Source organism: Rattus rattus, chromosome X (assembly GCF_011064425.1).
Source record: "Rattus rattus isolate New Zealand chromosome X, Rrattus_CSIRO_v1, whole genome shotgun sequence".
Classification (NCBI taxonomy): Eukaryota; Metazoa; Chordata; class Mammalia; order Rodentia; family Muridae; genus Rattus; species Rattus rattus.
Genome location: NC_046172.1, coordinates 101,750,119 through 101,813,458, shown reverse-complemented (window position 1 = coordinate 101,813,458; position 63,340 = coordinate 101,750,119). Strand labels below are relative to the sequence as shown.

The following is a 63,340-nucleotide window of genomic DNA, read 5'->3' as shown; positions in this document are numbered from 1 at the left end:
ATGCCAACTGCTAGAGAGGACTATCACTATGTTCAGGGAGCGGAGAAAGCTTAGCTAGGAGGAAAGTTTTATACTCAGTGAAGCAATACAATCTTAGTTTTGTCTGTAACACAACATCCCACAGGGCCCGCTTTTTTATTTCCTCAATAATAACAGCTATAAATTCTGTTACCTTTCTACCAAAAGCATTTTTGAGATTACTAGCAAGAGTAGGGGTACATTCGAAGGCCAAGTAGCCTCATCCAGCACAATTTCAGGACCCACCCCTCCTCCCACCGTATCAGTCAGTAATCTGTAAAACAAACAAAGCTCAGACCCACTTCATTTACCAACTCAGTAGTTTACACACACTATTAGCAAAAGTGTATTTCCTTACAAAAGTGTGTTCCATGAGACCAAGTTGTACATACGATTATTTATAAGAAAAAAATAACTCGGGATTTAGTTAAATTACCAGCAATAAACTCTGTAAAGTCTCGGGTTGCTTTTTTTTTTTTAAATTAACCTGAGGGCGTTTTTTGCAGTGGCAACACTGTCATTCCAAAGCTCTGGAGGCCAGCTGGAGTAGAGCTAGTTAGAGGCTGGGCTGCACACACTCATAAACAACAAAATTAATCTTAGGGCATTCTCAGCAGGAAAAGACAAACTCAAAACTACTGTGCCAACACTGCTCATCGTAACTGCAGACTAGGTAAGCAGCTTGGGTGGAAAGAGTACACATGCTGGGTGGGATCTACCCCAGATAACCACCTCTGAAAAGTCATCAAGGGATTAAAAACCCTCAACACAAACTTCCCTAATCTTCTTGTTTAAGCCTATAAATGACTGTGGAGAAAAGCACAAATGAGGAAGTCAGGGCAAGAAAAACACAATATATATCCTCAAAACCCAGGAGGAGAGGGTGATGCGAAAGTATAATCCTCAGCTCTGAGAGGTAATTATGTAAAGTGCAATGAACCAAGAAGATGGGATGTCAAGTTGGAAATATGGAAAATAAAGCTTCACAAGTACCTTGGACTTCAGTGTGGTTCTACATATTTGTAATCCCAGTATTTCGAAAGGAGAGACAGAAGGATTGCCAGTTTGAGTCAAAACCAGCCTAAGCTATATAACAAGACCCTCTAAAAAATGTTTGTTACCCCAAACTTTTAAGTCTACCATGTAGGAAATGGTAGACAGCAAGGCTAAGCAAGCTAGGCTTTCATACTCAGAGAACTGACAGGACTCTGGAGAGAATAAGAGCAGCTTTGGATGGTAAATAAATAAGAACATTGCAAAGAAATCACATTTCTAAGGAATACTCCTTTGTGTCCTGAAAAGTCTTTAACATGCAAATTTTCCTGGAAAGTTGCCAGGTTAAACTGGGCACATTGGCTCACACTTGTAATCCCAGCACTTAAGTAGCTGAGTCAGGAGGATTGCCTTCAGTTAAAAGCCAGAATAGGTTAAAGAGACCCTATCTCAAAAAACCAAAGCGGTTCTGCACCTTTGTGCTAGTTGTTGATGGCATGCCAAAAAGCTCTAAGGAATTTAAGCTGCAGGGCCAGGAAGAAGAAAAACAACCATGAAAGAAGAAAAACTGTAGGCCTGAGAGGTGAAGGAGGGAAAGAATTTGTGTTTCAATACATCCTGCTGTGTTTGCTAAAGGTCACCCTTTCCCCTAGAAAGGATAAACTGCCAGCAGGATCTCCAGGGAGGTGAGGAATCCCGCAAGCCCCACCCCCAGCAGCTGTGGACAGGTCTGAGTAAGTCTCTCAAGGCAGATTTGAACTTATTTGGTAGCTCAGGTAAGACTGTATTTCAATTCTGCCTCGGGCTTCCAAGCCAGCTTCCGTGTTGAATGACGTACTTGTGGAAATTCTCCAAGAATGATTCCTGAGTTATATGGAAAAAATAACCTTTTCCTTAAGATGCCTAATAATTATCTTTCTTTTGACATCTTATAAACCTAATTTTGTGCCAGGTTAACCCTCATATATTTAGCATATTTTGATAAGGATATGGAATTTTAATAATTCTCCTTAAATGTACATTTTGTCCAAATAGCTTAAATAGCATTGTGTCATGAGAGGACTGAATTTTGTTCTTAGACCCTCAGGCCAAAAAGAGAAAAAATATGTTTTATGAAATGTCTCTTGTATCAAAAGTCACTAACTGGGTTAGCTAAAAATATTTTTACACACTCAAAACATTTGCCAACCAGAATTAAACACATTCTCAACATTAAAATACATTTTTCACTAAGGCACACTCTCAGGAGGCAGAGGCAGTTAGATCTCTATGAAATCAAGATCAGCCTTGTCTACACTGCAAATTCTAGGCTAGCCAGGGAAGTATATATAGAAGGCATTAAAATGAAATCCTACATTTTGTTTTTAGTTATGAGAAGACTAGGCCCTCTACAGTCCCTCCCTATTCTCAAGACTCTGAATAACATGGTTTGATACACCCCAAATATGTTTTAAAAGAATATTTATTAGTATGTATGGGCACCTGAGTATGTATGTGTACCACATGTATGCAAGAGCCTGCTGATACTAGAAGAGGGCATCAAATCCCCTGGGACTGTAGTTACATGTAGAGCCTTCATATAGGTGCTAGGAATCTAACTTAGGTGCTCTTAATTCTCTAGGACAGTTCTCCATCTCTCTAAAATACATTTTAAGGTTGAATTCACTGAACTCACAGTAGTCAAGATGTGTAACATAGAAAAACATACAAATGCTGGGTGGTAGCAGTGCACTCCTTTAGGCCCAGCACTCAGGAGGCAGAGGCAGGCAATCCCTGAGTTTGAAACCAGCCTGGTTTACAGAGCAAGTTCCAAAAAGACAAACAGAGAGGGGGGAGGGGGAGGGGAAGGGGAAGAGGAAGAGGAAGGGGAAGAGGAAGAGGAAGAGGAAGAGGAAGAGGAAGAGGAGGAGGAGAAAAACACAAGTATGGCCAATAATATCAAACAAACCAGATTGGGTACTTGAAAACATGTTCTACATATAGAACCCTGCATCCTGTGAGCTCAACTCATTACCTGAGGAATATCCACTATACTTTACAGTGTTGTCAGATGAGGTGCAGTTATTATTGGTAGTCTTTTAAGCAACCTTCATTTGTAAAAACAAATATATGAATACAGGAAAAATATAAAGAACTAGTGTTTTTCTATCGTTCAATCCGTTATTTCTGTATTAGGTTTGTTGATTTGTTTTTGTGAAATGAGATCGTCTCACTTTGTAACCCAGGCTAGTCTTGAATTCACAGCCATTAGCCAGCCTCAGTCTTCTCAAACTGGGATTATAGATGGGAGCCACCACACCTGGCTGTCTCCCTTTTTTGATTTTAGAGGTTCTCCAGGGTACTTGCTTTTAGGCCCTCTTCAGACAAATCATAGCAGATTTTGCTATCAGACAGACAGTTCTAGTTTTGTTACACAGCATGTTGGAGGTTATGTGTTCTGGAGAAAGCTGAATGTCCCTGAAGCAGGCATTAAGAATATGTGAGATACAGTAAAGTGTTTAAAGTTAGGGATTACTATGGTGAGTTGCGTACATTATCTTATCCTGTACTTCCAGTTTCAGGCTTAAGAAATCAAGAGTCAAGCTGAATTATAGGGATTGTAACCAAGGTCTCATGCCAAATGTTTATATGCTGTTCCATTCAGTTAGCCAGCTTGATAGACACCTTGTTATCCTACAACATTCAAGGGCTTGTGTGGCAACAATAGACATGCAGCTAACTCCTTCTGTAAGACAGCTGGATAGAAACTCTGTGAGATAGAAGAGGATACATCTTAAAGTTGATGTTTTGCGGTTATAAACATTCAAATACAAATTTCTACCCCAAATCGCAGGAGGATCTTGCAATAAGGCCTGTCTAGGCTAAACAGGCCTCCAGGTCAAGAAACAGAGTGTAGAGATGGAGGAACACTTGGAGATCTAGCATTTGGAAACCAGAGCAGAAGGATCAGGGAGTCCACAGCCAGCCTCAGCTGCTGTGCCCCATTCATTTCATTGAATTTGAAAGTTCCAATATGTGAGTTAATTCTCAGTATAAAATAACTAGGGCAGAAGTGTCCTCTTGACTGTCCTCCCATGATCCCAGGTCCCGATGGGAAAATGCTCTTTTGTTTGCTTAATCATTCACTCACTGTTTAGACACATGGGTATGTAGGTGGCTATGACTGGGTACATTGGTAGCTATGACTAGGTTTTGCTAGTTCACTCACTGTTATCTTCTGAGTTGGCATCATTCTCTCTTCTTTCTCTAGACTTAGTTGAACGTGACATCCTCTTTTTGCCGGCTGTAAAAAAAATAGAAAACTCACTTGTAAGTCAGTTTTAAGAAAATCCTCAAAGTTTGGATGGACTAATTACATCCTCCCTTTTATTGCCTTTACTTAAATGTTGGGGATGAACCCCAGGGGCTCCTATATTACTATTCATATATTTAAATTTCTTTGTCCATTTAAAGCTAATTTGAAGAATAGAACATGCTTGATTTTTAACTATCTGAAATTGGAAGTTCAAATCTAGCATGCAATCTTAAATTGCAGCATTTTGAACACCTTCTGACTGGAATGCTAAAAATAAATAAACTAACTTAAATTAAATGACACCCCTCAAATCATCTATCTCTAGGATCTTCATACTTGACAGTCTGATCATTATTTTTCCCTGTGATAGAATGAGGAACAAGGATAGGAAGGAGATGAAGAGAAGAAGGGGAAGATATAGTGAAAAATATAGATATGGGACTACTGAGAAGACAAGGGAGGGAGGAGGGGGAGAGAGAGTAGGAAGAAGAGAGATGAGTAAGGAAGAAGAAACCTATGGGAGAGAGGGAGGAGGGAAACTAAGGAGGGAAAGGAAAGGGAGAAGGAATAAAAGAAGGCTGGGAGAAAGGAGGGGGAAGTGAGTGAGGGAGGATGATAAGAGGAGAGGGAAGGGGATGGAAAGAGTGAGAGAGGGTGAGGAACAATGATGATAGGAGTGTGAGGAAAGAAGGAGGGAAGGAAGGATGGGGACTAGGGAGGAGGGGATTGAGGGAGGGTGGGGAGGAGGGTGAAGGAGGAGGGAGACTGAGGGAGGAAGGGAATTAAGGAGGAAGGTGAAGGAGGAGTGTACTGAGAAGGAGAATTAAGGAGGAGAGTGATGAAGGAGGGAATATTGAGGGAGGAGGGTAGGGATGAGAAGTATTAAGAAGTGTGACAAAAGAGGGAGATTTAGGGTGGAAGGAGGTGTATTAGGAAAGGAGATGGGGAGGAGGGTAAATGAGGAGATGGACCTGGGGGAGTAAAAAGAGAGGGTGTTGAGGGAGGAGGTGGATAAGAGAAGGGCAGGCCGGAAAATAAGGATGAGCATAATGGAGCCCGAGGATTGAGGAATAGGCAGAGAGGATAATGGGCAGTGGAAGAGGATGACAATAAAGGAAGGGCAAGGAGGGCTGGAGAGACGGCTCAGCAGTTAGGAGCACTGACTGCTCTTCCGGAGGTCCTGAGTTCAAATCCCAGCAACCACCATCTGTAATGGGATCTGATGCCCTCTTCTGGTGTGTCTGAAGATAGCTGCAGTGTACTCATATACATAAATAAATCTTTTTTAAAAAGGAAGGGAAGGAGAAAGTTGGGAGGAGGGCGATTGAGGGTAGGGAGTAAGAAGATGGGGGTGAAGGTTGGCAGTGGGGATGAAGGGAGAACAGGGAGGAGGCTATGGAGATGAGAGTGAAGGAGATGGAGGATTGAGGTAGGGGTAGGGAGAAGGGCTATGGGAGGAGGACTGAAGGAGGGGATTGGAAGGAATAGTAAGGGATAAGATAAAGAGGGGAGAGAGAGATGAAAAAAGGAGGAGGGAGGGAAAGGGAAGGAAGAGATAGAGAGTAGCAGTGTGACAGGGGAGTAGACAGAAAGGAGGGGCCAGGACAGGGATGGGCAGTAGGTAAGAAGCATTGATAAGGGAATATGAAGAGAGGAGAGGAGGAAGTTTAAACCAGGAGGGGGTGTAGGTGTGCAGGTAATGAGGTAGAGGGGTCAAAAGACGGTGAGGGAGGGAAAGGGTTGAGGTGGAAGGGTGGGGAGGATGAAGTTCTAAGAAATGGTGGGAGAAATGAGGGGAGGGGAAGAGGCCATGGAAATTAGGGTGGGTTGGGATTTAATGGAGAGCACTGAGAGAAATTCAGGGAGGCCCCAGTGTATTCTTCTCTACTGTTCTAACAGGGTCACTCATAAGCAGCTGGCTAGGAAGCTCCAGGTATCCTCTTGTCTCCACCTTCCCAAAGGAGAGTTTGGGGAATGAGAATCCAAACTCAAGATCCTCCCATTTGAGTTTATGGAAACTGAAACCAAAACTGCTTTCCAGATGGTGGCCTTTTCCCAGTCCCTCAAGATTCCTTTGACTGTACGAAGACACTGCTGTACTTGAGGGTCTTTCTGTGTCAATCAATAAGTTTTGCCCTTACTTCTCCACAACATCGGTAAGACTATGACTTCTAACATACCCCTTTTAAACATTTGATGACATTTAGTACAAAGTGAGAATAAAGAGTTACCTCAAAATAAGGATCCGCTTAAGAGGCCCTAAATCTGGCCCACCTTTCTAAGGAGGCCCTAAATCTGGCCCACCTTTCTAAAGAGGCCTGAAACCTGGCCCACCTTTCTAAAGAGGCTCTAAATCTGGCCCACCTTTCTAAAGAGGCCTGAAACCTGGCCCACCTTTTTAAAGAGGCCCTAAATCTGGCCCACCTTTCTAAAGAGGCCTGAAATCTGGCCCACCTTTCTAAAGAGACCCTAAACCTGGCCCACCTTCCTAATTTCTAAAGGAAATATTTTTCACTCTTTTAGGTTTTTTAACTTACAGTCACTGGAGGATCAACAAATATTTTGTTCTAATATTCATGCGACGAAGCTCTCAAACCTCGAGGATCACAAAGACTGTCTCGAAGATGTCTGCCATCAACTGTAACCAGGACCTCACTGATAACACCAGAGTCTCTATTTCTAACCCCACCCACCAACTGCAATGACTTTGAAATAACTGACATCAGATCTGACCAATCCTACAGGACCACATTGCTGAACCACAAAGGGCTTGGGTGATGTCACAGCCAATCAAAATGAAGCTGGTCGCCTTGCTGAATGCTTTAGGCTTTATCCCAGCACTCGTGGGGAAGCTGATGCCCAAGGCAGTCTCCTGAGGCTGTCGCCCAGGCTGTTGAGTTTGAGGCCAGACTATATATATATATATATTGCATCAGCTACATATACTCCTTGTCTCAAACACCAAACCAAACAAACAAAAAAAAAACTAGCAAACATAAACACTCTCAGCACAATGTGATAATTTGAGATATTTCCCAAATCACTCCAACAGGAGAGGTCACCAAGCTGTTCTGTGATTTTGCAAAGTCCCTAAACTGACAGATGAGAGGAGGGGTGACCTTTGTTACCTTTGGAAGAGTAATGGAAGTTTTTACTTCCTGCTAGGTCTCTATTGAGACAGCACTAGGCCAGAGGGAACTGGAAATCAGACTCCTTACGGGGTCTACAAAGAGAACTAAAATGGAGGAAGACATAGTTGAGAGTCTCAGACTTCTACAAATGGGAGTCTAGGAACTCCAGCTCATTTACTACTGGAGCATGTAAAAATTTTCCATGGCATTTGGCTAGAGTTTATCAGCTCTAAATTTCTCAGTGTTACTAGCATACTTCTTGTCTAGTCCTTTGTCTACAATAAGTAGAATTTTCTCAAAGTTTTATCTGTGCCTTTAGAAGTTCATGACCACCCTTTTAATGCTTGAGAATGTGATACATGGTCTCATTGCTTGAATAATGAAAACCAATTGCAATACAGTAACAGAATTGTAAGCAGAAGTGGTGGTGGTTATATCAACGTGCTCACCCTAATTGAATCTTTTCAGCATGTTTGAAATGCTTTATAATAAATATTAGAAGAGAAAACAAAAGGAAGATTAATGCCTTAACATTGTCAGGCATCAGACTTGATACCTCAACTTGAACCATAGTAAAGAACAAAAAATAAGGCTGGGCATGTTGGTGCATCTTTAATCCCAGCACCCAGGAGGAAGAGGCAGGTAGATCTCTGAGTCTGAGGCCAGAGTGCTCTACAGAGCGAGTTCCAGGACAGCCAAGGCTATACAGAGAATCCTGTCTTGAAAATCCAAAAAATAAAAAGCATAAATGTTTTCCTTATAACTTAAAAAATAAAGTGGAGGGGGATAAGGGAAGGATTGTGGGAGGGGGTGACGGGGGGGGCAGTGGGTGGGATGTAAAGTGAATAAGTAAAAAATAAAATAAAAATTTAAAAATGGGAGGTATTTTATAAAAGTCAAACATACACACACACATACACACACATACACACACAATTTATATTTATTTATTTTATACTTTAAAGTGGGGGGGGGAGGAAGTCATGAGAGCCTGTTGATCTCATGTCTAACTTGTAGCTCACATCTAACTAACTTGTTGAGACTATTTTTTTCAAGTGTCAGGACCCCAATTTGAATAAGCTTAAGTAAAAAATGAAGTTGATTGGTTTCTATATTAGACAGGGCAAACCTCAATCCCAGCTAGAGCCAGGAACTCAAGTACTATCTTATTTCTCACCTTCTCTCTTTCTCTCATCTCAGTTTCTTTCTCTATAGCTTTATTCTGTAGGAGTCCTTTATGGTAGCTACAACTGAGTTTCTAGCAGCCTTTAAGTCTCAACTTTACAGATCAGAAGCTGAAGAAAAAAGCTGGTGCGGTTATGTATGCCAGAATGTGGGGAGCAGACAAAGGAGGAGCTGCAGTTCAAGGACAGCCTTGGCTACACAGGGGATCTACACAACACCTCCTTTCAAAAACGAACAAAAGAAAATCAAACATGAGAAAAGGACTTCTCTGTTCTAATTTAGAAAAATACAAAGTTGTATCTCTAGTCTGGGTCTCATCTCCATCCCTTGAAGTTGCTACTAGGTCTAACAGCATTTTGTTTGTTCATTTTTCGGTTTGGTTTGGTTTGGTTAGGTTTGGTTTTTGGTTTTTAAAGACTCAGTTTCTCTGTGTGGCCCTGGATGTCCTGCAACTATTCCGAGACCAGGGCTAGTCTCAAACTCAGAGATTACCTACCTCTGCCTCGTGTACTGGGGACTAATGGTATGTACCGCCATGCCATTAAATGCCCATGTGCCTAGCAGCATTTAATATTGTGTTTAATACTGTGCCCAGTCCATCCTGGGATAGCTGCCTTGCTGTGAGGTGTAGGGTGAGTAAAATTAACCACCTGAACTACAACTTTAAAAAAAATTAAAATGCACTTATTAAGATTTTGAATGCAGACTGAAGATGGCTCAGTGGTTAAGAGCACTGACTGGGGTTGGGGATTTAGCTCAGGGGGTTGGGGATTTAGCTCAGTGGTAGAGCGCTGCTCAGGAAGCACAAGGCCCTGGGTTCGTCCCCAGCTCCGAAAAAAAGAAAAAAAAACAAAACAAAACAAAACAAAACAAAACAAAAAAAAAAAAAGAGCACTGACTGCTCTTCCAGAGGTTCTGAGTTCAAATCCCAGCAACCACATGGTGGCTCACAACCATCTGTAAAGGGATCTGATGCCCTCTTCTGGTGTGTCTGAAGACAGCTACAGTGTATTTTAAAAAGATTATGAATGCATATAATATCACTGCAAATAAGTACCTTTTCCTTTCTTATTCTTTTATTATTATTGTTGCTGTTTATTTATAGACCTGTTCTATGTAGCTTTAGCTGTCCTGGACTGTGAATCATAGGACCAGGCTGGATTTGAATTCACATGGATTTGCCTGCCTCTGCCTTCTGAGTGCTGGCATTAAAGTGTGCACCACTGTGCCTGGGTTCTTCATTCTTTTTATTTTTTTAAGATTTATTTATTTATTATATATAAGTACACTGTAGCTGTCTTCAGATACACCAGAAGAGGGCACCAGATCCCATTACAGATGGTTGTGAGCCACCATGTGGTTGCTGGGAATTGAACTCATGACCTCTGGAAGAGCAGTCGGGTGCTCCCAACCACTGAGCCATCTCTCCAGCCCTCTTCATTCTTTTAAATGTGTGTATAGTTGATTTCATTTAATTTTCTTAGTGCATATCTATCTCTGTCACTCTTCATCCTGGGTTTTAGGGGAAACAACTTTTTCTTTTTTCTGGTGTTGCTATCCTTGAACTTGTGGTAGTCCTGCTCAGCCTCAGTGTCCTGTCTGTACTTATAAGTATATACCACCACTCCTAATTTGAGGAAATGCTATTGTCCACCTACTCATTTTTAAATTTTTTACTTATTTATTTTATGGACATTGGTGTTTTGTCTGTATGTATATGTGCATGTCTTATGAAGGTGTCTGTGTGAGGGGCTCAAATCCTATGGAGCTGGAGTTAGAGACAATTGTGAACTACCATGTGAATACTGGGAATTGAACCTGGGTCCTCTGAAAGAGTCCACAGAGCTTTTAACCAATGAACTGTCTCTCCACTCTGGCTTTTTAATACTCTTTATTATGTTTAAGAAACTCCTTTCTAGCCAGGCAGTGGTGGTGCATGCCTTTAATTCCAGCACATGGAAGGCAGAGGCAAGTAGATATCTGTGAGTTCGAGGCCAGTCTGGTCTACAAGGCAAGTCCAGGACAGCCAGGAATACACCCCATCTCGAAAAGTTAAAACAAACAAACAAGTCCTTTCCAACTACCCATAGAATTTTTTTTACTTTAAAAATTAAACTGGAGTTATGGCTCAATATTAAGATAATTCCTTGATGTACTCTAGGCTATGAATTGATCCCTTTCCCTCCTAATACAAATTGCGACGGAATAGTGAAATACAAAAACCACATCCAAAACCATAAGAAAAAAGTTCCCTGTAATGGTTCATGCTTATTATTCTCATATTTAGAGGATGACACTTCAATTGATTGCCTTGAGCTTGCAGCTAGACTACATAGTGAAACTCAGTTTTAGAAAACAAATGAATAAACATAAATAAATGGAGAATGGGAAGGACTAGAACATAAACTCTACCTTCCATGAAAACCATGAGACAACTCTTTAAATTAAAGCACTATTTATAAAGTTAGGTGACATAATGAGATTAGCAAGCACCACCAGTAAAGCATTTATCATGACTGCCTGTGTGTTTTGGGGTGTTCTTTTGTTTTTGTTTTTGTTTTATTTTTGTATGACTGGTTGGTCGGTTGGTTTTCTTTGTTTTTTCAAGATAGAGTTTCTCCATGTACCTTTGGCTATCCTGTAACTCACTCTGTAGACCAAGCTGGCCTCAAACTCACTGAGATCTACTGGGCTCTACATCCCAAGTTCTAGGCCCCCTGAGTATTTTATGTCTATTTTTCCAGCAAAAGAAGTTTATTACTTATAAAAACTGAGCCAGAGACATTTGAATGCTCATTATACAGCTGGTCTTGTTCAAATTAATTGAACAGTATTATCATTTGTTCATTTCTTCATGTTATTTATCAAAAGTTTGAAAATAGACTAAAAAACAAATAAGTGAATATTAGAGAAGGGTTCATGAGGTTTCTTTCATCTTTCCCCGTGTAGCCACTGACATTCAATGTGTACTGGAAGGGAGATGTTCTTCAGTGCTATAGCCATTTGTAAGCTGCTCATGCTCCTGTGAATAACCTATCACCCATGCCCTTGTAAGCAATCCTAATTAAACTTCTTAGGTCTGAGTCATAAAAAAGACATAAGGCTGGGCATAGTTGCACATATCTTTAATCCCACCATCTAGGAGTCAGGCAGATCTCTGAGTTTGAGGAAACCCTGATCTATATTGTGAGTTCCAGGACAGCTAAAGCTACATAGTGAGATCCTGTCTCAAAAACAAAACAAAACAAAGCCAACCAGCCAAACAAACAAAAAAAGACATGAATATGGAAGAGGGAATGGTTAGTTGAAAAGAGAAAGGGGATCAGTAGGAATGGGAAGGAAAGAAGAGATAAGGAAGTGAACACAAAGTAATATATATATATATAAATAAATATATATATTAATGTATGAAGATACCATAGAAACTATTAATATTTTATTATCAATTACTTTTCATTCTTGTGGTAGAATACCATGAATAAAAGTGCCTATGGGCAGGGTGATGGTGGTGTAGGCCTTTAATCCCAATAGAATTTCTATTGCTGTGATGAACACTATGACCAAAAGTGACTTGGGGAATAAAGTGTTTATTTCACCTTACACTTGCAGGTAACAGTCTGTCACTGAGGGAAGTCAGAGCAGGAACTCAAGGCAGGAACCTGATGTGGGAACTAAAGCAGAAGCCATGGAGGAGTGCTGCTTACTGGCTTGCTCCCCAATGGTTTGCTTAACTTGCTCAGCTTGCTTTTTTATACAACCCAGGATCAAGTACAAGTGGTACTGAATTGCACCACCCCTAACCACTCCCCTGGACTGGGCCAACCAACATCAATCATTAATCAAGAAAATGCCCTGCAGACTTTACTATGGGAAGTCTGGATAGAGGCATTTTCCCACTTAAGGTTCCTTTTTACAGATAACTCTGGCTCATGCCATGTTGACAGAAAACTAGACAGCATATAGACTCTTGGCTTACACATGCACACACATGTGTACCTACATACAAACATACATATGAATACACACAGATACACACACTAAATATTTTCCCTGAATTACAGGACTATTTCAGAAAAACAACTACTGATAACTAAATTAAAAAAAAAAAAAACTTGCCATGCCCATGGTTGAACTAGTAGCACAGTTGTTATGACAATAACCAAGTCCTTTCTGATTGGACTTAAGAGCACTCCATAAGGAAACACATTTGTGGTACTGTAAATCTAGTCAAGAATCCATGATTAGGAAGCTCACAGATCCTGGAGGAGAACTTACTATTATTATTCTGCAAAATGGACATAGTTTTAAACTTTCTCTAAATTCCTATGTATCTACCTATAGATTAATTTTCCTCTCAGATTTCAATGAGAAACACTCTGTTCATAAAGCATGAAACACTTCCATAAAGTCACAACACTGTTAAATTTCAGGATAATAGAGTTAAATAACAGACCTTAAAATGCTTCTAAAGGGGTAAAGGGGTAAGACCTTTCATAGAAAAGATCAGGTGGGAGTAAGTTCAGCATTGAAGTTGTACAAAACAAAAGTCAGTAAAGAGGAAAGACAATGGATCCATAGTAACTAATTTCCAACATAGAATTCTGTATTCAGCCAATATATCAATTGAATGTTAGGGTAGAATAAACATGTTTTCTCTAACACACATTCTCAAGAAGTAACCAGAGGACATACTCTACTAAACTTGGAGACTAAAACAAGAAAGAGGAAGATATGCAATCCAGGAAGCAGACAATCTGACTCAGTGTATTCAAGTAGAAGGACAGAGGGCTCTAGGGGAAAAGAACAGTAACATCTAATTAGTTTAACTGTGTGAAAATGATGATGAACCAGGCATGGTGGCACACACCTTTAGTTCCAGCACTTCAGAGCAGAGGTAAGTTGATCTCTGTGAGTTTGAGTCCAGCCTGGGCCACATACTAAGTTCTAGGAAGCCTGGGGTAAAGGATACTTTGTTTTAATGATTTGAGGAGAGAGAGAGAGAGAGAGAGAGAGAGAGAGAGAGAGAGAGAGAGAGAGAGAGAGAGAGAGAGAAACTCAGAAATATCAATAACATTGATAAGAGAGAATGAAGAACCCAATCTAAAACTGGAAAGAAGACTGGAAAATCCAGTACTAGAGAAGTAGAGGCAGGTGAATCTGTATGAGTTCAAGGCCAGCCTGGTCTACATATTGAGTTCCAGGACAACTAGAGTTACATCATGAGATTCTGTTTCAAAAACCCAATAAGTAAATAAAAACCTACCAGAGGAGATAACTTGAATAATTTGAGATAAAATAAAATCTTGGAATGAAAAACCACAAAGAGTAAAAGATGCCTGCACGTAATTAAGTAATTTCTTTTACTAAATGAGACAGCTATTCTGTCCTCCAAGGCTTTAGAACTATCTCAGAAGGAAGAAACAATTTAAGAACCAGAAAGAGAAAGGGCTAGGAAGCTGTGGATCTCTACCTTCTGCCTAGGACATGACCATCACACTCTATCTCTAAGCCAATATGATGACCTGAATAAGACCTACATAAGATTGGATCTGTCACCATTCCTTTATGGGGGTGGGGAACTCACAACGCTCCATCCCTTTCTAAGGATTTATAGATAGTTAACAGTTGCCTGTGGGAGGGGCTCACTAGGCCCAATCCTCTCTGAGGATCTATAAGCAGTTAATAGTTGCTCAAGAATAGGGAGAGACTGTCTTTACTGGGTAAGAACACCTATCCATGGTCTTGGTCTTATAAATAAGATTATTTAAAGTCATTGGTTCACCAAACAGAAAAGTAAAAACCAAACTGGAAGTAGAGGGATCAGCTGAGAAGAGGATGGGGTTCAGCAGAAGTGGAAGTGGAAGAAGAGAGGTTAGTGGAGGATAAATATGCTCAAAATACATTGTATACCCAAATAAAAATAGTATAATGTTATCTATTATTATGCATACAGAATGTTAAAAAACCGAATTCCATTCAGACAAGAAAGTCAGTTGGTAACCTATGTCATCACCTGACCTGTCCTTCTTCCCCTCAAGCTTCTCTAAAGTTAAAACCTAAAGTTAACAGTAACAAAAGGGAAGTGCTTGCTTCCAAATGTGGCTAGTATGAGTATAGTAGCCTGGAAGGACAAAAACAGGGGCTAGTCAGCTCAGTTGATAAGGTGGTTGCCTTCACATATATGAATTCTGGAGTTTGAACCTCAGAACTGACCTAAGAATGCTTCTGTGTGTGGCAATGCATGAGCCCATAATCTCAGTGCCGGGAGTGGAGACAGGAGGATCCCTTGGACTCTCTGGCCATCGACTTGAGCAGAATTGGTAAGCTTCAGTTCAATGAAAGGACTGGTCTCAAAGGAGGTGAATGATATTTTTGAGGATGACATTTAAGGTTGTCCTTTGGCCTCCAGACACATATGCATACATGTGTACATGCCACCCATACCCCAATACCAACATGTGAGCACATGCATTAAAAACCAAAAGCAAAAAAACAAAAACAGAACTATGGGCATGAAAGGTAGTGCATGTCTTGAATTCCAGTGCTCCAGAAGCAGAGGCAGGCAGACCTCATGAATTCAGCATAGGGGAGTCCCGGATGGCCAGAGTAAGTCCCAGGCTGCACAGTAAGGCTTTTTTTAAAAATGCATTAAAAAAAATAGAACTTGTAGGCTGAGGGGCCTAACTCATTATTGATAAGTTCCCAGTGACCTAGTGATCTTTATAGGGATTTTGTTCCTGGCTCTTTCCCTTTTGGGGTCTGATCCGGATCGTCCTTGGGAACAGCCTCCACTACACGTTTCTGCCACCATAACTGAGCTGCTCACTCATTCTGTAATAGGCAGCCAAAATAGAGACTTCTTCCCTTTAAGAACAGCAATGAAGAATCTGTTAATACAGAGGGAAGACCAGGAAGTAGGCCAGAAAGGGGAGTTCAGGTGTCCTTCAGAGCTTGGGACCAGCAACCCCTATCCTGGAGACTTTGACTTTTACAATGCTGAGATGATCCAGAAGAAACTTCAGGGAGAAGCGGTGAAATGCCAACAGATACAGGATGACTTGAGTAAACCAGTATCAGGGAGGCCGAAGCTTGAGACACAGTTAATAGAAAAGAACATCATGAAGGAGGAACTGGCCTTGCTACATGGATCCAACGTGTTCTTTAAACTTCTGGGTCCCATGCTCATCAAAGAGGAGCCAGGGGAGATTCCAGTCATGTGGGGAAAGGGCTAGGCAATATCACAGCAGAAATTAAGTGCTATGAATCCCAGCTTTGGTACATCAAATGACAGTTAGAGCAATGGAGGGAACACAGTTCTCCATTGCAGTAGGACTTCTGGGTGGTCCAGGCAGTAAAGGCAGTGGCTTCTGGGCAGGTTTGACCCCATGATAGGAGGAAGGGAGGGGAGGGAATGAGGCAGTTCCAGGATCTATAATATAGTAGCTAATAAAATGTAAAGAAAATTAGGGGGGTAAGGTGCACAAAACAAAACAGAACTCTATAATATGGTCCTAAAAAGGTGTAGGACAAAATATTTTGATCAGACAGAAGGAAAATACATCAAAGTACTCTACAGTTGGTGTACAAAAAATAAAGGCCCACCTAGACTTTCTGTCTCTTCTGTGCTTACTCGCCTTAACCTAAGGTGAAGCCAGACAGGTCAGTAAATGAGTAAAGGCTGACTGGAATAGTACAGGTTAGATGATGGTGGGTTTTGACAGTTTTACGGAGTCTGCTGAGTATTTGTGGAACTTGCTTTTGTCTATATGTTTCCATAAAGAGAAAGGGGTGGCCAGCAAAGTGTGTATCTGTGTGAGGCAAGAAGGAAGCACGACTCAGCAGCTGATGTTGCTTCAGACCTGAGAGTCTGATACCTGGCATTTTATTTCAGACATTTTTAAGCCCAGCCCATTTTGGAAACAAGTTTCCTGGTGATAATGAGCTCAATCCCATGTGTACAACAAAGCTTAAGGCTTGATTACATATTTCTGTTTTGTTTTGTTTTGTTTTTGAGACAGGGTTTCTTTGTGTATCCCTGGCTATCCTGGAATTCAAATTCACACTGTAGACCAGGCTGGCCTCGAACTCAGAGATCTGCAATGCCTCTGCCTCTCAAGTGCTGGAATTAAAGGTGTGCACCACTAGCGCCCAGCCCCATCAAAAGTCTTGAAAAGTACAAGGGATAGCCTCCTTAAAGGTAGATTCTATAAATTAACTAAGGAAGCAGGTTTAAGGCAAACAGTGTTCATAAGGGTCTTGAGTAGAATAGCACTATAGACTGACTGAGACAAATGTTAAGGGTCTGGGGAAACCAGTGTGGCCTGGATGTATAGATAGCACAGAGGTCACCAGGCTATTAACCGCCTCTGTCCCCAGCCTTCTGGGCAGAAAACCGGTTATACCTCTTTCCTTCTGTAGAGAGAACCCTGGTGCATGTTTAACATTCCTAGTTTCCCTAGTATTTATCTGTGAGCGCGAGACCCTCCGTGTATCCTACAAGATGGTTCATCTCTATAAATGTCAGCACTTGGGAGGTTGAGGCAGGAGGACAGTAACCTGGGCTACAAGGGGAGACTGTCTCTTGTCATGTGATAACCTACAGTACTTTGGCCTTCACCAGACACATCCTATCATTTGACTGTGAATCAAATTAAGCCTCTTTTCTTTAAAACTTACCAGTTTGTGGAATTATTAGCTCAAACAAATGGACTTCCACTTACCAACAATAAACAAACCATCAATGATAAATACAAGAGAAGTGAGTTCCTCTCATGCAAAAACTATCATGCCTCAGATATTAGGTTATAATAGTACAAATGGACAAAGACAGATATCAGCCTTATGGATATTCTGTGATCCTCAGATCACACATTGAGAACCACTGATGTGTGTGTGTCTACATACATACATATGATACTCATACACACACATATATCAACAAGAGAATAAACAGAGCTTATGGGTACAAATGCTTGTCTAGGATACATTGTCTAATCACATAGCCACTAGCCACATGTGACTTTAAGCTTGAAATGTGGCTAATATTACTAAGAAATTAATTTCAAAGATCCATTTAATTGTTTGAATATAAATATAAGTAGTTTTATTTTCTCATGGCTACTGTTTTGGGTGGTGCAAATTATAGAACATTTCCATCACTGCAGAAATTGATATTGGATATATAATACCACTGCCAGGAAGCATTAGGAGACCACTTAAGATTTGCATTTATGAATTTAAAATGAAGTAAGTCGGCATGGTTCTGTTTTTCTCTAGGTACTTTGTGCTACTTGGACCTAAACAAAATGGTTAGATGTTAAGTTTGGATATGTCTTAGTCCATTGTCTCTTGCCATAACTAAATATCATAAACTGTGTACTTTATGACAAAAGGAGGTTTATTTATTAGCCCATGGTCCAGGAAGTGCAAGAGCAGGATGCAAGCATCTGCTGTGAGACTTTCTGTTGGGAGATGATCTGGCAGAAAGCATTTCACTGTGAGGCACTAACCTTGCTACCTTGGCTCTTCCTTTCCTGTTTATGTAAAGCCACTAATACATCATGAGGGACCAACTCTAAAGACCACAGCTGACCCTTAATATCTTCTAAGTGTCCCATATCCAAATGCTATCAGCATATGTGACACTGAGGGATGTTATGTAAGTTTTAGTAAGGAACAGGATGAAACCTATGCCGCAAGTCCTATCCCCAGAGAGAGAAAAAAACAACCATAATTTGAAAGCTGCAGGGAAAGCCTTGACTTCAGGAAGGATGCAGGGGCCTTGAAGACTAAGATGAAGGGAGCGCAGGGAAAGGAAACTGAGAATATGGGTTTTGTACATGATGGATATGAATTCCAGAAGATATGTTGAAATAATTTCAGCTATTAGGGAATCATGGGAGATGGGGACTGAGTGGAGGATGTATAGAGCCAAATGGAAATGACTGTGGGTTACATGTTGGGTTGTTTTGCAGTCTGGCGCTTCTTATGGTGACTAACTTAAATGGAGCCAGCTATTCTTTTTACTCACTCTTTATTTACTTTCTACTTCTTTTGTTCAGTGTATAAAGGGACGGGTTCCCTATGACATTTTGTATATGTATAACACAGCCCTCATGCTCACTCCACATTACCCTCTCCTGTTCCCATCCCCCTCTGGCTGCCTCCTTTCTCTCTACAAATAGTCCCTCTTCCACTTCCATAAGACTGATGTTCTAAGGAGAATGGTCCCTGACAGAGTCAAGGCAGATAGTGATGCTGAGGCTACAGGGAGCAGAGTATGTTTGGGACAACACCCTGACTCCTGTTGTTCAGGGGGAAAATGGTTGATGAGGTTGTTCTGCTCTGACACAATACTTGAGGTGCATGGATCTCCTCTTGGCTGATGTTAACACAAAGGAGAACTTGAGGGAAGTGTGGGGATCTTTTCTTTGAGAATTTCACATATGTGTGTATACCAAAGCATTCGGGTCATGTTTGACTCCCATTACCCCTTTCTCTCCCCCCAGACTGTCCCCTATGTGTTTCCCATCCCAACTCGAGGTCTTCTTTCTTTGAAATCTCCCAGTGAATCCAATTAGTGCTTCACCATGGGTGCTAAATATTTATATTTACACTCATGTACCTAGGCTGCTTTCAAACTTGATCAGCAAAGCTTCTTTTTAAAAGAAATATTTAATATTCATATGTGCATATAATATTTTTGGATCTTATCCATTCCCCCTCCTTTCTTCACCCTACCCCAACTGTCCCCTCTGAAACTTATGAGCTTTCTCTCTCTCTCTCTCTCTCTCTCTCTCTCTCTCATTCTCTCTCTCTTTTTAAAGGCCTGAGAGTAAGTGACGATGTATGCTCAGTCTTAATGAGAAGATTTTATCATCATTGTCATCCCTTCTCCATAAGGCTCAGAGGAAATCCTGGAAGAAGGAGCAAGAACAATCTAAGAGTTGGAGAACAATCTAAGAGTTGGAGAATGGAGAAAACTGCTGTGAAACAAGTCTACTTTTGGCTTCCACACACAAGTTTCTTCTTGACTTTTCCCTTCTATGGATAGGATTGGCTGTGCTGTATACACTGACGATGCTCCAGATGATATAGCTGAAGACTTATAAAGTAATGTGGGTGTCAGCATAAGGCTATGACCCCAGAACTTGAAAGGCTAATCCAGGAGTGCTAGAGTTGTGTGGCTTCATTGCACCTACCAGTCTTGGAGGGACTTGAACAACTGCTGATATAAGGGCACTGGGTATGGCTGGGGGTTGGCACAGTTGGCAGAGTGCTCAACCAGCCCCAAGCCTTTGGCTCAATCTCTAACTGCCTATAAACTGAGTATGGCAGTACATGCCCACCATCTCAGCAGTGGGAATGTGGAGGCAAGAAGATATCAAGAGCTCAAGGTCTTCATTGGCAACATTGTAAATTCAAGGCCAGCCTGAGATACATTAGACCCTATCTCAAAACAACCAAGCAAATAAATCAAAATAAGAAAGAGGAGGAAGAGGGGGAAGAGGTGGAAGAAGAAGGAGGGGTGAAATGGGAGGAGGAGGAGGAGGAATAAGAGGAGGAAGATGGGGAGACAACAGTGAAGGTGGGAGAACTGGTTAAATAGTGTCTCACATATATTATGGAATGCTTTCTAGCCACCCAAAGCAATGACATCTTATCCATTTATATTCTCTATCTTTCTCTTATCTGACATGAAAAGAAATCTCCAAGATGAATTTTACCTATGGAGTGAAAAAAGCAAAATAACAATAACCTATAATGTTTAGGAAGTCTGATTGACAACCCTGACCAACAACTCAAAAGAAGCCTTCTCATACCTGCTGTTGGGGTTTTTGTTAGAAGGTCTTTATTTAAGCTACATATGCATATTTATACACAGATTCATGTGTATTGTGTTTTTTAAGGTAGACAGTTTTTGGGTTTGTTTTTCCTTCAACTTTGCCTTTTATTTAGTGCATTCTTTTTTTTATTATTGGATATTTTTTATTTACATTTCAAATGTTATTCCCTTTCCCGGTTTCCTGGCCATAAGCCCCCTATCCCATCCCCTTCCCATTCTTCTATAAGGGCATTCCCCTCCCTATTCACCCCACTAGCCCCCTCCACATTCCCCTACACTGGAGGTCTAGCCTTGGCAGGACCAAGGGCTTCTCCTTCCATCGGTGCCCAACAAGGCTATCGTCTGCTACATATGCAGCTGGAGCCATGGGTCTGTCCATGTATAGTCTTTGGGTAGTGGTTTAGTCCCTGGGAGCTCTGGTTGGTTGGCATTGTTGTTCTTATGGTTGCAAGCCCCTTCAGCTTTAAGGTAGATAGTTAATTATATGGTTCCTTACGGCTTTTTTTATCACCTTTCTTCTGTGTTTATTTTCCTCTTCCTCCTTAATTAGCACCTCCCATACTCCATTTCCCCTATTCAAATCACTTGCATCCTGCTATTTCCCTCTCTACTGCCACCACCCTCAGGATCCCATTTTACTTTCCTGTTTCCTGCAGGTTCGTTTTTTAATTTGTACAGGCTGTATCCTCACATCTGACGATTAGGAGCTAGGAACCTGAGAGGAGAGAAAACAAATAATGTTTGTTTTTCTAGGTCTGGGTTACCTCACTCAGTGATCTTTTCTAGTTTCTTCATTTACCTGAAAACTTCATTTTTTTAATGAGTTGTAGAATCCAATCCCAGCTGATAAATCTATAACATAACTCCTACACCTAAGGCTCAGGAATCACTGGGGAAGAGGGGAAAGAAAGATTCTAAGAGCCAGAGGAGCAGAGAGTTTGCTGTGAGATTGTGTTTCTTACAGTTATCAGAAGCTACACTCATGAAGTCTTAACAAAATGGCTGCTTAAACCTGAGCTGGACAAGGACAACAAAGGACATGCTAATGTGGATGGGAATAAATCTTATGAGGTCAAAACCCTATACAAAGGATAACAGGCAACTAAGGAATGCTGAGACCAGGAGAAGTAGTCTCCAGGACCAAGGGCACCTATTAGTTAACCAATACTAAATGGACAGCCCTGAAAACACATACATACAAGTGATCTTATACAGCCTGAGCAGTTTGTACATTATATATTTAGGAGAAATATGCAAAGACATATGTGTAATTAAAGCAAAAGAAAGGGTACATGGGAGAATTTGGAAGGAGTAAATAAATGTAAGGGGGAATGATATAATTATATTATAATCTCAAAACTTGAAAGAAAATTTCAAAGAAGGAAAATAACATGTATGACATGATATCATTTATGTGTTTTTGTCTGTTTCTCTTTCTTTTTGAGACAGAGTCTCATTATATAAGCCAGTTTGGCCTTGAATTTACAACCCTCCTGCTTCAGCCTCCGGACTGGTAGGATTATAGCCATGCTTTACAAGTCAGGCCATGGGTGGAATGGAGACATGCTTCAATATGATTTAGATAGGATTGAGTTATAGCTACTTGTGTTCAAAGCCAGGTTCTGGAAATTCCTTGCTGGAGAAAATTGAGCTAAGCCTGTTAACTGCCATTTCTTCTGTTTCTTTACCCACAAAGTGAAAATGCTAATACATGAAATAACTTGGAACAAATATTGCCTCACTTAGGGCAGCTCCTACAAAAATACTAGCTCTTTGGTTTGTTTTGTTTCTTGGTTTGGAGCATGGAGCCTACAGCTCAGGGCTTTGTACGTTGTAAACAAGTGCTGTATTACCAAGTCACATCTCCAGCCAGAGATATGAGCTATTATTATTGTCATTATACCTTCCTGTCTGTAATGTAGAAATAGCTACAATTTTCTTTGAAAAATGCAAAAGAAAAAATCCAGTAGACGGATTTAAAAACAAATAATCGGTATAGCCGGTCTGATGGCTCAGTCTGTAAAGGTGCCTGTGGCCTAGCCTGGTAACCTGAGTGAGTCTGATCCCAGGGCCTCATGTGTAGGAAGAAATGACTCCTACATGTCCCCTGAGCCCCACTCACACACCATGGCAGTGTGTGCCCACAGACATACACTTCCACATATCCATACACCCACAAAAGAATAGTTTTAGAGTATAAAATAATGAAAAAGGAAGAAAATACGAAAGAGAGACAGGGTACAGTGGCACATGTATAGTGGTAGTTGCATGTAACCCCAGTTCTTGGAAGGTAGAGGCAGGAGGATTTCTGTGAGTTTGAAGTCGGCCAGGGTTATAAGGACAGACCCTACTTCAAAAAGGGCAAAGAAAAATCGAATCCAAAAGAGAGCTGAAGAATGCTACTGGGGAGACCGGACCCTGACTGGTATTTAGAATGCAGATAGTCAACCCAGTCGGCAAGGGGGATAGTTTTCAATTCAGCAGTAGGGGCAGGTGGCTGTGCGTATATGTATATTTCTAGCTTTATAGAAGAAATTGAATTTTCCATCTAGAGATGGAAATTTTCCATCTCAGTTTCAAGGCATAAGTTATTTGGGGCAGTTGAAGAGGCAGAGTCTTGGAGAGTAAGGAGAAGTATAGGGCAAGAACCATTAGGGAGGAGGGAAATGGGGGTGTGTGGAAGTGTATGTCTGTGGGCACACCCTGCCATGGTGTATGAGTGGGGCTCAGAGGACAACTTCTAGGAGTCAGATCTTCCTACCATGAGGCCCTGGGATCAAACTGGGCTCACATTTTGTTTGTTTGTTTTGAAACCAGGTTTCATATAGCCTAGGCTGGCCTAGAACTTGTATAGTTGAGAATGTGTGATTTTTTTTTTAAGTTCATGAGGTAATCAAGTTTTAGAATTCATTTAAAGGAGATTGGCAAATAAAAATGCCATTAGTTCTCGAGGCAGTCTCTTTTTTTCAGTTATAAAGGTTTGATGGGATTTTGTTTTGAGGTATATATGTATGTATGTATGTATGTATTCTGTATTTGGAACACTAGTGACATCTTTTTGTTGGCATCAATCCTGTAATCCCCCTGCCTCTACGTCTCAAGTGCTAATACATTACAGGAACACATCAGCATGTACCTTTAAAAATAATGTACTGAACATTGAACATGGGACTTTCTGTGTGCTAGCCAAATGCTCTAATACCGAATTTCCTTTGCAGTCTAACAGAAGCTTCTGGCAGTAAAGTTAGAAGTGGGAGTCAAGTACAAGAAAGGGAAGCACGGAGCAATGAAGTAATGGGGAAGAGAGAACAAGAAAGAAGAGGGAAAAATAAAATGTCTTAACTAACACGGCATCATACTGAAGTGTCTTCTTTAGTCCTCTATAGGAGGCATGGAGGTCCTTTTGCTCACAGACCACTAGGGAACCAGGAATGTTAAGCACGCAGGGTCATCTCTTCAGAGAGAGCTGTAAAACCTGTTTTCTTCCCAGAAGCCTGGTGACCTTTGCGCTATCTGTGTGGCCAGGCCCCATTGGATCCCCAGGGCCTTTATCTTGAGTTTGTTTGTCTCAGTCAATCTAAAGCAGTAGCCTCCCCAAGACCCTAATCATGTGCTTGTTTATCTTGAGCCTGCTTTCTCGGTTAATCTGTGGAACCAATCTTTATGAAATATGTCACTTGTACTTTACTAAGAGTTTCAAGGTAGTCTTGTTTTAAGCTTTGTTGTGCACATGGGATTGAGTTAATTATCACTGTGCTTAAATATTCCTAAAATAACAAGGTAGTAGTGGTACATGCTTTTAATCCCAGTGTTCCACAGGCAGAGGAAGGCAGATCTCTGTAAGTTTGAGAAAGGCCAGCCTGGTCTACAGAGTGAATTCCAGGACAGCTAGGACTACACAGAAAAACCCTGTCTCGAAAAAATACCTAAAATGAACTACTCGTGGTCAGACTCTTGAAGTCTGAATTAACATCAGCTACTGTCATGTTGAACCAAATTTTCTTCTTTTTTTAAATTATTTTCATTTTATGTGCATTGGTGGTTTACCTGCATGTGAGTCTATGTGAGGGTGTCAGGTCCCCTGGAACTGAAGTTACAGACAGTTGTGAGCTGCCATATGGGTGGTGAGAATTGAACCCAAGTCCTCCAGGACAGTAGCCAGTGCTCTTAACCACTTGAGCCATCTTTGAGTTGTATTCAATTGAATTATTGACTGGCGGGGGTCAGGGCGGGGTGGGGGTGCCTACATAGAACATTCACTCCTATGTTCTAGTGTCTTTGGTGCAGGCTACCAAAAGAGAAACGTAAACAGCAACCCAGCCCAAAACTTTTGACCTATAATCTGTCCTGACTGCAAGATATGCTAGAGAAATGATGGCAGAACTTGTGGGAGAAACCAAGCAATAACTGACTTCACCTAAGGCACATGAGATGGAACCCAATCCTGACACTTGAGTGACCAAGAACCTGAGACTAGATAGCCAGAGACCTGGGGGAAAAGCAAATAATTCTGCTCTAAAAAAGGAGAAAAAGATGTGATAAAATGACTCCTAATGATATTCTGCTATACTCACAGACCAGTGCCTTATTCAGTCATCCTCAAAGAAGCTTCCTCCTGCAGCAGATGGGAATAGATACAGAGACCCAGAGCCAGACGTGGAGGGTGTTTACTTTATCTGATGTGCTGGCTAGTTTTACGTCAATGTGACATAAGCTACAGTCATGTGGAGGAGGACTCTCAACTGAGAAAAATACCTCATTGAGACTGACCCCCACCATAGGCAAGCCTATAGGGCATTTTCTTGACTAGTGACTGATGTGGGAGAGGCTACCCCATTGTGGGGACACCACGAGGCTGGTGGTCCTGGGTACTGTAAGAAAGCAGGCTGCATCTGGCTTTGAAGGTTATCCCACCCTCTCCCCTTAGGATATTAAAGCTATTCCCACTTCTCAGATTTCTAGATGTCACTCTCTTCCAGTGGCCCTTCTCCAATTGTCCCTTCACTTTCCTGCCTAAGTAAATCTTCTTTCCAGGACATACAATTCTTTGTTCATTCCATAGGTCGAACTTCCCTGTGCCTCTAGATAATCACCCCCATCACTCAAGACACAACAGTTGGAAACTCACAAGCCCCAGAAATGAACCTGCCTAATGGACAGAGTATCAAACTGCTCCCTAAATTCATTTTTTTACCTCTTAGATCTCATCCATGATGTTTCTTTGTGTACTGAACAGTGGTTAACACAGAAACTCATAACTGGTCTGTGTACAGAATGGGTATCAGTGGCGTGCTCAGCTACAAATGGGATACACACACACACACACACACACACACACACACACACACACACACACACACATGACTCTTTTCTAGAAGACTCAGTGAACACAATGAAAGAGGGGTCAGAAAGATTATAAGAACTAGAAGTTGGGGAGGAGGACTGGAGCAAAAAACCATGTCTCCTGGATCTGACAGAACTACTGAATTCAGGAACTCACAGCATCTGTAATTGATTCATCCCTGAGGCCTATTAACAGTTAATAGCTTCTGGGTGAGAAGGAGCCAGTGTTCTTTATGGGTGTGACGTCTGATATATCAACCATGCTCCAGTGGATGGCCCCGCACCCACAAGAGTACAGGCAGCACAAATTAGAGTTAACTAATTATTAAAAACAAATAAAAGAGGACTGGAATGTGGTGGGGTGGGTGGAAAGGGAGGGAATTATGAATCTGGGAAGAGTGTGGGGAGAGGACTTGGGAGTGAATATGATCAAAATGCACTGTATGAAATCCTCTAAGTAAAAGAGGCAGGGGAGCAGCATGCTTATAGTCACAAGTCAAACTGGGTGCCTTCATGTTTGGCAATGATAGAAGACAGCAGGGGTGTGAATGAGGCACTGCAAGTTTGGCTTATCACCAGTCTGGCTGTTTGGTGAGTCCTGATAGTCTTCTGATAGATAGGCACTCTTTCAGGTAGCTGTATTTGAGACTGTAGGTGGGAATTCTTTATCTCATTTACATTGCATACATTGCTTGGCATAGGAAAATCTGGATAAGATATACTAATGCACTTTCTCCCTTAAGCTTTTCAGAGCTGGTGGGGGGTAGAGGGGGAATGTTGGAATTCTTAGGTTTGTTTTGATCTAGTAGGGGATAGAAAGGCAGGCTGCAGCTGCCTCAAAATTAGAAGGCTGGGAAGCAGTTTGTGGGAAATATGAGCTTAAGAGGAGTCTTCACAGGCTATAGATTTGAGAGACAGGAGGCCCAGCAAGGGTCTGGCAGTTGCCCAATTCTCCCTTCTCCCTTGTAGTAAAAGCAGCTTCCCCAATGCCCTATCACCTAATAAAACTTTTCTTTCCTAGACTCCATAAAGGGTTAGGGTGCTGTTCTCATCACTTGGGAAGTGCTTCCCTGGGTTGCACTTTAGAGTCTAGCATCATGATGACTTTGTAAAAAAACACTTTGAAAATTCTAAGTGGGCAAACACAAACTGTGACATGTTTAATGCTTATTACAGCTTTTAGCAAAATACATTATTGGCTTTGGAATTATGTCCTGCCCATGTGGACACTTGGATTCTTGTAAAACAAGATGCAGGAATATTTATCAATAAATTGTAGGACAGAGATCATGTATGTTAAAAGCATAAAATACTTTTTAATTGCTTATGACATGAATGAATGAAACCTACTTTTATTCTTGGTTAAGATACCTTCACTATATGGAACTTGAAAGGCTTCATCTTCTGAGTGCTTGAGATTATAGACCTACACCACCCAATCTGGCCTGGACCTTCCTGTTTCATTTTTATTTTTTGTATTTTTGAGACAGTCTCATTTAGCTTAGGCTAACCTTAGCTTTCTGATACTCCTCCTTCTACTTTTCCAGTGTTGAGCTTACAGGGATGAGTCATCATTACTTCAATTTTTTCCAAGACAGGGTTTCTCTGTGTAACCTTGGCTGTCCTGGAACTCCCTCTGTAGACCAGGCTGGCCTCAAACTCAGAGAGTGAGCCGCCTGTCTCTGCCTCCAGAGTGCTGAGATTAAAAGTGAGTGAGCCGCCACCACCACCTGGTGGCTTTTGATGAGGATAACTTTGAAATATATCTTCTGTGGCATTGGGTCATAATAACAATGATTTATTTAAAAATGAGTCCTGGGCCAGCAAGATGGTGCAACAAAGATGCTTAATTAAGATAAGCCTAACCATATGAATTTGACTCCAAGGTCCTAATGGTAGAAGGGGAGATCTCATTGCTATAAGCTGCCCTCTGCCCACATGTGTACTGTGGTGTGTGTGCTCCTGGGCACAAACACACCCACAATGAAAAATAGAATTTAATTATTATACTGTATATAACACTGTAATAACATTATTATTCTATATATTTAATATTAACTTACGTATTATTTTATATAATTATACATATATGTCTTATATTTACTTTGCCTGCATGCCTACCTAGTGCTCCTGGAGGCCAGAATAGGGGATTGGAGCTCCCAGGACTGGAGTTATTTTTATTTTCTGTGATAATACACAGAAACCCCTATCTATATCAGACAGAGGGAGCAAGGGCAGAACAAAGAAAGCAAAAATTTTTCTGTCCAACTTGTAATTAATAATACACTCTGTGTGTGTGTGTGTGTGTGTGTGTGTGTGTGTGTGAGAGAGAGAGAGAGAGAGAGAGAGAGAGAGAGAGAGAGAGAGAGAGGGAGGAGAAAGCTCATACCACATACTATGTATGTGATATATGAATTGTGTGGTGGTTGATGATGCCTGGTTACTTGAAGACTGAGCAGGAGGACTGTCATGTTTGGGGTCAGCCTGAGCTTAATAAATTCTCAGGTCGGCCTATGGAGTAAGGATCTGCCTCAAACAAATAAACAAACCAACAACAACAACAACAACCCATGAAAGAACAATAAAAAATAAAAACTATAAGTAATCAAGCAACAACTAGTACTTTAATCTAATACCATAGGCTTATAAACACAGATACTCTGGAAGTTGATTGAAAGTTCAAGGCTAGCCTGGGCAATTTAGTGAGACTCTATCTCAAAATTAAAAAAAAAAAAAAACCTAGGAAAAGAGGAATGAGAACGTAGCTCCGTGTAGAGTGCTTTTCCTAGCATGCACAATGACTTGGATTCCATTCCCAGTCCCAGCACCAGTCACATACATAAAGTTCCAAAAGTACAAATTCAAAACAAAGCAAAAATGCCATCAATTGGGCATTGGCAATACATGTTATCAGCTCCAGCAAGAGATTGACTTCATAAGGAGAGAAAAAGGTTTTATTTTTTTTTTTAAAGTTACTATTTTTAGTAATAGGAATTTTTGGTATAATACTTTTAAATAAGTATATTTAATAGTTTAAATTATTATTTTATATATTTAATATCAAATCATGTATTATTTTATATAATTATACATATATATGTTAAATGTATGGGTATTTTGCCTTGATGCATACCTGGTACTCATGGAGGCCAGAATAGGGGATTGGAGCTCCCAGGACTGGAGTTATATATGATTGTGAGCTGCTATGTGGGTTCTGTGAATCAAACCCAGGTCCTTTGGAAAAGCAGCCAGTCATCTTAACTGGGGAAACATCTCTCCAGATCCATTAATAGATTTTTCAAACAAAAAGTTCAAAACAGGGTTTTGTCTACATAGCCCTGGCTGTCTTGGAACTTGCTTTGTAGACCAGGCTGGCCTCAAACTCAGGTATCTATCTGCCTGCCTCTCTCCCAAGTGCTAGAATTAAAGGTATATGTCACCACATCTGGATAATTTATTACTAATTTCTTTGCCCAGTAAATTAACTCTGATTTGCTTCTAGAACATATATTTACTATATACAATGTTGCCAGATACAGACTACCCTGATGGTTGGATGGTGGATGCAAAAATAATAGGCATTTAGTAGAAACTAATCAATGAATTTTGATCTTTTCCTGGTTTAGTGACATGTAGTGTATTGTTTTGCTAGACTGGGGAGTGACAGTAAAGCCCATGTCTTTCTATCAATCAGTGATGGTGAATGGAAACAACCAATTCTCTCTCAATAGTGTTCTGCATTGCTAAGTTATGCTGCTTTTTAGGGTAGGTGTATTAAACATGCTTTCAACTTATTGATAGTTTCAGTTTATAGAATGGGTTTATGGCTTGGTAATCCCATCTTAAATTAAAGAGCATCTGTATAACTTCTAGCGAATTATCTATTTTCACTAACATCAAACTACTTAGCAATGGTTGTTCATAATGTACTTGTTATTAAATGGTAGGCTCTTAGAGCGGTGTGAGAATTGTTAGGAGAGGAATAATACTTGGCAAGAAACTCATCGACTTTTTTCCTGAGACAGTTTCATTTTGTAGCCAAGTTGCCATTGAACTCTACCCCTTCTTGCCTTGACCTCCATGCTACTGCTAGGGTTATACCTCAGGGTTACCATGGCTGGTTTAGCTTCAGTTTTGCAAGTTTATAAACTCAATATTTCAAATGCTTCAGTGTTGATTGATGTTAGTAATGCAGATACATGTTAAAAATGTTCACAAAAGACTGAAGTGTAAACTGGGATACCAAATTGTTAATTTATAAAATATAACTGTTCATGCAGATTTGATTTGAAAATATTGTTGATTATTGATACCATAGAATCGAGACAAGGTAGGCAATGGTAACCACCAATTATTTACAAACAATTGAATAATATAAAAGCATAGTACTTTTGTTTGGAATATTTTAAAGGTTCATCTCCCCATTGAGGACTAGAACATTTGCCCCTAAAGAGCCTGTGGTATTTGTCTTATAGATCCAGTGTTTCTGTGTCTCACATATTGAGTAATGCTTTAATCTCCCCCACTGCCATATTTTCTTTTTTTTTCCTTTCTGATTTAAAAAAAAAACCCTCAAGAAGCATAATTTTGTTTCCTAAAATATGTTTTAAAAAGTATCCAGGGCTGGAGAGATGGCTCAGCAGTTAAGAGCACTGCCTGCTTTTCCAGAGGTCCTGAGTTCAATTCCCAGCAACCACATGGTTGCTCACAACCATCTGTAATGGGATCGGATGCCCTCTTCTGGTGTGTCTGAAGACAACAGCAGTGTACTCACATACATAAAACAAATAAATCTTTTTTTAAAAAAAGGTATCCAAAGCTGAATGTGGTGGCACACATCTTTAATCCCAGTACTAGCAAGGCAGAAGCAGGTGGGTATTTGAATTAGAGGCCAGCCTGATCAACATAAAGAGTTGCAGGCCAGCTATACTATTCAGTGAAACTGTCTCAAAGGAAAACAATACAAACAACCCCTCCCACTCAACCAAACTAAAATTTATTCCTTTATCTTTTCATCTAAAAGAATTGTGGGGATGGAGAGATGGCTCAGAGGTTAAGAGCACTGTCTACTCTTCCAGAGGACCTGAGTTCAATTCCCAGAGGCCATATGATGGCTCACAACCATCCTTATTGAGATCCAATGCCCTTTTCTGGCCTGCAGGCATACATGCAGGCATACATGCAGGCAGAAAGCTGTATGATGTATACATAGTAAATAAATATTTTTTTAAAAAAAGAATTGTGACTACTATTACTGGACTAGTGGTCTTTTTATTCTGTAAGGAAATTACCTTATTTTACTTTTTTTGGTTTGTTTTCTTTTTGATATAGGGTCTTGAGCGTTCTCCAACCCTTCAAGTGCTGTGATTAGGACATGAGGAAATTACATTTTTGTTTGTGTTCAAAAAATTAATTTTATTTGTTTTGTTTCTTTTTCAAGACAGGATCTCTATGTAGTTCTAGCTGTCTTGGTATTAAAGGCTTGTGCCAACATGCCATTACACTCTTGATTTATAGTTCAGCTTTTAACTATCAGAGTGAAGCAGGGGACAGCAACCTGATGACTTATTTGATAATTCTAAGAGAGCACTTCACTGTCCAATGATTATGGCTACCAGATTAAACAAATAGGTTGTTCAGTTCAACTCAGAAAAACAAGTTCTTAGCATAAGCAAGCTCAAAATGTAGATGAAGTATACTTGCATGAAAAGGTGTTCACTTTAATTGAAATTCAAATTTTTTTTTTTTTGGGTTCTTTTTTTCGGAGCTGGGGACCGAACCCAGGGCCTTGCGCTTCCTAGGCAAGCGCTCTACCACTGAGCTAAATCCCCAACCCCTGAAATTCAAATTTAATTAGATATCTTGTTATTTGCTGAACCTGACAACTTTAACATTATTTTAACAAGAAGTTATGAGCCTCGCCTAAGTTCAAGCTGCTTGATAAGCCTCAATTCACTCGGTTGCTTCAGATGGGAAGGAAAACCTATTATCCTTACAAACTATTTAGCTTGGTTGTAGGGAACAACAAAGACCAAAGAATCTTGACCCTTTGAGGAACCGGTAACTGACTGCCACAATTTCTGCTTTGATTGATTTCCTCCCTCCTTCATTCTTCTCTTCCAGCCACCAGAAAGAATTGTTTGATCACTTCTTCCTTCTGAAGTCCCGCCCTTTCGGCTACCCCCAATGGAGAATAAGCTATTACTGAAAAGGAGCGGACAAAAGCGTCAACGTGGAGGCGAGAGGAGCGGAAGTAGTCAGATTTCGCATAGGGCCGTAAAGCGGATAGTGTTTTCGCCTTCCGGATTAACGACAGCAGCTCAGACTGTCAGTGCCGGCCTTCCTCGTGCCGGACCCTTCCTAATTCAATTTCCTTCCCATTCCGGGCCCTTCCCTATCGTCGCCCCTTTCACCTTGGATCATGTTCAAGAAGTAAGGACACGCAATTGGCCTCCATCAGCTGCTCACAAAGGCGGTGGGGGTGGGGGAAGGGGAGAGAGAGAGCAAGGTCCTCTTTCTCTCCCCGCCCTGCCATCCTGACTTCTAAGGTTTTGTAAATATAGTACTATGCTCTCACTCCGGACTTGGAACACTTCTTTAAGCTTTCCATCCTTAATCCTCAATCGGGTTTGGCTCTCCCGCTCCCATTTCCTTTCTCCTTAGCCCTGTTCTGCCCCCTCCGCCAGTGCTATCTCCATTCCTAGGTTTCTACCAATCACATCCTTGCACTGTGATTTAGGGGCACATCCTCCTTAGTTGAGAGGAGAGCCCTGCACTCTCTGCCATATGTTTATTAGTTATGAACTGAAAAAGGGAAGGCTTGACTTCCTGGGTCATGGCAGCGAAGGAGTCTGGGTGACAGGAAGCAAGCGGCTGGTCTGTCAAGCCTATTGCTTAGCTGCTAGATTAACCTTGTCTTGAGAACAACGTGGTAGCCCTGTGTGCTAGTCAGTGTAAGGAAGACCAAATTCCTTGGAAACCTATTCAGTGGGTTTATCTTCCAGATTTGATAGACGCAAAAGGAAAAAGGGGGAACATGGGCAAAGGAAGGTGGGTTTTGTGCATGAAAATTTGAGCAAATCTGGATAGGGATTTTAAAATTATCCCTTTTCTTTTTAAAAAATTAACAGACTACATAGCCTGCTGGGGCTCATTCCTTTGTTATGCTTCGGTTGGTCTTTTGTATTTCAATGTGTGAGGTTTCTTTTAGATTTAAAAAAATAGATTTTTATTATTGATGGGAATAAGTATTTTTTTCTTTGAGCAGAAATTTTCAGTAAAAGGCATTTTCATTAACTGATAACAGATTCTAGTATAACAATTGCTCTACCCCCATTAATTGCAGTATGTATGACAGTTTATTCTCTCTTTAAAACGTTGGTTTTGTATTGATAAGACAAATGGAAATTGGTATTTTAAAAACAATTTATTTCATAATTATTTTAAGCATGAGTACTTGCTTGGGAATAGATGATTAATTAGAACCTTACTTTTAGATTTTCTGATTCTTCTGCTTAGCAATGCCCTTTTTTTTTTTCCTCGAAAAAAATCATTTGCCAGATTTGATGAAAAAGAAAATGTGTCCAACTGCATCCAGTTGAAAACCTCGGTTATTAAGGGTATTAAAAATCAATTGCTAGAGCAATTTCCAGGTATTGAACCATGGCTTAATCAAATCATGCCTAAGAAAGATCCTGTGAAAATTGTCCGATGGTAAGTCCTTGTTTTTCTCCATGTAAAGATTAGAGTAGCTGAATATCAAAGGTTAGATATCGATAGACCAATGATGAGGATAGACAAAATTAACTCTAAAAGTTGTATTTCTATTTTTTAATCTTATCTACATATATGAAAATGCTGCTTTGTGTACTATTTTATCAAAGATTTGTTTTTATTTATAAGTGGATTCATTTCAGTTTGCTCTTGAGATTTATTTTTATACTTGACAGTGGAATTAAAATAATAAAATGTAGAATGAAATTGGCTGTAGCAGGTCATATTTCCTCCCTTTTTTCCGTATTGGACAAGTATTTTTTGGTCAGAATATTTACTGGAAAATAATATATCTTTGTATGTATATATTTCATGTTATAATTTTTATAGGATGTTTGACTTACATTCATTTTTGAAAGAAAGTATCTAACTTGGTTCTCTGTGACATTTTCTTACAGCCATGAACACATAGAAATCCTTACAGTAAATGGAGAGTTACTGTTTTTTAGACAAAGAGAAGGGCCTTTTTATCCAACCTTAAGATTACTTCATAAATGTAAGTCTTGGTAGAAATACACATTTTGGAATATAAAAATATACAAAAGGAGTTGAAAACTATAGGAATAGAAAGTTACTTCTGATGCTTTATTTATTATTAGTGCCAAGTAATCAGGAATATAAAGGTAAAGTGGCTCCCCATCATGTGATAAGTCTTAAAAAATGCAAATTCTCTTATGCATTAGAGAAAGCCCACCACACACACACACAAGGAAGCATTCATTAGTTCATCCATTCAATAAAAGCCTGGAGTGGTGGCTCACAGATATAATCACAGAGCTTAGGAAGCTGAGACAAGAGATAGATACAATTTTGAGGCCAGTCTGGGTTACAGAGTGATGCATTTTCCCCAAACAAATAAAGACCCCAGAAATATATTAATTCAATAATTATTTAGTGAACTTTCTATGTGGTGGGCACTGGGCTACTTACTAAGATGTGTTACAATTGTAAGCAAAGACAGACATACACTCCTGTCCTTATTGCAGTTGGAAGAATAGACCAGTATGTAATTGTAAACATATACATAAGCTAAAAAGGGCTTTGACCATTTTCATTTAAGGTTGTTATTAGAGTTCTGTAATTATCTCTGCATTGGGTAAATATGGAAATCCTATTTATTACTAATGAGTACACGGACAGATGTCTTGAAACTAAATATATTGTTTATTTTATATATACATTTACAGATTGTTAGTTTGAGTATATTACAAAAAGTTGAAGGAAGATCTAATTCCAATGAGAAAGAACTTTTCAAATGGAAACAAATATTTCCTTTTCAGTTTGTTATTGTTGCCAAGAGGTAGAAAGAAAAGTAGTGACTTATAGGTTCTATTGATGATGAGTACTGGTGACTGAATGAATTATCTCTTTGTAAAAAAATTAAAGTCAATCACAAGGAGATAAATTTTTAATTGCCTACTGTTATAGAGGTCAGGAGTAGCAAAATTGTTTAAGCAGGTGAGATATTTTAATATTTATAAAACTAAGTATAAGTATTCAATTAAGCATTGATTTTTTTTTTCAGATCAAAACCTGATAGAAGGGGTTGGGGATTTAGCTCAGTGGTAGGCGCTTGCCTAGAAGGCAAAGGCCTGGGTTCGGTCCCCAACTCCGAAAAAAAAAGAACAAAAAAAAAAAAACCTGATAGAAATTAAATCCTGGGGCTGGAGAGATGGCTCAGAGGTTAAGCATGACTGCTCTTCCAGCGGTCCTGAGTCTTCAGTCATATTAATTTGTATAATTTATTTCTTCTCTTGTAGATCCTTTTATCTTGCCACATCAGCAGGTTGATAAAGGAGCCATCAAATTTGTACTCAGTGGAGCAAATATCATGTGTCCCGGCTTAACGTCTCCTGGAGCTAAGCTTTATCCTGCTGCAGTAGATACTATTGTTGTATCCTTCCCAGGGTTTAACTACTGAAAACTGATCATTGTATTCTTGTCATTATTGAAAGATCTATCATCCAAGAGACTGTTACATTTGTTTTTAATTTATATTATTATTTCTTCAGAGCCAAGTCAAGGTTAGTCTTGAACTTGTGATTCTGATGCCTTAGTCTCCCAACTGCTGGGATCAGTCATCTGCTACCACACCCTATTGAAGGGAACTTTTTAATTTTGGACAAAGAGAAATGAGAGATAAACTCAAATAAGCCAACTTTTTTTCCTTTTCTTTCTACTTTATTTATTATTTGAGACAAGTCTTATTATGTAGACTTGGATGGCCTCAAACTCAATATGTGGTCCAGGCTGGTTTAAAACTTACCACTTATCCCAAATTGGTCTCAGGTCAATGGCAATTCTCCTACCTCTGCCTCCTGAATGTTGGGATTATAGGTATGTATCAGCATGCTGAACTAAAGGAGACATACTCTTTCTTGGCCATGAAAAGATGTGAAACAAACTTGGAAACAAGCATCCTTTTTCTGTCTTCTTTTTTGTTTTGAGAAAGTGTCTCATTTAACCCAGGGTAGCCAGGGTGCTCTATAAGTAACCTTCCAAGTTCTGTCATTACAGGCAAGCACCACCATGCCTGGCTCCCTTTTTTGTTTGATTGCTTTTTGTTTTTTTGAGACAGGGTTTCTCTGTTTCGTCCTGGCTGTCCTAGAACTCACTCTGTAGACCAGGCTGGCCTGGAACTCAGAGATCTGCCTGCCTCTGCCTCCTGAGTGCTGGGATTAAAGGTATATGCTATCACTGCCCACCCTTGGCTCCTTTTTACAATCTTTTTTTAGCAAATAAGGTTCTTTTATAATTTTTTACATACATATATACAATCTATTGTAATCTTATTCACTTCTTCCAAGTCCCAGTTATATTCTGGTTTTGTTGTTGTTGCTTTGGTATTTTTTTTTGAGACAGTCTCACTATGTAGCCTTGGCTGGCCTCAAACTCATGAAAGTCTGCTACCTCTGCCTCCCAGTCCTGTGTTTAAAAGGTATGTGCCATAATACCTATCTATCTTTTCTTTCTTCTTTTTTAATATCTCTCTCTCTCTCTCTCTCTCTATATATATATATATATACACATACACACATATATAAATTATATATTATATATTATATATTATATATTATATATTATATATGCCTGGCTGGCTTAGAATTTACTGTATAGCACAGGCTATCTTTGTCTTCTCTATAATCCTGCCTCTGCTTTTTGAGTTCTGGGATTATAGGTGTGTACTACTATTCCCAGTTCCTTTCTTGCCTGCCTGCCTGCCTGCCTGCTGCCTTCCTTTCTTCCTTCCTTCTTCAACAGTCTTAATATATCTTAAACTGGCTTTGAATTTATGATATAGCCAACACTGGTCTTGAACTCCTGACTCTTGGTTCATTGGATTACTGGCATATATTATCATCATGCCTAATTTCTTTTTTATTTCTTTAAAAAATTAATATTTGTGTGTGTGTGTGTGTGTGTGTGTGTGTGTGTTTACACATGTACACCTAAAAAGGAGTCAATTCTCTCTATCTACTTATCCTATTCTTAGGATAGAATTTAGGTCATCAGGCCTGTGTCTCAAAGCACTTATACCTTCTGAACTATCTTGCCTTCCCTTTTAATTTCTTAATGATAAATTATGTTTCATTTTACCTGGGTTAATTACAGAAGCTAATTGAAAAGTTATGAAGGAGTTCCCATGTCATTGCAGCCCGTTTACATGCTATTATCAGACTCAGGAAGCGTCTGAAACTTGATTCTGAATAGGTTATAAGTGATGTGTGGACCCTTGTTTGCGCATGACTTGTCGCTTTAATGTTTAGTTTGATTGTCCAGATACAGTGGAGTAAAAGCGTTCAAGAGGGAACTGAACTGAGGCAGCAGGTATGGATGCTCACAGCTCAAGCCACTCCGCATTAGGAGAAATGCCAGAAGTCCTCAGCATTACCTTAAACTTCACTTTTACTATCTGGGTGATGGTGGCTCAGCCTTTCATTTCAGCACTCAGGAGGCAGAGGCAGGTGGATCTCAGAGAGTTCCAGGACAGCCAGGGCTACACAGAGAAACTCTCTCTCTTTCAAAAAAGGAGTTTTTAATTGTGTTTGCTTGAGAGAGAAAGAGAGGGATGGGTGGAGGTGTATCTTGTGCTGTGTAGCCTGGATTAGTCTAGAACTCACTAGGTAGCCCAGGGTGGCTGTGAATCTTCCTGTTTCAATCTCCTAGTGCTGGGCAGCATGCATTATTATATTCTGTCTAAAAATTCACTTTTTGGTGGTGGTTTGGACTTGAGAAATGCGTATTTATTTTTATTTTTGAAGATAGCTTTGATATGCTGCACAAGTTAGTTTTGAACTTATGGTGATTCTCCTAGTTCAACTTTCCAAGTATTGGGATTCCAAGTGAGCACTGCCACTCCTGATTCCTAAACACACTTAAACACACATGCATGCATGCATGCACACATGCATATTTAGAAAATATTTTGAGATTTTAATATATCCAACTTAAAAATATTTGAATAAAAATTTTTTTAAGATGGAGGCTTGAATTACTGGTGATATGCTTGTATCAGTTCTCAAATATGGCCCCCAGCTTGACTAAACTTGACTATCTTAGTTTGCATGATTTCAAGTCTCAGTAGAAAAAAAAGCAGCAGATATTAATAATGAGTGTAATAGGTCAAATAAATGCATTTACAGACACTGTAACGTAGATTCTGACAATAAGGAGCAAGTGAAACCTATATAAAAATAACTCCAGGAGTGAAAAGCAGACTAGTTCAAAGAAAGGCACAAGGAGATATAAGTAGTGGTGTACACCTGATTCCCCCACCTGGGAAGCTGACATAGGACCAGTGCCATAAGTTCAAGGCTAGTACATGAGACTTGATTTCAAAAACAAACAAACTAGTAGCAAACCGAGACAGATTCAAATCAAAATAGTCTTCATGTATAGCACAACTTGTTACGTTGGATTTTTTTATTCCTTTGAGATAGTGTTTCACTATATACCCCTGGCTGGCATAGAAATTGCTATGTAGACCAGGCTGGCCTCAAACTTAGAGATCTTGCTTCTGCCTCCTAAGCACTGGAAGTAAAGGTGTGCACCATAACATTTGGCTATGCTGGTCTTTTAAGCCATGATCACCATTCCTATTATCTGTTTTGTTTAGGGATTGCTAGGGAGGAAACCACTCCTACTTTTTTTTCTCTTGTTTGTTTTTGAAACACAGTCTCATGTATCCCAGGCTGGCCTGGAACCCATTCAATCTTCTTGCCTCTACTTCCTAACTGCTGGATTACAAGTGTAAACCATCAGGTCTGCCCCCCCCTTTCACAATCCAGACTAATTTTGAGTTTCCATACCTGACCCAGCCTCCCAGGTACTGCTACTACAGAGGTCTACCGCTAAACCTCTGCTCCATACAGTTTAAAGGGTATATTTACACCATGGATAGGACTAAGTGATTCTGTATCATTTCTGTTTTGCATTAGTACTTCATTGAACTATATTATCTATTAAATAGGTTTTTGTCAATTCCGACAGGAGTCCATCTTCTGCTTTGTCATTAGCAGAGTACTCATTTGCCTCAAGTTGAGAAAGGGAATAGTAGTTGGTGAGAACAAGGAAATCACTATGAGATTAAAAAAAAAAACTAGTATTTTGGAATGTGTTTAAAGGTATGTCTTAACTGGACGTGGTGGTTTACGTCTGTAATCCCAGCACTTGAAAGGCTGAGATAGGAAGACTGCTGTTAGTTTGAGGCCAGCCTGAGTTATGTAGTCAACAAGGAAAATATCAGGGTATAATGGTAGATACATGCTTTTAGTCCTAGCACTCAAGAGGATCTTTGTGAATGGTACATAGTGTGGCACTACCAAAAAAGAAAAGGTATATTCTGTGCCTTGTGCTTAAAACGTCTCCTTTTGTGGTATTTATAGCTTAAGGATAGAATAAGTTGTGTATGTTAGATACACTTATTGACATAGATGCTAGTTACATACTAGGTGCTCAAATTATTTTTTTTTTCGAGGCTGGGACCCGAACCAGGGCCTTGCACTTGCTAAGCAGCGCTCTACCACTGAGCTAAATCCCCAACCCCCAAATTATTTTTGCTACATTGAATGGACCACTAGAAAGCCAACAGAAAAAAAGTACTCTGTGAGGACTCTATCTTTTATGTTTATAGATTTAAACAGTGGTATGTTTTTAATTCTGTTGTTTTCCTTCACTTGAAAATCTTCCTAGTAGTAAATTTTACCATCATCCCCTACGCCCCTTTGAAGATAGTTTTACTCATCTGAAATAACAGATTTAGAGGAATTATTAAAAGTTATAGAGAGATTGTGTATATATTTGAACTTAAAAACAAAAATTATGGGCTGGGGATTTAGCTCAGCGGTGGCGCTTACCTAGGAAGCGCAAGGCCTAGGTTAGGTCCCCAGCTCGAAAAAAAGAACAAAAAAAAAAAAAAAAACCAAAAAATTACAGCATGACACATAGAAACTTTAAATGTATTCATTGTTTTAATTATATAAAGGTTGAAACTGTTATGATGGGTTCTTCAAAACAGAATGGAAATGTATTTTTTTTTCAGACAATGTCTTGCTATATAACATAGAGCTGGCCTTAAACTAGCTATGTAGCCCAGGCTTTCCTGAAATTTATGGTTTTTCTTCTCCAACTTTTTGAGTGTGGCGATTTATCAGCTTGTACTTTGCCCAGCTGGGAATATAATTATCTTATGTGTTATTTACTATAAAGCTGCTATTTGGTGGTGAAAAGTACTAAAACAGTTGCTATATATTTCACAGATTGTACTGTTTGTCCACAGTAAGTTTTATCTCCTTTTTGCCTGATTCCTGGTTTGGTACATACAGAGGTACAGGACTGATACTTGGCTTGAAACTAAAGGGACTAATTCATTTATGACTTATTGGATATTTACATTGCACCCACAGACTCGCAGGTTCCTGCTCCTAAGGAGTCAGTGGCTTAGGAGAGGACAAAAGATTGGTTCAAATGGCAAAAGGATCATTGTTTCTCATATTTCCCTTCCCCAAATTGAGAAGTAGTTTTCTTAGCTTGTTTTCAGGCAATCATGGCAGAAGGAAAACAACATGCTTTATGTGTGGGCGTCATGAAGATGTCTGCAGAAGATATGTAAGTTTCACTCTAGGCTCCTTTAACTGACATATGAGTGGTAGTTCAAGAAGCATCTGTTTCAGGTGAAGTTTGATGTTATTCATACCACATCTTACAAATACCTAAGCCAAGTAGGTCATTTCTTATTTTTTCCTAACACTTAGGAAGCCCTTTGTCTTCAGGGTTACACTCTTAAGCGTTTTGAAAGGAAACATGCTAAAACAGTATTATACACCTATGTATGTGGTACTTTAGGATTTTCTCAAGTATCTAGATTTAAGTTGGTAATAGAAGGGTGTGTGTTTTACTGCTAGTTTTTAAAACACACATATAGCTGGTATAGTTGCACATGACTAGAATCTTAGCACTTGGGAGGTGGAAGCAGAGAGATTGAGAGTTTGAGGCTATTTGAGACCACAAAATGAAACTGCCTCAAAAACAAATCATGCTATAGTTCAGGACTATGTACTATTTTACATTCTGATCTGGTGATGGAAGAAATATGGCATGTTTCCAATATATATATAATCTAAATTTTATTTTGTTTCAAGGTTTACTATGTTGATATTTGCCTAGTCTGTTGGTATTATTCTGTTTGCTTGCTAGATTGCTAAAATTAGTATTTTAATTTAATTTGGTTTGTTTTGGTTTTTCAAGACAGGTTTCTTTGTGTAGCCTTGGCTGTCATGGAGCTAGCTCAGTAGAGCAGGCTGGTCCTGAACTCACAGAGATCCGACTGCTTCTGCTTCCCAAGTGCTGGGATTAAGAGAATTTACAAGAGGGAGGGGGTGAGGGAGAGAGAGAGAATGAGAATGAGAATGAATTTGCTATCATCACCTGACTAATTTTTGGGGTTTTGAGATAAGGTCTCTTGTAGCCCAGGTTAACCTTGAATTCCTAATCTGCCACCAGTGTTGGGATTACAGATGTGTGCTGCATACCCAGCTTTAGAATCACTGTTAATATGAATTTCAGAGGTGGTTATGTGGCTTAGTGCTTGTGTAGCATGTTTAAAGCCCTGGGTTTGATTCTATAGCGCCACAAAAAACAAATAGCCAACTAAAAGAGGTATCAGACCAAGCAAACATCCAAACCCCACAAACTGCCACAGAGTCTGTAATGTAGGAAATAATATAATGACAATAAATTTTTTACATGTTGCTCAATGATTATGAAATATCAAGATACTTCAGATTGTATTTATCATGAATGCATAAATATAAAATTCATAAAGCATGTTTATCTGTTTATTCTTTCTACAGTGAGAAAGTCAACAAAGGAATTGGCATTGAAAATATCCATTATCTAAATGATGGGCTGTGGCATATGAAGACATATAAATGAGCTTCCAAAGGAATGTGCTTGGGCTAACTATAGATACTGTGCTGTATCTGTGTCTGTGTCTGTATGACAGCATGAAGACAATGCCTCTATGGTTATGCTGAATAAAAATTCTGCGAATGCTAAAATTCTGTTAGTTTCAGAAATTATTTTAACTTTTCTTTCTTTTTTTTAAGATTTATTGATTTTATATATGTGAGTACACTATAGCTGTCTGTTGCTGGGAATTGTACTCAGGACCTCTGGAAGAGCAGTCAGTGCTCTTAACCACTGAGCCATCTTTCCAGCTCCTATTTTAACTTTTCTTAAACACAAAGCAATTGAGTAGCAAACTTGGACATTAAAAGGTATCTGGTAGGGTTGGGGATTTAGCTCAGTGGTAGGCGCTTGCCTAGGCGCAAGGCCCTGGAGTTCGGTCTCCAGCTCGAAAAAAAAAAAAAAAAAAAGGTATCTGGTAAGTAACTCAACAGACAACCCCATGTCCTATTTAGGCCAATGATAGAAGATGGCTTGGTAAACGTGTTTGCTACTCTGTGGTGGACTGCTAGATAGTTTGTCTATTTATGGGGCCAAAAGCTAGATTTAGAATTTTTTCCATTATTGAGAACACCGAGAAATGTTCCCTCCATGTGTATGTGTGAATGTGTTTGTTATTGTTTTAAATTTCACTATGGAATGTTCCAAACATAGTGTAAAATCTGGGTATAGTATAATAGACTGTCCTTCTTTCATCACTGTGCTTCGTTCTAGCAGCCTATGCCTCAGCTTTCGTCCCTATTCCCCAGTTACTGTGAAGCAAAGGTTAGCCTACTATTTTACCTTTACCTACTGTAAGATGTATATTTAAGAAGAGAAATAGTCTTTAAAATAGTTACAATACCCTGAAAATGCTTAAAAAGTTATTTTCTAGGGGTTGGGGATTTGGCTCAGTGGTAGAGCGCTTGCCTAGGAAGCGCAAGGTCCTGGGTTCAATCCCCAGCCCCCCCAAAAAAAAAATAAATGAAGGAAAAAAAAAGTTATTTTCTAATATGATCAATTATGTAAACTTGTCAGATTCCTTCAGTTATCTCTTTTCAAGTTTTATAAACTGTTAGTTTTCTTGAGTTAGGGATCAGATAAGATCCTTATATGGTACTTGGTTGATATTTCTATCTTAATTTATAAATTCATTTTCTTTATCTTTTAAATCATTTAAGAAATGTAGCTTTGTCTTATGAAGTTGATACATTCTATTTTTTTTCATTATATCACTGCCCTTTGTATACAGCAGTATACACTATATAATCCTGTAAAAAACAGGTTTCATCAGATTAAGGTTCATTAAGTACCTTCTTAAGTCAAATCATACCGTAAAATATTTAAACTTTCAGATTTGGGTTTTATTATATTCCTTTCAAAATGTATGCCACCTATCATTAGGGCCACAGGCCATCTTTAGAAAGAACAGTAATCTTTTTTGGAGTTAACTTTTCTTCCCAATTACCTTGCTGTGCTAGTGTCTCAGCCATCTCTCTTGGTTGTTTACCAATCTTGACATGTGATTTTATTTTTCAGATTGATACAGACATTTATAAGATTGTGGTGACTTGTGTTACATTAGACATGGGGAGAGTGGATAGAGAGAGAGAGAGAGAGAGAGAGAGAGAGAGAGAGAGAGAGAGAGAGAGAGAGAGAGAGAGAGATCATTCAGCTGGTTGTTCCAGTGGACCTCCCAGGACATAATATAGGTGAATACAGATAGAAGATTTGATCCTCAGATTGGCAAACCATCAGTGAGGACTGGTGGACCTTTGTAAGATTTAAGAGATTTCCCAATTATAATATAAATATATTAATTTGTATAATTGGCCTACATAGAGTAAATGATTAATAAACAAGAAGTTTCTTGGTAACTATAAAGAGTAAAGAATGGCTGATAACTTGGGATAATATTTCATCTAGGCTGTAAGGGGGGAGTAAGGCAGGAGAATTTGCCCTGCTCCTTCCAGAATGCTTATCACTGCCAAAATCTTGTCTTCTCTACACCATAGACATGTGCTGATATTTTTTAAAAAGATTTATTTATTCATTTATTATATATAAACACACTGTAGCTGTCTTCAGATACACCAGAAGAGGGCATCAGATCCCATTACAGATGGTTGTGAGCCACCATGTGGTTGCTGGGAATTGAACTAGGACCTCTGGAAGAGCAGTCAGTGCTCTTAACCACTGAGCCATCTCTCCAGCCCCTCAGATGCTCTGATATTTTATTTCCTACATCTTTCTTCAAGTTGTATAGCTAAAGTTTTTCTTTTGTTGTGACAATTGTATTTTATATAGCTTGATGTTCATAGTTTTTCCTGGTAGATACAAATGTAAATATTCTCATAAGTTTAGAAATCATTTTTCAAGAAGGTTTCTTAAAAACAAAAGTCTTGCTGGGTGTGGCTGTACATTCCTTTTATCCCAGCACTCAGGCAGGAGGCTCTGTGAGTTTGAGGCTAGTCAAGTCTGCATAGTAAGTGAGATGCTATCTCAGTAAAAGTCTTCAATTATGCTTTGACTTATGATTTCAAATTATCATGTCTCTAATTTCAAGATAGAAACATTCATTTTGATGTCTATTAAAAATGATATATGTCCCACTTGTGCCAAAACCAAACTTTAAACTTTTATTTTTGCTGCTAAAGTAATGTTAGTGGACTAAGACTGTCTGTGTGGAGCTAACAATGAAGACCATGGCACACAGGAACATAGATTGGAGAAGTTAAACTTTATGTTTCCTAGTGTCTAAGATAATTTATCCTTGTACCTAACCACTGTTAACAGTGGGTATAGAGAATACTTTTAAAATATTCAACATCTTTATCTAGGCCTGTATGTTGCCTGCCTGTCCTGAGTTTGAGGCGTCATCTCATCAGTTTTAATAAGGGGTACCATTCTACTTGTGTGGGCCTTTTCAGCTTTTAAACATTAGGCTATGTATGGAAGCCAACTGAGAGATGCTAAACTCTTAGAAAGATAAGCCACATTATGCAGCGTGGTTGAAGGAAACTACCTATATTCCTGAGAGTAATAGAGAGAGCCTGTTACCTTTCAAGCAGTGTGACACTAGTTTTAAGTTTCAAAATTAAATCTCTGTCAAACTTAGTCTACATTCCAGCTATTCTCATGTATAGTTGGCTTTTACTCATCTTAGGTCAGTTGATCTCAATAGGTATCTATACTATATAGTATGACATAAAGGAGAAAATACACAAAAAGCTCTTGTAATTGAAGGCCTTCTAGTATAGTGGGTATAGAAATTTTCTTGAAGCAAAATTAGGCAGTGGTGGTTGCCCCAAGACCAATTTATAAAGTCAGTGTTAATTATAATACTTTTACAATTCTAGTCATTAGAATTTTGCAAATTTGTGTTAGGCATGGTGGCTCTTAGCACTTCGGAGGCAGAGACAGGTAGATCTGAGTTTGAGGCCAGTCCTTCTACATAGTGAATCCAGGCTAGTCAGGGCTACAGAGTGAGACCATCTCAAAAAAATTTACAGATTACATATAAACTAACTATAAAAGAATCCCTTATATTGTATTCAGTATGAAGTTTTTAAAAAATCCAAATGTGGGACTAGAAAGATAGCTCAGTGGTTAAGAGCACAGGGTGCTATTGCAGAGGACTGGAGTAAAGTTCCCAGAAACTACATGGTGGCTCACAACTGTCTGTAAATGGTTCTAGGGCATCTAGAAGATCCTCCATGGGTAGCTGGCATATGTGGTGCAAAGAAATACATGCACACAAAAGACCTATACACACAATAGATGGAAAACAATTATTTTTAACCCATATGCCTTGGAGTTGTAACATTCACCATTCCAAGTTAGATGGTTGTCCCACATTCAGTGGCTTAAAGCTTGAGTAATCAGTCCAATTTTAGCAGATTCATATTTTGAAGTTGTTAGTAGCTATCCTACTCCGGGTAGTTGAGGTTGAACCCAAGACTTTGTATGTGTTAATAAGCAAGTGCTCTCACACTGGGCTGTATCTAGTTTTTTTTTTTTTTTTTCCCGGAGCTGGGGACCGAACCCAGGACCTTGTGCTACCACTGAGCCAAATCCCCAACCCTCTAGTTTCTTTTTAAGACAAGGTCTCACTAAATTACCTAAGCCTTGAACTCACTATATAACCCAACAGTCTTGAACCTATGGTCTTCCTGCTTCAGCCTCCCAAGAAAGGAATACGGGCTGGCTGCACCAAGCCTGGCTCATATTCGTCTCTTCTCTCTTTTGTTGAAAAGCACTATCAATTTTAAACAAAACCAGATGGATTTATCTCATGGGTAGTCAAGAACATGTCCAAATTGAGGGATTTGATATTCCTCAAATACAGATCAGATGATATTTATGGAATAATAATTCTATAGATACAAGTTGCCCATCTATACTCATTATAACTGAGGATACACTATTCTTAGGTATAGTGCTTCAGAAGAAAATAAAAATAGCAATTTACTAATTTGCAGACGTATTTCATTCTTTTTGTTGGTCATGGTAACATAAACACAGCGATCATGTAAACAAAGTGTGGTAAGCATTTTAATTTTGTTTATCTAGGTTGCTTAATACTGAGAACATCTCTGTCAGTGTTCTTTAGGAAACTCAAAATGATTCCAGCTTCTAAAGGAGTATCTACTAAAGCTGATTTGTAATGAAAGAAAGAGTGAAAACATAAATCCCATGTCAATATATCTATTACTTCTGAGGTCTTGAGCATCCAGAAAGTTGCTTTAAGAGTAGGCCATTAAAATATTTTGTGGAAACTGTAAAGCATATATATTAAATCTGCTCAATCATATTAGCCCATCAAAAATTGGATCAAGTAACTACTTGTAATAATATCATAATCTTATAGCAATTTGGAATGAAGCCATACAGGTCTCTGTAAAGACTGATGCATGTAAATGAATGATACATATTTTTATATTTTATGCTTTCCATCTATTTTTGGTAAACTTTATGGCAAGAAAAGTGAGGTTTACCAACTAAAACATTAGTTGTTTAGTATTGTTTTCAAACCAGTGAATTCCTAGTAAAGGACAACAATGACACTAGATCAGAGGTGAATGAACAAAACAAGACGGTCAATTTCAAATTCAACATTAGAATTAGGACATTGAGTGTAGTGGTACATGCCTGATGGCAGATGGAGACCTAAGTAGGACTGTCAGTGATTCAAAGCCAGCCCTGCTACTTAAGGAGACCTGTGTGAAAAATGCCTGTATAATTGCCTATAATTCCAGTACTCAGAAGGCAGACGGAGGCAGGTTATGGCTTGGAAACCAGCTTATTCTACGTTATCTATAAAGCTAACCTTATCATAGAATGGATTAAGGAAGAAACTCTCAGGAATTTCTTCTGATATGTTTATTATGAACAGTTTATTAATCCCAGATGAATGTGAGTTCTAGGCTAGCCTGGACTACATAGGTGCTATTTCCAACAATAAAACTCTGAAACAAAAGTCACAGGGTGGGGGGTATTAACATATCTGCTTTAGAGTTACAATTGAAGAACACTAAATTTTATCCTTGAATACTTGGGGAAATAAAAGACAAAGTACTAAAAAATTGTTTCCCTTAAAATCCTAGTTAGAATGGCATGCCTCTCTACTAATGTTCAATTATAGTCACATAGATTGTTTTTGTTAGTGTGTGAAATGCAGCAAATACAAGTAGTAATGAGACGCAATGCCTCAAATGGATTAAAAAAAACCAACTTGATTAGAAGATGTGTTAACCATCAGAAGTAGTTAACTAAAAATAGAAGTATAGGCATTGCTTTTATGTGGAAGACTAGTTCAAGGGCTTATGATGTTTAGCAGACTTATTTTTAAAAATCGTATATGTATGAGTGTTTTGCCAGCATGGATATGTACCGCCTATGTGCCTGGTGCCCAGACAGGTCAGGTCCAATTCCCTGCAATTGGAATTAAGCTCTTTGTGATTAACCATGTGGGTTCAAGAACAAACTCTGGTTCTTTACAAGAGCAACAATTGCTTTCAACCATTAAGCCATGTCTCTAACCCATTGCACATATCTTACTATCAACATGTATTACATTGGTTTTTCTTTAGGCAAAAACAGAAAGAAAAATCCATCAAACAGTCCAAACAGTTTCAGGATTCCTCTTTTCCCACTTGAAGAAAGGTCTTGCTATGTGTATAGTCCAAGCTGCCCTGAACTCCTGATCCTCCTGCCTTAGCCCCTTGAGTACCTGAATTACCAGTGTGTACTACTATGCCAAGCTTTTCAAATAGTTTAATTCCAGTCAGAGTGAATGGGGGAAAATAAATGATAGCGCACAATAAATTATTTACTCCATTCAAGTATTCTTGGAATTCTACCATAGGAGAAACATCTAGATTTACAAGATACAAAGCTGCACCTTTTCCTATTAATCTTTAATCATACAGCTTGTCAGTGATAATTATAATTAATTTCTTGTACTGTAATTAGTAACTTCTGGCTTATACAAGCATGTAAGCAAAGAACTTGCTTTTCAGCAATATTGGTAGGAATTAAGGTGGTGTTTGGAGAAACTGCCATTTTAACATAAGCCTTAAACAAATTCAGTTTCCTTGTTCATCAAATGAAACCTACTATGACGGTTAAGATCTGGCAGCCCTTTATTTTTTTTTTTACCAATTTCTGTCTTGAAAGTGGGTATTTCCTCTTGTCCCCAAGATTGAGATTGCCTTAGCTGATGCCCACAGACCTGGAAACTTGCAATCCAGTAAGATGATTTTATGATGCAACTGCATGCTTGTTGGGCAGTGTACGCTAATAGTCCTTGAGTCCTTAGAAAACTTTTCCCTGGTGTTAAGAATCAAACCTACGATCTCAACCAGGGCCTCACCCATGGTAGGCAAACACTTTGTTTCAGATTCATTCTTAGCCCCTAGGGACTGGAGGTGGTAGGGCTGCTTTAAGCCTAGGCTAGCCTTGGTTTCATAAACCTCTTGCTTGCAGAATTCAGGATAAGAGCCTGGAGGCACCTTGCCCAGCCTGACTTGTAAAAAATGTGTTTGTTTAATTGGGCTTACTTATTCTTTAAGGCTTAAATCTTCTGTTTGCATATTGACATTCTAAAGTTGGTCATGATGTGAAACATCTTCTATGTATAATGGTTTTCACTCATTCAATTGGTACTTCAGGGACTTGGGAAGATGGGCACTTGCTGTCAAGGCTGACAATCAGAGTTCAGTCCCCAAGACCCACATGATGGAAGAAGGAAAATGACTCTAGTCTTTGACTACCCCATGTGCACACTAAATAAGTAAATGTAAAAATAAAAATGTTTTGGAAATTATATTTTATTAAAATTTAATTTTTAAAGCACAAATTCACTTCACTTAGTGTATCTGACCTTAATTGGTAAGGGTGAGGAGTATTTTGTCCTGTACCTTCTGGGCAGCTTTCTTAAAGTTAACCTACTGAGAATTAGGGCACAATACATGATTATGTTCTTCCCTTTCTTCCCTCCATTTCCCTTTCAATGAAGCCTCTTCAAAGAAGCTTAGGCTTAAGTTACTGTGGGACTTAACTCTGTGTAGTAAGAAGTGTGACCTTCAATTTCTCAATCTCTGGCCTCCACATCCTAAGTTCTGAGACTGTAGGTGTGCACTACTAGGACAAGTTCTAATGCAGTGCTGGGGAACAAACTCTGGGCTTCCTGCATACTAAGCAGGCACTATACTAATTAAGCTACATCCCAGTTCCTAAAGGTTTTTTTTTTAATTTGCTGGTATAAGCATTTAGACAAAATTCAACTTAAAGAAAATGGTTTTACTTAAATATATTTGATTACATATTTTTTTTTCTTTTTTTCGGAGCTGAGGACCGAACCCAGGTACTTGCGCTTACTAGGCAAGCGCTCTACCACTGAGCTAAATCCCCAACCCCTTGAATACATATTTAAAATAGCTTCATTTAGTCTAATAGCTATAGCCAACATATCTACTAAGTAGCTTTTTTCAGATATTGCCTTATTGTTTTATAAACAGTACAAGACAAAATATATTAAAAATTTAGGTACTTATATTGTACTTATGTTGTATTTCATAAGGTTAAAGATATATATATATATATATATATATATATATATATATGAAGGAATTCACAAAATACTCTGCTTTCTTGCTCCTGAATGAGGTCTGAGGAGAGGCCCATGGCTTTAGTGGGCTTTTCCTGGTGTCACAGCATCCTCTCCCAAGTACCAGCCTCTTAAAAGCATTTACAAAGAGGGAGGAGTCTCATTTATGCAGGATTTTCTCCAGTCTGAACAGAGACCTCTTGATTAAGGTGTAAGAAATAAGAACCATGTCAATTAAAGCAATTTAGGTTTCAGTAGTATCTAATTTACTGCAAAAGAGAAACATAATCTAAGCTTATGTTTTTAAAGGTAATTGATGGCTTACTGCTAGGAATACTTGTTTAAAAACTCAGGCAAAGCTATTTTATACAGATTAATTATACAGATATTATCTTAAAACCATTAGTTTCCCTGTTGGTTTGAATATGTAATAGTAGCTGTTACTCATATCAGCAGCTCAATATTTTTACCATCAAGATATTTAATGCAGGGGATGGAGAGGTAGCTTAGTGGTCAAGAGCACTCACGGGGTTGGGGATTTAGCTCAGTGGTTAGAGCGCTTGCCTAGGAAGCGCAAGGCCCTGGGTTCGGTCCCCAGGTCCGAAAAAAAGAAAAAAGAAAAAGAAAAAAAAAAGAGCACTCACTAGTCTTCCAAAGGTCTTGAGTTCAATTCCCAGCACCCACATGGCAACTCACAACTGTTGGATACCATCTTCTGGTGTGTACAAGTACATGCAAACAAAGAACTCATGTACATAAAATATTTAAATAAATAAAAAGGTATTTAATGCAAAGGATTGGTACATAATTATTTATAGTACTAAAAGTGTCCAAATACGAGAAAAAGGGGAAATAGCATTCCCCTAGGTGTTCACTATACCCAAGTTCTTCTTACATATTTTCATTAATCTTTATGATTCCATGCAGGCAGCTTTTGAGTTTGATGTTTATAAATGAGGACACTAATGCTCTGAGAATATTTAAATTGCCCAAAGATACATAGCTAGTAAACAGCAGAAATGGAATTTGAACCTAAGTCTATCCAACTGCAAAGCCTGTTCTGCAGAAAACTTTCCCATAACATTTCATAACATGTTAATCTCGGCCCACAGTTGAATCACTGGGTCATGAGAGTGTGCATTGGTAATTTTCTGTTTCACAGTAGGCTAACAGTGAGTAGGATTTGTTTGAAGTACATGGGCACACAGTCGTTTATGCTGCTGAAGGGATGCTCTTTTCCTCTTCAATAGATATTCTAGGAGAATCCTTTCAAATGAGCTCAGTTCTGAGAGTTGAGCTATTCCTAGTTGTCAGTCACCTTGAAACCAGGTGATTTATGGCATTTATGGTAGTTTAGAGGTTATAGCATCTAAGAGGCTTTTGCTGGGTCCCTTTAAAAAGATCCAAGGGAATAGCTAGTTACTTGGGAATAATTCCAACACTCAGGAGGCCACCACCTCTCCTCCTCCAGAGTGTGTAGGATCTCTCTGAGGCTAGCTCAAGCTATTCACTACTGTCTTAAAAAATGGTAACTAGAGAAGCATGCAACCTGCAAGGGCAGGCCTAACAATTGCTTTGAGGATAGCTGGGAGCAAATATTAATTGTGATTAAAGTTAATGTGTAGTTTGGGCTCATTGATATATGGGGAAAAGTTGAGATGTCTACTTAATGTTTTTTGCTACAAATAAAATGATTTTATTTTGAAGGGGATGGCCCTAGGATTGAACTCATGCAAGGTAGTAGCTTACTAAAAGGTTCCAGTTTCCAGTTTTGTGTTTTGTTTTGTTTTTTTTTTGAGACAGGGTTTCTCTGCATAATATCACCTGGCTGTCCTGGTCTTACTTTGTAGACTGGGCTGGCTTCGAACTCCACTTGCCTCTGCCTCCTTCATGCTGGCAGTAAAGCTGTGCGCCACCATTGCCAACTTCAAGTTTCCATTTCCCTCAACACAACTCCAAACAGGACTTTTGGATGTTTTCTCCCATTCACATTTAAACCTGTCTGGCACATTTCTGTAACTGTTTAGCCCTCTGTTATGCAGTATGGTAATCACTACCCATATGTGCTACTGAGCACTGGAAATGTGGTAAATGAATTGTCATGTGCTATAACTGTCAAACACACACTGCATTTCAAAGAATGCTAACTAATTACTCTTGTGGATTACATGGTGAAATGACAGTACTTTAGATACTTTGAGTTAAGTACAATAATACTGAAAGGTAACGTTCCCTATGTCTTTTTGCTCTTTAATGTGGTTACTAAAAAATTTAAACTGTATATAGCGGTGCTCGTGTTTAATATATAGACAGCAATGAAGCCTCCTCCCATGTACTTTAGAGAAATAAAGGAAGAAAAATGATCAGTACCAGTTGACCAGTCTACTTGTCCTCTTTTCCTTCTGTGTTGACAGTACTCATTTATTTAGTATTTTGTGTACCTACATGTTTCTTATCAGATCCAATAATTTTTTAAAAAAAATATATTTTACATGTATAGGTGTTTTGCCTGAATGCATGTCCATGCACCACGTGCCTAGTGCCTGCAGAGGCCAGGAGAAGACATTTGATCCCTTGGAACTGGAGTTACAGAAGTTTACTCCATGTTGGGAACTGAACCTGGGTTCAGCTCCTTTGCAAGAGCTGTCAGTAGTCTTAACCACTGACACTTCTTCTGCCCTGATCCAGGAATAAAACAAAACAAATGCCAAAACTTTAAGTCCTGCTCTTTCTGCCAGAACTTTTGCCAATGAAATAATGCAATGGCATAAATAATGTTGCTATTCTTGTGTGGAATCACTAAAAACATTCCAAAGACATGGATATTATGTCAATTTAAAGAAATAGCATCTCTCAAAATCCAGGATTTTTTAAGGCAAAAGGACTACCATATTCTAATTTTGTGTGAATTTCTAGGAAGATGAACAAATACCTATTTACCTCCTATAGGGCACCAACTACTGACCAAAGAAAAGATTTCATCCACATCTAGCTTGGTGAACCAATGAGCTTAATGGGGATTTATATAATTATTTATAGAAGCATGGGCAATTTTATGTCTGGTTAAACTACTGACTGCTTATTCTCTAGGAAGGGTAGGGACTCCTCAACTCTTAATGGCCTATCTATCCTTGGTTGTTAAGGGGTGTCCTCTTTGAGCTCCATTCTCAGCAACTGTTAACTGCCATCTTCTGGGATAGTTGAGGTCCAAGTCTCTTTCAGCAACTATTAACTGCCTATCTCTCTTTGAGAGTATGGTCCTCCTGAGTCCACACTCAATAACTGTCAACTACCTATATATTCTCAGGGAAGAGTGGGGCCTTGTGAGCTGTGCCCAGTAAGCAACTATTAATTACCATATCTTTAGGAATACATAGGATGTTATGAGTCCCTCTCCTTATGATAGAATTAATGGATTAAATCTTGCAAATCTTGTCTGGGACTTCTGAGGATAATCACATCTGCTAAGAGTTCAAGGTGGGGTTGGGGATTTAGCTCAGTGGTAGAGCGCTTGCGTAGCAAGCGCAAGGCCCTGGGTTCGGTCCCCAGCTCTGAAAAAAAAGAAAAAAAAAAAAAAAAGAGTTCAAGGTGGGTGGTGGTGGCTGGAGAGATGGCTCAGTGATTAAGGGCACTGACTGACTTTCAGAGGTCCTGAGTTCAATTCCCAGCAACCACATGGTGGCTCACAACCATCTGTAATGGGATCTGATGCCCTCTTCTGGTGTGTCTGAAGACAGGTACAGTGTACTCACATACATACATATAATAAATAAAATCTTAAAAAAAAGAACCTTTAGCCAGTAAGCCATCTTGCTAGTCCACGATTATCGATTTTTTTTTTTGAAAAAGGGTTTCACTACATAGTATAAGGTTTAACTTGAGATCTTCCTACCTCATCCCTTCAGCTGGGATTATAGGTGTGAACTAATAAACCCTGATACAATGATTAATTTTAAAACCTGGAAGAATTATTTTTAGGAAATTAGGTTAACTCTTAAGAACTGTTCCCCATAGGGGTTGGGGGGATTTAGCTCAGTGGTAGAGCGCTTGCCTATGGCAAGCAAAAGGCCCTGGTTCCCCCAGCTCGAAAAAAAAAAAAAAAAAAGAAAAAGAAGAACTGTTCCCATGCTAAAGGAAAACTCATTTCTGCTAGAGACTATGCAGGGTTAAGGAAGTCTAAAGGGAGGGGGGGGAGGTATAACAACAGAGTAGGTTGGGGGATGACAAAAATATCCCACATTTTTCTCCTGTCATCAAAGCAGGGGGCATTTGAGGGAAGAAGGAAAAAGAATAGGTAGCATGAGGAAGTATACTAGGAGGGTGAGTATGAGCAAAGTACAATGATACATTCCCATTATTTTACACTCAACAAAAATTCCAGGCAAGGTGGCTCCTGCCTATAATTTCAACACTTAGAGGAGTTTGGGGCAGGACAATTCCCTTGAGTTTCATGTCATCTAAAGAAAGCCTGTGTTTAAAAATGAAACAACAGTTTACAAAACAAACAATGCTGGTGAGTAGATGGTTGCGCTGGTAAAGGTGTTTGCTGCTACACCTGAAGACCAGAGCATGATCCCAGGAACTCATGTGGTAGAAAGAGAGAACTGGCTCTTTTAAGTTTCCTCTGACCTCCACACAAGTGCTGTGGAAAGTACCTGTGCATCCATTCACACAAAATAAATGTGATAAACACATTACAACTCTACAAAGTGGCTGGAGAGACGGCTTAGAGTTTAAGAGCATGTACTGTTCTTTTAGAGAACCAGGAACAGCATTCCCAGCACACACATCCAGTGGCTCACAACTGCCTGGAACTCCAGACTAGATACCCTTTTCTGGTCCCCAAAGGCACCTGCTCTCACTTGCACATAACCACTCATGCATTCATTGAATGCACTGAATTTTGCACCCAAAGAACACTTAATGGAAGAAGCAGAAATGAATGACAGCACATCACTAGATTCTGTTGTTTACAATTTTTCTAATGTAGGTATGTTCTGCTTTAAGAAAATCTAATGGAATTAGTTAAATGAACTCCAGAAAACTCTTTGTCTCATAAGCCAGATTTGATACACAATAACATTTCTGCTACATCAAAAAAGAAAAGCCAAGGAGTATAATTTTTTTTATTGTTGACATGTTTTCATTTTGAGGAGGATGAAGCTCATGTAAGGAAATGGCCTGGGGTTTGCTAAAGCTAGGCTACAGTGTCTTCTTAAGCAGAAAAAGACAAATTCAACTTTTAGAAGACATTTACATCTTAGTTGTGGCTGAATGAGGTGTCTCAATTGTGGGTGGTTGTTTAAAGTGGTGGATCTATTCTGTTGTTATTAGCCATATGATTAACATGGCTACTCACGTTCATGATTAATTTGCATTGGACCTCTACTTTTCCTCACCTCACTCCCAAATCTCAGTGTGCTCAGGGTTAGTGTCTAGCTACTAAATGTGGATTTTCCACGTGCAGTCACCTGACATGTAAAAAAGTGTATCTGTATCTAAAACCACAGTATTACAATTTTTGTTAGTTAATTTTTATCTACAAGCCTGGATATACATTATTTCAAAAAAGGGAACATACTATTGGAGACGTTTTATAATCCAATACCATGTGTAAAAACTTAATCGAACATGAATTTGATTTTTTTTTTTCGGAGCTGAGGACCGAACCCAGGGCTTTGCGCTTGCCAGGCAAGCCCTCTACCACTGAGTTAAATCCCCAACCCCACGAATTTGATTTAAATGCCCACATTTACCTTGTTATTTATTGACTGACAAGTCAAAAGGATGCATTCTAACATTTTTGCAACATGGCTACTTTCTGTAGCCCTGCCTGTCTATCCCAGAGCTCACTACCTAGACAAGGTCACACACAGAGTGATATCCCTGCTTCTGCCTCCTGAGTGACAGGGCCTGGCAATTCCAGTAACATTTAAATATACTGGTACTGGCAAGGTGACGCAACAAAAATAGAAATAATGTGTGTGCAGGCGACTGTGGAGGCCAGAAGGTGTTGAATCCCTGAGTTAAAGGAAGTTGTCAACTACTCAATATGGGTAGTAGGAACTGAACTTGGGTCCTCAAATCCACGGGAAGTGCTCTTAAATACTGAGACAATTTTCTGGTCCCTAAAATAGAAAATTTTAAAGAAAGCCAGATAAATGGCTTAGTAGGTAAAGGCGCTTGTTGTGAAACTTGACAATAGAAATTTGATCTCCAGGTTCCACATCGTGGAAGGAGAAAACTAACTCCCACAAGATGCCCTCTGACCTCTACATGTGCACTTTGGCTTGCATAGCACCCCACCCCTCAATAAAATAAATGTAATAAAAATAAGAAAACATTAGTGTTAGGAATAATGAGTCATAGAGTTTTTTTAATCACTATACTTACACAGAACATGACATGATCTGTAAATTGCACCTGCAACCACATAATATGGTGCTTATTAAATAGGATTTATGATTCCTTGAAATAAATAATCCTTCAGCTTAAGCAAAATCCCAAGGAAGAAGGTCAGAGAGTATTTAAAACAAAGGCTTGACATACTACCTTGAGGATCAATAATCTGAAACACAATGCTTTCCTGAGGAAATGCACACTGGTTTGCTAAATCTGAAGGAGATATTAGAGTCACAAGACCAAGTACAAGGAATACTATATCTAAGAAGTCTCAAATTTATGAGCGCAGATTATAGGACAGGACAGAACCAAGCATAGTACACATTTAGGAGGGCAGGAATAGCTGTAGTCACAAGGCAGGCATTTTAGGTAGTCACTTGAAATTAAGCAGATGATATGGTAATCCAACATGGATGGTGAGGTTAACCATTAACCATCCATAAATGGAAACCAAAGCAAATCAGTTATGTGTGATACAATCATGATTCTGGGGAAAATCTCAGAATTTTCTAAAGTTACCAAAACCAAAACAACAACAACCTCCACATTTAGGTTAGGTGTTTATTCATCCAGATGAGCAAAACCAAGGTTTTCAAAGGTGATGTGCACAGAACTCACTGTCCAGTAGACATGAATACATCATATATTTAATCCAAGCTACAGCTCAGACCTCAAGGGGGAAAACCAGTTAAATGACTTTTTTTATAGTTACATTCCAAATGTCTGACCTGAATGCTGAAATACAGAGTTACTGAAAACTGTAAATGCTAAAGAATGCTACTTAATTAACTTTCAGAAATATTGCCTAATCTATATAAATAACTGCATGACCTCTCAAAAAAACAACTGACATCTTAACAGTGTTAATGAATACTTTAATTGCTTGGTTGTATATTTTGGGAGAGCAAATCCATTGGCATTGGTGTGCCTTAAAGAGTACAAATCTGCATCAGAAGTAAGGGAAACAACTGGGCGCAGTGGCATTAACACTAGCACTCAGGAGGCTAAGGAGAACTGCCAGTTCTAGGCCAGCGTGAACTAAACAGTGAGACCCTGCTCCTACCTTTCTCAAGCACCTAGGCTCCCTCAGAAATTAAAGGAAACACAGGGCTATAAGTACTCTTTAATCACAAATTCCCTGGAGATCTCATTTGTATATCTTAGAAAGCTAAAATGACATATGTTTTTTTTTTCCCTCGGAGGTAAGGACCAAACCCAGGGCCTTGCGCTTGCTAGGCAAGCACTCTACCACTGAGCTAAATCCCCAACCCCAATACACAGGTATAAAACCAATAAGCAAAGATACACCACAGATTTTAATGTCTATAATTTAGTCTTTATCACATAAATATAGTATTTATAAATATGTATTTGAAAAATTGTTATTCTTAAAACATTTATTTTTAATACATTTAAATTTTCACAAATGATGCAAGGCTAAAACAGCATTCCATTTGACAATGTACAAGTAGACTTCAATGTGTGATTATACCAGTGTAACCAGATAAGAAAAAGAAACATACTACTGTGTTAGATTTGTTATCAATTAAAAATAATACCATGTCTTAATATAGTTACTAAAAGCATGCTCTTGCTTCTGTCAGTCATTCTCAGAACCATTCGGAGGTAAGAAAACCAATGCATCATTGAAAACATGTCCAAATGCCCTAAGCCGGTACACCCCATACATCATCACATGCATCTGATTAGGAGTCAGTCCATTGAAAGTAACAGCCATATCAGAGCAACATCCTTCTACTACCTGGTTTGGTTGGTTAGTCATTGCCTCTTTAATGAAAAGCCCAACAGATTTGGTATTAAACACATCTTTTCCATCGGCGTCTTCTGCATTTTCTGCAAATACTCCAGCATATTTCAGGCAGACTGCTAGCTGCTTATCTTCAGATATCTTCCAAATCATTCCTCCTTGTTCAGGACACTTTTCAGGAACACTGAGAAGGCCATTGAGTCTTTTCATTGATTCTATGCTTAAGACAATTCCTCCATCCACACTCACATATTCAAGGTCTCCAGATTTTACAGTGTGACCTAGATAGAAAGGTTGTGATGGATCCTTTCTTAACAAAAAATATTTGAGATTTTCAATAACAGCGAAAGTAGTGGGGCGTGCAAGGAAGAACCAGTTGTATTGATCCTTGTATTTATCATAAGCATATTTGTAAGCTTTCCTCATCATCAACCACATATCATTTGTGTCCATATTAATTGACTCAAACACTTTAACATTTTCAGAACTGAAGAATTCTGCTTTGTCGCAGTGTTTGGTCCAAGTCTCCTTCACTGCAGCCCAAAGACTCACATCTTTAGGTCTTACAAGAACTATACAGTATACCTGGAAACTCTTACTGAGCTCCATGCGTTCAGTCTCTGAAATTTTCAAGATATCATCTTTGTTAGGGGCTTGCAGATGGTGATGTTCGTGGTGGTGCACTCTGTTTCCAATCCTAACGTGGCCTAGCATAGTGATCAAGGCACAGAAGATGCTTCCAAGCATCACACCCTTCAAAAATGAACTGCTTTCTGAAAGCATGTTTCCTGCAAAGAAAAAGACTTTTCAAATACATAGTCTAATCATTTCACTTATACACTTACATTTGTTCTCAATGTTTAAAAACCAAAGGGCCACATGCTTGAAAGCAGGTGAAAAGCATACTGTGACAAGGACTTTCAGTATCCTTCCACTAGTATTGGGTCACCATTAGGTAGAAACTGCAAGATTATAGAAACTTATTCACGGAGTGGAATTTGCACTGTGTGTGTGTGGGGGGGGAGGGGATGGAGAGAGAGGGAGAGAGAAACAGAGAGGGAGAGAGAGAGAGACAAGAGACAGAGACAGACAGAAAGACAGAGACAGAGAGACAGAGACAGAGAGGAGAGGAGTAATTTTGTACATCATTTAACCAAGTGGCAAGTCAAAGCATTAGCCTAGAAACTAAGTGATAAACATTGTTTTTCCATTATTCTCTAAAAATTTTGTATGACAAACTTGCACTGTTAGTATTTCTGGCTATTATAGAAGAGTTTTAGATCAAGACCTTTAAGTTGAACAGATACTCAATTTAAACTCAAATTTCTCTTTTCTTTCTTCGTTTTCTTTCTTCCTTTCTTTCTTCCTTTTTTCTTTCTTTCTCTCTCTTTTCTTTTCTTTTCTTTCTTTCTTTCTTTCCACTTTGTTTTTTCGAGACATGGTTTCTTTGTGTAGCCCTGGCTGTCCTGGAACTCACTCTGTAGACCAGCTGGTCTTGAACTGAGAGATCCACCTGCCTCTGCCTCCTGAGTGCTGGGAATAAAGGTTTCCCGCCGCCACACCTCAGCTACAGCCACAACTTCTGCGCCGCCGGTGCCATCACTGTCACCACCAGCACTGCCACCACCAGCACCACCACCCACCTATTATTTCTCCTCCTCCACCACCACCACCACCGCCACCACCACCACCATCACCACCTCCACCACCTCCTCCTCCTCCTCCTCCTCCTCCTCCTCCTCCACCACCACCACCACCACCACCACCACCACCACCACTACCACTACCACCACCACGTCTCAAATTTATTTCAACCTACTGCTTGATTTAACTGAACCTCAGGTTAATGTCCTGAGGTATTTTAAGCAATTTAAAACACATTTCTTTGCCAAGCAACCAGAGCTTCCAGGGACTAAGCCACTACCTAAAGACTATACATGGACTGACCCTGGACTCTGACCTCATAGGTAGCAATGAATATCCTAGTAAGAGCACCAGTGGAAGGGGAAGCCCTGGGTCCTGCTAAGACTGAACCCCAGTGAACTAGACTGTCGGGGAGGGGGCAATGGGGAGGGAGGTGGGGAGGGAACACCATAAGGAAGGGGGAGGAAGGATGTTTGCCTGAAACCGGAAAGGAATAACACTCAAATGTATATAAGAAATACTCAAGTTAATAAAAAAAAATAAAATAAAAAAAAAAAAACACATTTCTTGTGGTTAGTATCTTATGTTATAATTAACTCTGCCTCTAAGACTAAATGTCTTACTACATAGTTTATCAACTATTGATATAATAAAAGTCCACAATGGAAAGTTGTTTGGAGAAAGAAGTCAATACAGGCATATTTGAGGAACATTTGTGACTATTTTTATCTCTTCAAAAGATACTTAATTCCTTGAGAAAGTAAAAAAGGGTGGAGGGGGAACCTCCTGTGTTTTAATTTCAATTAGAAACTGGAAGGAAAGCCAATTAAAAAATAAACCAGCTGGAAAATGTTATGGTTTACTTTTTTGCTCGTCAAGCCTGATGCTTCCCAGTTTCCTCTGCAACTCCTCAAAGTTCCACTGTGCTCCTTCTACTTCTACTTTGTCTGTTATGGTTGAAAAGAACCTTAGAAGCTACCTGAGGTAATTTTTCTCCTTTAAAGAATACGCCCAGTTATGTGTCAATTAAAGGAATGGGACTGGAAAGATGCTTCAGTGGATATGAGGGCTTGAGGAGCCGAGTTCCAGACCCAGTGCCCATATAAAAAGCTGGGCAAGGCAACCCCCAGCACCACGGGGTTGGAGACAGGGGACTATTGAAGCGGTTGGCCTTCAGCATATTTCCTGGTTCAGGAATAAAGGGGAGAGTGATAGAGCAGGCTACTTAAAGTCTACCCTTATCTGATTCTAATGCTCAATGCGGTGACACCCTCTAGTGACACACACACACACACACACACACACACACACACACACACACACACACACACACACACACACACATTTCTTTTAAATGGAGAAATGGAGGACCATAAAGGTTAAATAACTGACCTAAAGTCAGGGGTAGAAGGGACCTATAAGTGAGAAATGTGGATCTAGTAAACATAAATGATGCTTGCACCAAAGTTTGCTATAATGCTACAAGGATACTACACTGATAATTCTTGTGTTCTCTGTCTCTGTCTCTCTCTGTCTCTCTCTCTCTCTGAGATAGGGTCTCACTATGGAGCTCCAGCTAGTCTTGAACCTGTGATCCCTTCATTTACCTATGTGCTGGCATTACTTGTATGTGGCACCACTTCTGGCTCCTATTGTTTTCTTATAAAAGAAATGAACTTCGACTTCTACCACAAAGACAGCTGTCTGCAGGACAGGTGCAATTTCTCTGAGTGTTTGGGGAAGCGGGTGGGGAAAGGCAAGATAGTAGTTTCCCTGTGTAATCCAGAGAACTTGGTCAATAAACAGTTGTCATAGGAAAGGAGAAACAACAGAAAAGCTATGCTTCCAAACAGTATTGTAACATTCACCTTTATATTAGTTGTCATAATTGCAGTTCTTATCACATGATTATTATTTCTGGCCAATACACAACAATCCAGACAAATCCCTTACTGATTTTGTGTCAAAATTTTCCTGAACTTTTCCTCCTAACGTCAAAAATACTATTAAAACTCAGAACATCTACATACAAATTCTAAACAAAATATTTTGTACAAATTATCTTAACGGTTTTTCTTTTTCGGCTGAGGAACAAGAGAAAAATCTAACACCAACAATCCGCATGATAGGATATTTTGTACAGAGTAGGGAACTTAAACTGAACACACAAGAGAAAATGGAAAGTATATTTTTGAAACAAACTTTTTTAGAAGGAGAAAGTGGATGGAGATCAAAATGGAGACTGGGTACCAGTCTGGATTTAAGTGTCCCCACTGAAGGGCCAAGGGAGAATCTCTAGGAAGGCTACTTTTCCCCACTCCTGCTGGGTCCTCCTGCCGCACCTGCCAAGGCATTCCCTAGTGGAGCATGCTGGGAATGCGCTAAGACCCAGCCTAGGGCCCCAGGCTAGGGCCCAGGCCTTCCCAAGGGAGTGAGAGAAACAGTTGCTCTGGGTTGTGCTTGAAGTGGGGGCCGAGGTTTTGGCACTCACCGCATCTAGAATGGCTCCAGGGCAGGAAAGCGCTGCCTTACGCCGCTTTCCTCTCACGTCCACGGCCCACTCGGTTACGCTCTGGACCAGGCTGCTCTAGACGCAGGCGGTATCCTCTCGTTGGTTTCATTAATGACGAGCAACACAGGAAGCTGACGCCAGTGGGGGCGGGCGGGGGCGGGGCAGGAGCTGGGTACCGGGGTGAGGAACAGGCTCCGCGAGAAGCCAAAAGGGCCCGCTCGGCGCCGAATTCAGACCTGACAAAACCGGCACGCTCAGCTGTACCCAATGGAATGCCCCGAGGGGCGTGCGTGTGTTAGGCCCGCCCACGCGCGCTTTCTAGTTCTCCCTACGGGGCGTGGAAATTGCCAGAGTCTGAAAGAGCTGGTTCCTACCTGACGTAGGTTTCTCGATCTTTCTCTAACCTACTCCAATACGTTGCTACCCTTGTGGTGACAAGAGGGTGTCCCTCCCAGTATTCCTGACCTGGAACCAAAATGAAAGTCATTGAAATTGTCATTGCATTGGGCAGCAAGAATTGGTTGTAGTTACAAGGGTGGTAGGTTTGAAGCCACAGCCTTGTATTGATCTAATCTTTAGTCAAGTCCTTTGATACCCCGGAGAAGTGGCTTCATTTACACGCTGCCTGTGTTCCTTTGTTGTGTTTGGAAAATATCACAGTAGTACCTATCTCACAGGTTATCAGTTAGTGTACATAACTCCCCTAGCAAAAGGTGAAGTGTAAAGTAAACATTTAGTAAATGTTGGTTCTGTGTATTCCACCCTGTATTACTAGCACATAGTGCCAGTATGCAATAGACAAATATTTGTGGAGTTAATAAATGTTAGAAATACAGGTGGAGAACCAGGCCCAGTACAGGATAAGTGTTGCTTTCA

The 63,340-nt window shown here is 39.5% G+C and overlaps 2 protein-coding genes across 5 annotated transcripts; one reads left to right on the top strand and one right to left on the bottom strand.

Annotated features, from left to right (window-relative positions):
• Positions 1-32,072: 32,072 nt before the first annotated feature.
• Positions 32,073-42,144, top strand: Mcts1 (MCTS1 re-initiation and release factor). Of its 3 annotated transcripts, none has more exons than XM_032890496.1 (6): positions 32,077-32,242; positions 33,371-33,523; positions 33,982-34,079; positions 35,344-35,477; positions 40,623-40,690; positions 41,935-42,144. In XM_032890496.1, the coding sequence occupies exons 1-6, from the start codon at positions 32,232-32,234 to the stop codon at positions 42,014-42,016; spliced, it is 546 nt and encodes a 181-aa protein (XP_032746387.1). In that variant the 5' UTR covers positions 32,077-32,231; the 3' UTR covers positions 42,017-42,144. The 3 variants fall into 3 exon arrangements, with proteins under 3 accessions (XP_032746388.1, XP_032746387.1, XP_032746389.1); XM_032890498.1 differs by lacking the exon at positions 32,077-32,242 and adding an exon at positions 32,723-32,860; XM_032890497.1 differs by lacking the exon at positions 33,371-33,523 and having other exon boundaries at positions 32,073-32,242.
• Positions 42,145-57,398: 15,254 nt separating this feature from the next.
• On the bottom strand, positions 57,399-62,625 carry C1galt1c1 (C1GALT1 specific chaperone 1). 2 transcript variants are annotated; one of them, XM_032890087.1, is made up of 2 exons: positions 62,377-62,597; positions 57,399-59,096 (listed from the first exon to the last, which is right to left on the bottom strand). In XM_032890087.1, exon 2 carries the CDS (start codon positions 59,089-59,091, stop codon positions 58,141-58,143), a length of 951 nt encoding a protein of 316 aa, XP_032745978.1. In that variant the 5' UTR covers positions 59,092-59,096; positions 62,377-62,597; the 3' UTR covers positions 57,399-58,140. The 2 variants fall into 2 exon arrangements, with proteins under 2 accessions (XP_032745978.1, XP_032745977.1); XM_032890086.1 differs by having other exon boundaries at positions 57,837-59,096; positions 62,444-62,625.
• Positions 62,626-63,340: the final 715 nt, after the last annotated feature.

Bases quoted from the DNA above. Each gene is read 5' to 3' on its own strand.
- Mcts1 (XM_032890498.1), top strand. The intron at 33,524-33,981 runs GTAAGTCCTTGT...ATTTTCTTACAG, and splicing joins CCTGTGAAAATTGTCCGATG to CCATGAACACATAGAAATCC. The intron at 40,691-41,934 runs GTAAGTTTCACT...TTCTTTCTACAG, and splicing joins AAGATGTCTGCAGAAGATAT to TGAGAAAGTCAACAAAGGAA.
- C1galt1c1 (XM_032890086.1), bottom strand. From the start codon at position 59,091: ATGCTTTCAGAAAGCAGTTCATTTTTGAAGGGTGTGATGCTTGGAAGC.